Below are 72,089 nucleotides of genomic sequence, written 5' to 3'. Positions count from 1 at the left end.
GATGTCCTCCACTGAGGCCCCTCCTAACAGGGCGGCAGAGGCCGCCACCCCACGAGTGGAGTGCGCCCTGACATTCCCAGGGGGGGCCAGTCCAGCCAACATGTAGCAAAGGGCAATGCCCTCGCACAACCAATGGGACAGGCGCTGTTCCGACAGTGCCTTACCAGCGCGAGAGCCACTGTAACAGACAAAGAGCTGATCGGTAGCCCTGAGGTCCTGAGTCCGGCTGAGGTAAACCCCCAAAGCCCGGACCGGACACGACAGGTGAAGGCACGCCTCTAACTCACCAGCGCGAGGAGGCGGATGAAACGCCTGAACCACAATATCCCTGGAGCGAAAAGAGCTCCGGATATTTTTTGGCACGAAGACTGGATTAGGCCTAAGAGTTGCACCGCTATTGACACGAATAGACAGGCACTCAGGCCGCACCGAGAGAGCACAGAGCTCACCCACGCGCTTAGCGGAGGTGATGGCCAGCAGGAACGCAGTCTTGAAGACAGCTGTTCCAAGGTGCCTGCTCAAGAGGCTCAAACGGGGCCTCGGACAACGGGCCGAGGACCAATTGAAGGTCCCAACTCGGAGACAGAGAACGTTTCACCGGCTTAAGGCGCCGAGCGCCAAGCAGGAAACGCTTCACAAGAGGGTGGCTGAACAACGTAACGCCCTCAAACCCCTCATGACAAGAGGATATAGCCGCAGCATATACCCTCACCGTCGAAGCCGACAGTCTATCAAAAATAGACTGAAGGAAGGTAAGGACAGCGTCCAGGGGGCAGGACACCGGGTCCCAGCCCCCCACCTTACACCACTCTTGGAAAATACGCCACCTACCCGCGTAAACCGCGATAGTGGAGGGAGCATGCGCGTTCCGGATGGTGTCGACCACAGAAGGATCCATCCTCTCCAGACTCACCCTCTCACCAGCCAAACCATCAGTGGCTGGCCCAGCTCAGGGAACTGACACAGAGACCTGTGCGCTTGAGAGAGGGCCCGCGATGACCAAGGAACAGGCCATGACGGGGCTACCAAGAGCTGGATCAGGACCGGGAACCACACAGCTGCGCCCCGGTCCGGCGCAATCAGGATCAAGGTCCTGCGTTCCTCAACGTACCCGCCCCAACAACTGACCTAACAGATGTATGGGGGGAAAGAATCCCAGGCGGCCACGGCATCGGTCCCAGACCTGCCTGACTATGTCCGGACGTAATCCCCACTCGTCAGGGTGAGGACCGCCCCGCGACATCACACCTGTACCCACATTCACCCTGCCGGGGATGTGGAGAGCCCTCAGGCTGCGCAGATGGAGAACGCCCATAGCCAGCCGCCCGCCGCCCGGTGCAGACGGGGGGAGCGTACTCCTCCCTGTCTGTCGATATACGATGCTGATGTCGTATTGTCCGTCCTGATCAAACACTGTTTGAGGACCAGAAGGGCCGCCTTCAATACCAACACATTGAACGTAGCGCAGACCGGGCAGCATGGTCTTGCCAGCTGCCCCCTACTGCGTTGGCCCGACGCGTCCCCAGTGAGGGAGGCGTCGGTGAAAACCGTGACGTGTGACAGCCTACTGCACCCAGAGGGCGAGGTCCCCCAGTACTGACACGGGAACCTTAGCCGCTTCCACTTGCCTCTCACCGGGTCTATAACGAAAAAGAGGAAAGGCGAGTGTGACCACGCCTGGTGACTTATAGGGAGGTCACTGGGGCGGGGCCTGGTCAAGTGCAAGGGTGTTTTGTTTTCGTTCATGTAGACAGTACAGTAGGTACAGCAGATGAGGTATATCTCAGTATGGCGAAGAATGGGACGCAATGCCAGTACGAGTATATAACATGGCCCCCCTCAAAACCACCAGGGTTAAAAATCGCACTGAGCCATGGATGCATTCAGACATACTGACCACTATGAAAACCAGAGACAAAAAAATCTCTGAACTTCATAAAAGTCAGTCAAAGCTTACCAAAAGATTCAACAGTGATCTCCAAGCCCACGTGGTTAAACTCAAACAACAACGAAACAGGCTAAGAAACTATGTAAATACCATGATCAAATCAGCACAAAAAAACGTCATCAATGATAAAACAGAGGAAAACAAAAACAAACCCAGAGAACTTTGGAAATGACTCAACAACCAACTAAGCTGCAGTAAGAAACTGAAAACCAGATTTACAAACATCAACATTAACTCATTCACATCACGGCCACTAGCTTTCGGCATCTGCACTGTTTGGCGCCAGCGTTATTTCAGCTATGTTTGCAGACCCATCGTGTGTTCTGTATTATAGCTATGGAGACAATAGTATGGCTATTTTTACAGGCATTGTTCATAGTCCATTACTGACTAATCAGCTAATTTCTACACGCTAAACAGTGCCCCATTTCCGGAATAATCCAGTCTTGTTCCATAGATCACGAGATAGGACGCATTATATGCAATAAGCCCAAATCGTTCTGGTTGATTCCCTGAAACCCCAAATACTCCTAAATCAAAGGTATATAACATGTACATATGTACCTTCACAAAATCCTCAAGGGTAAAGTAAGCCACTGTGATCGTTACAGAAACATGTTTCAGGTTCGGTAAAATAGACATAATTATTTCCAATGATCCCATCGGCGATCGCGATTACTTGTTTATATGTAATTATACACTATATGTTATGGTTTGAAACTGACCCCAACAGCACGGCACAGACAGGTAGTTCAGAGTTAGCCAAAGACTAGGGCGTATTTATTTCTGAAACAGGAATGAGCGAAATAACAATAAGAACAACAAAAGGGAGAATGTTCTTGGCAGAGTTGTCTGCGGCTCTGCAGATCGTCCCGGTATTGAGAATGGAGAAGCGGCGTAGTGCCACTGCCTCTGCGGCTCTGCAGCTACTCCAGGATCCAACTCGGGGAGGAACGGAGAGAGAGAGAGAGTGGTCAATAAACAAGCCAACGGAATACAGAGGCAGTCCAGGGCCCCGTTCCCCGTACCTGGTTCAACTAAGTCGATCAAGATGTCATTATCCAGATTCAGTTAACCCGATGTTTGAAGCCGGGATTTTCCTGTTCCTCGAAGGTGGATTCAGTCTCGTTAACTCAAGCCAGACTTGAGACCCAGGATAAGTGCGCGCGGCCGCTCCAGTTGAAAAGCCAGCACGTATCGATAGCAGAGATCCTGATTCTCTAGCGGCATTGATTGATTAATTGATTTAAAACTTTATTAACATATTGCAGTACGGCTCAATCGCCTCGCCGACAAGTTAAATGCGTTATCTATAGGCTAATTTTAAGTCCCTCATTACCTCAATCAATCAGATTATATTTCTTTAAACTTGCCTGCTGGATTGAATAATCAAATGAGATCTTGCTAGCGAAAATAATTAGTTAAACTGTTATACAAAATAACGATACGGCTCTCTTCCCATTGATTGATGTATGGTCGATCTTTTACTTATCTCCACTGTGGTGTAACGGGTTCTTCTTTTGACTTTCACGCAGACGACCGGGGTTCGAAACCTAGTCTTTCCCTTCTTTTTGCGATGTAGGAATAATTCAATTTGGTGCACGTTGAGAGCTATATAAAGAATGACATCCTCAATGCATGTAGATTTATAATATTTTAACTTAAAACTAGGCTACTTTGGCGTATAATCATTAATATTATATTCCAAAAAATTATATTGGAAACACAGGGTTTCGAACACCGGTCGCTGGGTTGCCAGGATTGAGCACTACCGCTGCGCCACTGTGCCAGATGGGATAAATTCATTGTTTATACATTAATGAATAAACGCATAGACACTTCAATTTTATGCTTGAATGAAACACAATCCAGGCGCTCCATTACACATCCACAGCGGAGAATATGAAAGGAATCAGAGCCAAACGAGCGATAGGTTTCAATCATTAAAAATATCCCTGCGGGATTCACATTTGCAATGCTGCGCGTTGTTAAAATAACCACATAATGTGTACATCGCACCGAGCGAGCGCCACGGTATATATAACGTGCATTATTTAGGACAAAGTGAATTTAGTATCAGCATTTTGGGTCTATTTTACATTTCAAAAGCCCCCTCTGGAAGAATGGAGCACAAAAACGTAATTCAGAATGGTATAAAGCAGATCCTAGACTGTGGGAATAATTTCAGGAAAGAGCTGTCACTTCTTTGCGGGGGCGTGGCTGTGCTTCATCCGGCTAACTTGAACTTAACCCTGCTCTCGACCAGGCTCAAACTTTTGGATCTGTTGTCATGGTGATTTGGACAATCCAGGTACGGGGAACGGGAAAGTCCGGCTTAAGTCAGACTTAACCGAAAGTTATCCGGCTAACTCAGTTATCCAGGTACGGGGAACGGGGCCCAGTCCTCCTTAGCTGAGTCCAGTATAAACACACGTGACTTAATCTTCAGTGTTACCAACACACAAGTTTAGCTGAGCCCAGTACAATCCCACGTGACTTAATCTTCAGTGTTACCAACACACAAGTTTAGCTGAGTCCAGTACAAAACAAAAACGGCAAATCTTCAGTGTTATCCAAACACACAGAAAACAGAGAATCCAAAAGGTTCGTTCCAAAAACTCACCAAAGCGCAAATGCGCAAAGCGGGCAACGAGGCACAGCTCCAACGGATGATAGAGATACACAACAGCGGCAACTTCCATAGACATCCTGAAGAAAAACAGACGAGGCACAACAACGGGGGGAACAGGCAGTAGCAGTGGTAATCCAAAACGACCCGACAACGATTGACAGAAAGACCCGAGTATATGAAGGGCTCTGGGCGCTGATTACAAACAACCGACAGGTGCGTGACGGCAATTGGTACTTGACCTAGAAGCGTGTGGTGGCACTGAGCCAATCCTCCTCACAGTACCTTGAAGCGTGTGGCGGGAATGGGCCAATCCTCACACTATAGGTTTTGAGGTGAGCAGATCTGCTAGCGATTGCTTTGCAGGAGCTCCTCCCCCTCAGAGCGAGTCTTGATAGTCCATTTCATTCATTGTCTCTCCTGTTCCCTTTGTATCAGAGTTCAAAAGGCAGGCGATACTGCCACCATGGTGATATTCGATCGTCATTGCAATTCCAACGTAGATGAATCATAGACACCTAGATGGCTCCGGCTGACTGTATAGAATGGGGATCAAAGGAAAATATCAAAGGATCTAAACGGGTTTTGTCGCTCAACCATTGGTGAGATAACCCGACTATCGGTTATGGCCATTAAAGAGTTAAGACAGAAAAGACTCATCACAGACAAGCTGGATGCAGTGGTGATTTCATAAGGGGTTGCACTGTGTTTTAAGGACGGCATGTGCATGCGCATAAATGTTCCCTCGCGAATAAAGACGATGCCTGCCTCTAGGAATGGAATGTAACACATTTCATTCTCAGGAATTGTGTGAATGGTCCAACTGTATTTTTTGTATCCACTTTTTCTCCTTATTTTCTATTTTTCTCCCATCCCAATTTTCGTGCTTCCAATTCTCCCCTCCCCTGTCTTGAACGTTGCTCGCATATGCCCCCCACTGGTCGGCTGTAGGGAGGATAGAAGCCTTGCATCACATGTCCCCTCCGGTACACGAGGGGACATGTGATGTCACATCACATGTGACTGTCACATCTTTTCACCTGCCAGCGCGGACTCTCATTGGCGAGGTGTAACGTGTGGGAGGCTGTGCAGGCGTCCCCCAACCGACCTGTAGGAGTCGCTGTCCACAACGTCCAGATTACCACCCATCGACTTCCACCCGCTGACTCTGCCAATTGAGTCAGTATGACGGCCGGCCCAAGCCGGAGGCAATGCTGACACCCGGATTCGAGACCGGAGTCTCTTGCATTGGTGACGAGCGCAATCTCCGCTGAGCCACCCAGCCGCCATCCAACTGTAGTATTTGAACACACCTGACGACCTGAGCTATTGTTATGCAAAGTAGCCAGGTGGGTACTTGGTGCAGAGTCGAGTGGACATTCTTGTGTGCACGCGCGTGCACATCCGTGCATATGCGTGCTCCTGCTCAAAAAGCAGATGGAACGGCGTGCAACTCCGTCCCATGACCACTGCAGAGTCTGCACCACTGGCTGGATGTGGCCAATTACTTAAACATATTCTTTACAAACATAGCCACAACACTGGTTAATAAACTACCCTCCCACTCTGGGCATTTTGGAGTAGAACACATCCTAGCCTACAAAAACCTAGGGGTTCGCAAAGATGACTTCAAACTCGAAATGGTAACAACGGATGAGGTGTTCTGTATATGTCTTGTATGTCATAAATGTCCTGATTAATTGAAAATGGGGGACCCCGATGTAAACAAGACCAAAGTCTTTTTGGTCTGCATCCTCTTAGAAGTTGTTTTGTATTGAGCCGTACTGTATTGTACCCATTCTGCAATCTGTTAATAAAGTTTTCAATCAATCAATCAAACCTTCCTCCCGGTCTCTTTTCCTCTCTTGTTTTGCTCTTCAAGACGTGCCTTGATGATATCGTCAGAACTGGGCTCATAAGGAACAGTGTGTAACAATAACTGATTCAATACAAAACGAAAATGAACAGTGCCAGTGTGAAATTAAATGAGGTCATAGATTGCAACGGCTGATGTAATGAGTTGAAACCAGACAGATCAGGGAAGGACTGCAGCTTGGAACATTATGTTATGATGTGTAACACACAGGTTACTTTTAAAATGCATACCCTACTGATTACCTGCTTACAATTATGATTAGTAACGTAATCCAGTGGATTACTCCCAACACAGTAATGTAACCTGGTTGCATTTGATTACTATACCTCAACTGGAGCTGGAGGGTAAAACGATTTTCCAGTCATTTGAATAGCATTATGATTATCATATTGCAGGTAGTGTAATGATGATTTATCTTAATCCCCATCTCTCGTAATCACTAGTTTTTATTAGTAGTATTAGTAATCTCATTACAGTTATCACATTTCTGTAATTGTATTACTAATCCAACTACATGTAATCAGTGAGCTATACTGCAAATTGTTACTTACACTCATACTAGTCATCTTATCTGTGTAGTAGTACAGCTGTAACCAGTTCTGTGTCGTATGGCTCCGCTCGGCGTCACTACTGCACTGTACCTCGCTCGTGCACGCGCACTGAATAAAAAATTCCACAATGTACCTTTACATCCCAACATCCGTCTGACCACACCCCTATCAGCTTACCTTCATAAGCAGGTGTGTGGCCACCTACTCGCCTCCTTCTTCGCTTTCACCACAAGGAAGTGCCTTCGGTAGATCCCCACTTGACGAGGTTGTTAGTAGAAGAAAGTTGGAAAACAAGAAATACGTTGACATCATATCTTTATTTTCTCTCTCACTATTTTCGAGAAAATACGGCGATATTGTCTTCGTTACTGGAGTGTCTGGAAGATGATGATCATTCTACACCTCCACAGGCTTTTTCGTATTAGGAGCTCACGCCGCTGACATGCTTCCCAACTGCAATCCTACTTGCTGCGGCTGGATGGGGTAAGACCCTCCAGCAACCAGTGATGCCGGTAACGCGTTACTAAGTAACGCGTTATTGTAATCTGATTACTTTTCCCCGAAAATAGTAATCTAACGCGTTAATCTTTAAAAGCCAGTAATCTGATTGCAGTTACTTGTCCAAGTGGCTGTGCATTACTATTTCGTTACTATCTCATCATAAATTCATAATGCAGGCGGAATGCAGTATTTTATTTCGTTTTCGACAGTCAAAAATACATTTTTGAGCTGTTTTTCTTATTTGGGAGTGACGTGGTGTGGCAGTGAAAGGGTTACACAAGAATGTGGCCCGCGGCGTGACTGGACTCTCTGTCTGTGAGTGACTCTGCTTTGGCCCAATCACATTCCCCATCCACAGTCTGCGAATCAGAGGCAGAGTAGGGCGGGTCTTCACAGCATGTCATGTGACATATGCGCCAATCGTGTGACAGCAGGGCTCCGTTGCATTCGTCTGAGAATTCCACCCCAAAACGCTTACAGGAAGAAAAAACGCGGCTTATTATTATTACCGAGGCGCGCGGCTTATTATATTATTAAAACAGCTACTTGTGGGCACTCATAAAAACACCGTGGTCTACAAGTTGTTTAGCGAGAGGATGGTGGTAATGTGCTTCAATAGAACAATGGATCAATGCCATGTCAAAACTCGGCTCCGCTGATCTGAAGTGAAGGGCTCCGCAGTACACACACAGACACACACACACGCGCGCGCGCACACACGGGATCGCAGCAGCCACACACACATTTCCACTGTCCAATAGACAAGCGCCCTTTTCGACCGCGTGACATTGTTCAGATGTTTCAACTTCACCCCCAGAACCGCACCGAGTCCACCAAAACTGTGTGAAAAAAATGTGAACGCGACCTAAACGTAAATACTGTCTACCGCTAAAAACAGCACATCCAATTGCATTGAAAGCATCTGGAATCACAACACTACGACGCTTCGACTAGGTACAGGAGGACTCGGAGGCCAGCCAAACAGCAAAAGAGAGAGATTGTTTCTTTCCCTATTGATTAATGTATATTTGATGGTGGCAGAGCAAAAGCTCTTATTTGCCAGATTTACAGTTAATTTACATGTTAAAGAGAGACTGATTGTATGTTTATAGAGAGACATTTATAAAAACAATTTAATAGTTACAGTTGATATAATTGAATAGTTCAGCCTGCATTTGTTAGATGTGAATGGATACACTGGTTTTGTAAAACCACTGGCTGGCTGCTCTAATGCTGTGAGCATCATAGACTGTTGCTTTACCATACTTGATGGTACAGAAGCTGAAGCACTAGTTTAACAATTTACGTTATGTGCAGAGAAACAAGTTAAAAACAATTTATGCACTTTCAATAAAGCGTTTTAAAAAAACTGTTGGGGGAACGACGACGACTTCGTAACCTAGTTACTTTCAAAGTAACTAAGTTACTCTGATAATCAAGTAATCAGTAAAGTAACTTGGATTACTTTTTAAAGGAGTAATCAGTAATCAGTAATCGGATTACTTTTACAAGTAATCTGTGGCATCACTGCCAGCAACACAGCTGGACTGTAGGACACACCGCCTGTTGTGAGAAGCGGTGGGTTCCAGGTTGGGTATGTACGGTTTTGATGGCGAGCTCTGGTTGTTGTTGATGCTATGGGGGTTAGCTAACAATTTACGAAACGCCGACCCCAGGCCAGGGTCCTCTGCTCGGCTTAAAACGGCGGTCGGTGGATCTTGGCCTGACGCCCATTATAGTCAACTAGTGGGCCGCGGACGAGCGATGCTTCTCTGTCCCGTATAGGCCCCATCTTTCATATACAAATGAAAGTTTACCCTAACGAGGAAATGTGGGCATAAGATCTTCTTTATCGGAAGTTCCATGCTCAAAGGGCCCCGTGTGTGTCTGGATCACCGTTGACAACTGTGTTCTGACATTTCTTTTTCTTTTCCCTGGTAGGGAAGGGATTGGGACAGCGGCCTGTCTGGAGTGTGACTTGTTATGTCAGTGTATACAGTTCAGGTGGTAGCTGCTTAGCTGGCATGCTAGTTGTGGACTACTGTGTTAGCCAGTCAGCGGTTAGCTGCGGCGCTAGCCCGCTGTGTTACCAGGCTAGTAGCGTTGGCTCGTTGCTATCAGTCAGATAGCTGCTTAGCTTGTGTGCTAGTTGTGGCCTACTGTGTTAGCCAGTCAGCTGTTAGCTGCGCAGCTGTTAGCTGCGGTGTTAACTCGCTGTGTTTACCAGGCTAGTACACGTTAGCTTGCTGCTATCAGCCGAACGGCTGTTAGCTTAATGCTACACTGTTGAACGTTTTCTGTGACTATAACATGCCTTAAACACTCTGACTACGACGTCATCTTTGACAGAGGATGTTAGTCGAACCTACCCGGAGCCGGCCGGCGAGGACTGCGTCAACAAGGAGAACCGTAGCGGCGGGGAGCAGCGACGCTGCCCGTGTCGTCAACACAGGATGCTGTGTTTACTATCGGTGCCCTGTTAGCAGACTGCAGTTCGCTTGATCTGCGCTCTCGGTAGGAAGGTCCTGACCAGACCTTAAAACGCGTCTTCTTCCTTCCCTTCTAATGTTTTGTAATAACGATGTTTCCAAAACGGGTGTTGCTGCAATACATTTAGGATACGACGCGAGTTGTGTGTGAATTGTCTTGTCACTGGTATTAGCTTCTCCATGCAAATCGGGTTGTTTGTTACATATGTAAAAATGATCTGGTTTGTTGTGTTGAGAAACATCATGTGTGTTCATGTACCGTGTACTCACAACTAAGGGGGTTACATTAACCTATAAAGCTATGCTTAGTGACATATGAGTGAAGAATGAATTCTTTTCTCAGCCTGTAATGACAATGAACAGTGTGTTCACATATTAACAGGTTTACCTGTTCAACTGGCCGTATTAAGGGTAAGGTAGGAGGGGTGTTCCCCCCGGTTCCCTGGGGACTTCCTCACCCTCCTCTCAGACATGTTGTTTACAATATATTGTGTCACTGTGTGGTGGGATACGATGTAACCCTTAGCTTGATTGCTGGGGTTGTGCTAAAACCTCTGTATTTTCCTAAAGAAAAGATTGTTTGGTCACTTTTCGTGTGTGCTTAGCAAGGCCTGTGGCCGATACTAATCGAGAATTGTGTATTCTCTCATTATGAAAAACGGCGTTCCTCTGTAGAGTGTATTGCCATTTTTTGTGGTGATAAAGGGTTGTGTGTATCTTGTGATCTACAACTGGGTTGGGTTGGCCACAGAAGCACATGTGTAAGTCTGGTACCGGGGCTCTTAAGGGGGCCCTCTCTATTCTGTGTTTTTTCCTTAGTAAAAATCAGATAGCAGGTTAGCACATGAGCTGTGTGAAGCTGTTAGATGCTTCATGTAGCTGACTATGACTGTGTCATACTCTTTTTTGTCATTACATCGTATCATGGGTGTGGGGTCGTAAAGGGGTGAACTGGTAATCCTTTCCTCCCCTTTTCTGATTGGTCAGGGGTTAAAACCTCCTGTCCTTCAAGGTTCCTGTCACGTTGCTGTTCGGCACGTTACAGGGTAAGAGGGGGGGGGGGGGGAGGGAGTTTCCTGGTCCCACGCCCTGGAATATTGGGCGTGTGCACAGCAGAAATCCCCCCGCCATAGAGTACGTCACTGTGCGCGTCTCTGTTGGTAAGACTTCCGTGTGCTGTTCAGGTCCATATGATGGATCAGTTTCAGGGAGTGGTCAGGGCTCCTCCTCACGAAGCTCCTACTCGAGCCGTCTGTGAGTTAGGACTCTCCTTCCCTGTGAGGGAGCCTCCTCAGAGTTCAGAGCCTCCTCCTCAGATTGTCAAGATGAGTAGAACTTCAAAAAGGAGTTCTGCTCTATTGTGTGTGTATTCGATTCAATTCGATTATTGAGTGTATTGGTTCAGTGCCTCCTCCTCGGAGAGCCCTAATCCAAATATTACATAGCTCAATGTTGCAATATATTCTTTTCAATCTATACAGCTCGCGTGGGAAGTCTCTCTGGGGATTTCCGCCTCCTCCCTATGGGAGGGTGGTGGGATGTAAAAATGTAAAAAAAAATTACCCTCAGCCTGCGTCACGAGGGATTCATGTCAGTCTGTGTTCTTTCTTTTTTGAATAAAAAGAGGAAGGTACATGAAGCACGACGGCTCCGTGTCGTTCTCCCAGGCGACTTGGAGGAACAATGTTTGGTGTCTTGCTAGACTATCCATTGATGTGTTTGGGTCTCGACGCATACATAGTGCTGGCTCGGTGTGTTTCTGTTACAGGATCACACAGGGGCTAAGTGCGCCTTGGTTGCTTGTTAAAACAGCGTTTTTATAGGGCAACTGGGATGGGGTTTTGTCTCTTCCGAGCACCAGTTTACTAGGTTGTCTCGATGAATTCTTGTTCATATCTGGGGGATGTTAACGGAATAGATCTGAACATAGGTAGAGGGGTCTCACGCCCTTGGGGTGAGCCACTGAGCACGGTCTAAATGAGGACCGTCTGGGTGGCGCCCTCTTTTCATGTTTTAGATCGACACGCATACCTACCCCCTCTCCTGGAGTGGGCATGTCGGCGTGGTTAGGACACGGGACTGGTCTGGTCACGCTGGTCCAGGTCAGTTAACCCGTTGTCCGCCAGGGATGCAGATCTGCTGTTCTGGTACCCTGAGGGACTTGTGCTTTTTTCGGGGGGGAAAATGCCAGGTCGGTCCGGGTGTCACAGGGTTAGGCGCTATGGAGACCCTTGTTGGGTACATATTGTACTCTGCACTGTCGTAATGGCTTACGGCCATGCCAACCTGTACACGCCCGATCTCGTCCGATCTCGGCCGCTACGCAGGTTTGGTCCTGGTTAGTACTTGGTTGGGAGACCGCCTGGGAATACCAAGTGCGGTGTGCTTGGGGCTGGTTCTCCATTCTTTTCGCTCCTCTCTCACGCGTGGCGAAGAGGGGGCTGTTGGGGTGGTCTTGGACCTCCTCTGGTAACCCTGTGCTTCCCGTGCCGCCGGGCCCGGTCCGAAGTAATGTTTCGTCGACCCGTAGGCCTGGAATAACCCTTTTTTGAAAACTGAAACACTTGTACTGCGGTATAGCCAGTTATGTGTGTTTTGGAGTTTTTTCTTGAGGGGTTATAGGAACAACCACCGCATAGGGTAACGACAAGGTGGTTGATTCCCTGGTGTGTTGGAGCAGTGTCAACTCCCGGGTTACCCGGTTGAGTGTGCCCCTGCACGTTCATGACGTCTGCCAATCATGTCAGCCTTCTCTGCCTCAACCCCTCTGGGTGTTTTTTTTTTAATGGAGGCTTGGTCATGCAACAACGCCAGCATACGCCCCTTCCGCCGGGGGGGCTGTTCTCAGCTAACTCCTTTGGCGCCTGTCTCGTCCGCAGTGCTCCAGGCTCAGGTTACAGCCTGTTGCCTGGTTTCCCCGGTGCACTGCCTGCTTCCGTTGGTTAACCTTTTTTGTGTGCTTACGGCCATGCTGACTGCCTGTTCTGCAGGGTCAGTGTGCCAGGCGGTGTGCTATTGGGGGGAAAGGGCCCACTCTTGGAGGGGCCTTATCCGAATACGCTGGCGATGTGGGGAGCGGTGTCACTAAGTGACCGCCTGGTGGGGTCTTGATGCCTGGCGTCATTGACCTCTCCGGGCCCCCGTTTTCCAGGGGATCCAGTCCCTTCAGTGGGTCTGGGTCTTCCTTCGCGCTCCGCTGCTACGGCCTTGCCATGGGGTTGGGTTTGCTCTTGACCCCGTGATTTCTGGGGGCAGTAACGAGGTTGTTCCTTCCGTTCGTTCCCGGGTGGCATGCGGGTTGTGCGTGTGTGTGGTCGTGGGGTCAAGCCACGGTCTGCTCACCCTGTGCGTTGAGTTGCTTGAGTGCCTCTTCGCACGGTCGGGTCCGTCGCCCTCCTGGGAACCTCCAATAGGGGGGGTGCCCTCCATTAGGGGGGGTCGGGGGGGCTCGGTCCTCCCCGATCTGATGGTTGTGGGGGGCCTCAGCGGGGTACATTTGTCTGGCCATGGCTCTCGCTCGGCCTCCCTTGTGCAGTAGTGACGCCGAGCGGAGCCATACGACACAGAACGTTAGGTTATGGCTATAACCAAGTTCTGTGAGTAATGGTGACGCTCGGCGTCAGACGCCGCTGCAGCCCTTGATCTCACCTTGTGGTGAAAGCTTGGGAAGGAGGCGAGTAGGTGGCCACACACCTGCTTATGAAGGTAAGCTGATAGGGGTGTGGTCAGACGGATGTTGGGATGTAAAGGTACATTGTGGAATTTTTTATTCAGTGCGCGTGCACGAGCGAGGTACAGTGCAGTAGTGACGTCGAGCGTCACCATTACTCACAGAACTTGGTTATAGCCATAACCTAACGTTAATGGAGGTCTGTATTTCTTCTTTATTTTGTTTTCCACCAAGAAAAAAATAAAACACATCATTTCAAAAGGAAATCATCGAGAAAGGCAGTGTTGACATAGGTGGTTATTGACCATTATTCACAGAGCTGGGATATAAGCTGTTTGACATTCAAAAGATAAGGATTTATTTTCTTGCTAATTTCCTCTGGCAAACAGACATTTACCAAACACATCTGGCAAATAGACATTTACCAAACACATAGCCTACAGTATGCACACATCAAGACATTTACAGAACACGCAGCCTACAGTATGTACAGTACACACCAAGAGCCGTATATGATGACATTTCAGAATCATATTTATTGCCAAGTACGTTGCACGTGCAAGGAGTTTGGCTTGGTGAAAGAAGACAACAACACATCTAGAATAATATCCAAAAAATTATTGAATGTCAAGAATATTAAAACACATGGACGTATACAAATATTGAGGTATTGTGCAAATGCAGTGGGGTGAAGGGTTAAAAATAGAATCTGAGAAGTGTCACTGTACAGAATATACAGTAATAGAATACAGGATAGACTAGAGGATAGAGATTTGCAATATTTGACTAATATATGAAACATTTTACTCTGAAAAGAAACAGAATCCAGTATGCAACATACAAGAGGGTGGTGAGGAGCTTAGAATCATTGTATCTCACTATATCCCTAAAATGTATAATTTAACCAAGGGAATCATTTAATAGTTTGTACTAGCAATGGGCACCCCCACTTTTAAGCAGGGGGCAGGACAATTTTAGTTACAAAGACTTAATTTCCTGCATTCTGGTGCAGGAATTCTTTTATTTGTACCCTTTAGGTCAGACTAGAGGTGATGGCAGAGAGGGGGATGAGAAGGAAGCTGGCTCCCACCCCCTCTACGACGAGCTAGTGAAGACAAGAAGTACGTTCAGCCACAGACTCATACCCCCCCCCCCCCCGACACTCAACTAACCGCCTCGGACAGTCCTTCATACCAGCGGCCATCAGGCTCCACAACAGTGGGCAGGGACTGCTGCCAGACATCCAACTAGAACTAATAGGAACCTAAAAAGGCCAATAACACTGCACCTTATGTGAATACTGTATATTTCAGTTAGTTAGATAGTAAATTATAACACGACCTTATGCATACTGCACCTTGTGATACTTGAATACTGTATATTTCAGTTAGTTAGATAGTAACTTATATTGACTTATTTGTTTACACTGCTTGTGTTGTTTTTACTACCTGTACCCCCCCCCCCATGATGCTATGATGCCTGAATTTCCCCAAGGGGATCAATCAATCAATCAATTGGCCAGGTCTTGCTCGAAAAAGAGATCTTTGATCTCAAGTGACTACCTGGTAAAATAAAGGTTAAATAAAAATAAAGGAATATCTTATCTTTTAAATACCAGTGTTTGTGATGGCATCACAAATTATTTAAAAAAAATACTTTTTCTTTATATTTTCAATATATCAAATGCAAAGTGGATTTTAGCATATGTCAATGATTAGCAACAACACAGATTTCTATGGATTCTTTTTTTTCATAATGTCAGATTGAAAAAAATACTCACTCTTACCATTAGGGGACAAATTGTCCTCTTCAAAAACGCCATCAAAATATTATATGTTGAAATAATTAACCACTTTTTCTTTCATAAATCTTTTATTCAACTTCAGCCCTGATCATGCGCCGAGGAGCGCTACAGGAACGTCGTGGTAGCCGACGCCGAAGGTACGAGACTAGCGTTAACATGACGGCTATTGAGAAAGCTAGTGGTACAGCTAGTGAGGCTATTTCACCAAGGCCACAGGACTGTGGTAAGAACCGGCAGACTAGGCCTAATCCACAAACAAACGGCCCCAGAACTGTTGGAAAGAAAAATGCTAACCTCACACAGAAAACAGACTGCATACTGATTGGAGATTCCACAACAAGGTATGTGGAAATGGCAAACACAGAAAATATATGTCTAGACAACACATCTGTGAAAGAACTGTCCGAAATACTTCCAACACTCATCACATCAGGCATAACAAAAATTGTCATTCACTCTGGATCGTTTGACATCCTGCGAAAGAAAACAGGCACAGAGACATTGAAAGAGGATTTCACACGTTTAATGAACACACTAGACAAACATCAGTCTATGTACATGGACACTGATGTGTCCATCAGTGGACCAATTGCATGCTTTCGCAGAGGACAAGAAGCCTTTAGTCGACTCCTAAATTTTTATTCATGGTTAGGGTCTGCCTGTCTTATACACTGCCTGAAATTCATTGACAATTTCAATGTTTTCTGGAATAATCCAGAACGCTTTCAAAGAAATGGCTTCTTCCCAAATCGCTTAGGATCGAGGCTTCTTGCAGCAAACATACGTCATGCCTTAGTGGCCTCCAAGGACATCAAACTCATACCAGCACGAGAGATAATCACGAAGGACACAATCTCGCCACGAGGTGCAGCAGCAGCACAAGGCGTCCTCCCCTCCCCCCCATATCACACAAGGCCATCTCGTCTGATCAAATGTCCCCGAAAGAGCTAATCAAATCAACCCATCCTGCACTAGAGTACAGTACAGTATAGTACAACCACCATGCCATCTCTCAAAACATACCGGTAATCATAACCAGCCAATGACATGGTAAAAACTATACACAATCAATGCGCACACCTGCTATTAACCTCAAGACCAGACCTGGGCATTGTACGGCCCGCGGGCCGGATCCGGCCCGCGGGATGATGCTGACCGGCCCGCGAAAGATTACATGATAATAAAAAAAAAATAAAAAAAAAATAAAAAAATATATTTTTTTTTAATATTTTTTTTGATATTTTTTTTTTTTTTTACTTTTTTTTTCTTCATGTCAACGTTCACACGCACAGTATACGCTTAGGAGACATGCTCAGACGATGTTGGTTCTCTTTGGATCCACCTACATATGTGAACAGACATTCTCAGTCATGACATTTACCAAGTCCAGGTACAGATCCTCTCTCACTGATGAACATCTGGCAGCTGTGCTTCGCATCTCCACCTCAGACATGCAACCTGACTTTGATGGACTTGTTAAAGCTCAACAGAGACTGGATTTCTCACACTGAATGAAAAAAAAAGAACTGAAGAACACTAAAATGTGGAAATATAACAAGTGAAATGGGGCACTTGATCTTTTTTTTTCTTTTTTTGCACAGTTCTGAAAACATTAAATGTTTAATATAGGCATGTAAAGTAAAAAAGGCTACAAAACTGGGACACTTTTCTTTACACAGTTCAGTGACATGTCTTGTTTATTTTTGCTATAAGATGATGTGATGTCTTTAGAAAGCTAAGAAAATCCTTGTTTCAATAGTATATGAAACTCAAAATGCCCTTTGTTATTAATGTTTCACATTTTGTTTATCATTTTGGAAATAAATTCTATTTGAATAAATTATATTTTTGAAAGCTAACCGCACCTTTTAATTGCCAAATAATAACATACACTCTTACCAGGGGTCAAAAGTTTCAAAACAATGCCATTTACTGCTTTTTATATAGAAATAAAATGTATATTATGCATAATTGAGTTTGGAATTTTGGCCCGGCCCCCCAACATATTTTCAGTTGCTCATTCGGCCCCCCGGGAAAAATAATTGCCCACCCCTGCTCAAGACCATCAAGATCAAACCAAAGCAGATCCCCTCTCAAGAAGCCCAACAAATAAAATTAGCCCTCCTATTGAATATTGAAGAGCACTGCTCTGTTGTAATCCAAAATTTTACTATTTTATCACTGTTCTATGTTAAATACCCTATTGTATGTCTGTTCCATTTTATAATACATTTTTTTTTGTGAACAATTTTTTTTATTATTTTTTTAACATGACATAAAACTAGACACACACACATTAACAGTAAATATCCACAATAAATCACAGGACTATACAGTCCAGTATTTGAATCAATATAAATGTAGGTTACGAGATATATACATAATACTTACAATACAATACAATACATACATATGCTCTTGCTCGTTCTTCTCCCCCCCCCCCCCCCCCTCAGGACCCCCCTTGGATAATCCATCCATTATTTAGTTTCTAACCTAGGATTACAATTCATATGCTAACCTTTATTCTCTCCACCACCTCTAACCAGATTGCAATGCTGGCTTCATTGACACCTAAAATTCTTGCGGTAGATATCTCTAGGTAAATCACATCAAGATAGGTAAGAACCCATACCTTCCGGCACATTTTATCCGGTTGAATCCAGCGTGAGGCTATCAGCTGGATTCAAATCAAATCAAATCAAATTTATTTATAGGGCCCGACAACACACGTTAATGTCCCCATGGGCCGTACAGATCTTCTTTAAACAAGTCAAGAAGAAAACATAACAATAAGTCAAGAACAGAACAAGAACACCATAAGGTCCAAACATTTTTAGATGAATGCAAATAAATGAAAGAATGCAAGCACTCCCAGACATACCCCACGCGAAGGTAAGGAAAAACTCACTAAAACCTAACAATAGGGAAAAAAGCTCCACAGGCAGTGTGGAGGAGAGAAACCTTAGAAGGGCCATTCAAGGGGGGATCTCCCTTCTTAGATGTTGGTGATAGTAGTGTTGCAGACGGACAGTTGGTAAGCATGCACTCATGTGTGTAGTGGAACACAGATGAGTGCATGCAATAGCAACTGTACATTTTTAAAAATTAAAGATAGAGCTAATAGCGATAGCAACTGAACATTTTGAAAGATTAAAGATAGAGCTGATAGCGAATCTATTTGAGGCACAGGGGCGGCGCAAAGAGGGTCACGTCCTCCCCGTCTTAGTCAAGGGACATTGAACACTCAGGTCGTTGCTCAGGGACAGCCGGAGACAGGGAGATAGGGGCGGCGCAGAGAGGGTCGCGAACTCCCCGACATCATCGCGGGACATCCGGCACTCCGGTCACCACTACGAGACCTCCGGAGACAGGGGGGCACGCAGAGGGGGTCGCAACCTCCCGGCCTTCATCACGGGACGTCCAACACTCCGGTCAACACCCCAGGACAGCAAGTCATAGGGAGACAGGGAGACGGGACAGGCGTTAGACAGCTCATGAGATTGTAGTAGGCGGACATAGCAATAGATACAAGTGGTAGGCATATATGTGAATGGAGTAGATATATGAAGTAGGCGTATTATGTGAATAGAATAGAAGTACTTAACCCAGCAATGAAACCGCGTTGACTGTTAATCTGTTAACAGTCTGTTAATACTGTTAATCATAATATAATAATTATATTATAATTCTTAGTCTATTTCTAAACCGAATCATTTTAAACTATTTTTGTACCGAATGAAACTGTAAACAGAGAACCTATTGGGATACTAGGTCCTAATGTGAAACACTGCGATTTACCTTACCTTGCTCATGCTCGCTTATGCCTATATTTTTTACTGTTGTGAAGCACTTTGAACTGCAACTTCTGTATGAAAAGTGCTATACAAATAAAGTATTAATATTATCATAACCACCACATATTCAATTCATTTTAGAATTGTAACCCTTTAAATGCCAGTGTGTGTGATGGCATCACAAATTATTGTAAAAGAAAAACACACAAAAAGTTAAATATTTTCAATATATAAAATGCAAAGTAGATTTGTCTGGGGGGGATTATTACATGCTAGCATGTGTCAATGATTAGCAACAACACTGATTTTGATGGCTTTTTTGTAATAATCCTGCCTCCACCAATCACATGACCTTTGTGTGTGTAAGCGAGATAGTTATCCAACTTGTGTGAGTTTAGACTGCGTTGCGCAGTGATCTCCTGGTTTTCCCCACCTAGGTTATCTAACTATCCCGCCGCAGCAACTAAAAACACTGGCCTGGCCTGCTTCTAAGTTCAGTGGCCTGACTACGGGCAAAAATATATATATATATATATCTGTGCAGGCCAGGCCACCGGGAAAACTCCTGGTACTCCCGATGGCCTGGCTGGTAGCCCTTGTAATCAAAAAGTCGCTGGTGGTTTCTAACATAGAATTACTCCCGTCTAGAATTCATATTAACGGAAATAGCAGCCCATCCCACTCCCTAAGCCCTTAGACTATGTTCAGTTCAGTTCAGTTATTTTTTATTTCGGGCTTTGGACACATAACAACGGTCATTCCATAAATCACCAAAGTTTTACCAGCTGCTATTGCAGCATTGTCCAATTGTCCGAAAAGGGCTAGGAGAAGCACTAGGCTTGTCGGGCCCTACCCCTGAAGACTTACGTTTAATTTTTTTTTCATTTACATACATACATAGTAGATACATATAGTACACATTACAGTACACATTACATTATAGTATACCTGCAGTATATAATAGTATATAGTACATAATAGTGTATACAGCACATATATAATGTGATGAGATATATAGTACATGATATATACAATACAATATAGTACCATAATATAATAGTACATACTGCAAATATAGTTCAATATAATATACAAATTAATTATAATATGATTATATAATGTGATATAGCGCACAATACAGTATCATATGTATTTATTATTATTATTTTTTAATATGCCATTAAAGCTATTCTTCCCTTCTGTACCTATCAAAATAGATTTTTTTAGATTTGAATTGATTTATGTTTTCACAATATTTTAGTTCATCCTGTGTAGGCCATTCCACAGGGTGGCTCCGTAAGAGGAGATACACATTATTTTCAGGTTGGTTTTCATCACAAGTTTTTTGAAGTTCAAGTTTGAAGTTGAAGTTTCAGCCAGCTAATCACCCAACCCACAAGGATGTGATTCGACACAAACCACCATTGACCTCATTTTGACCTCTGACAAGTCAATGATCTCCAATAAAGGGGTGATAGCATGCGGGTTAAGTGATCATTATATGATTTTCTGTACCCGCAAAAAGCTAAAACAGAAGGCCGGCTGTCACAAAACAGTCACATCTAGAGACCTCAAAACTTACTCTAGAGAGGCCTTTAACCTAGAACTGGGGAGCTTGGACTGGTCAGATGAACTCAGTGGTACACAGGTTGAAGAAACATGGCTTGGATTCAAAACCAAATTCACAGCAATACTCAACAACATGGCACCCATAAGAACCACCAGGGTTAAAAATCGCGCTGAGCCATGGATGAACACTGAAATACTGGCCGCTATGAAAACCAGAGACAAAAAATGCTCTGAACTTCATAAAAGTCAGACAAAGCTTTCCAAAAGCTCAAACAGTGAACTCCAAGCCCACGTGGTTGAACTAAAAATTCTAAGAAACAGACTAAGAAATGACGTAAACAAACCCCGCGAACTTTGGAAATTACTCAATAATCAACTAGGCTGCAGTAAAAAACTTAAAACCAGATTCTCAAACATAAACATAAAGACAGACAACACGCTCATCACAGACAAGCTGGATGTAGCCAATTACTTAAACATCTTCTTCACAAACATAGCCACAACACTGGTAAACAAACTACCCTCCCACTCAGGGCATTATGGGGTAGAACACATAGTAGCATACTACAAAAACCTAGGGGTCCACAAAGACGACTTCAAACTTGAAATGGTAACAACCGATGAGGTACTCAAAAAATTGAGCGCCCTCCAACCTAACAAGGCCACTGGCCATGACAACATCCCCTCCAAATTCCTCAGAGACGCAGCAGCCGCCATCACCCCAGTCATCACACACATAATAAACCTCTCTATAAAACAGGGGCACGTCCCCAAGGACTTCAAAATTGCGAGAGTGACCCCTCTGCACAAAAAGGGCAGCAAATTAGACCCAGGCAACTACCGCCCTGTTTCTATTCTTACCTCCATCTCGAAAGTCATGGAGAAAATAGTCTACGAACAGGTCGAAAAGTACCTGGCGGAAAAAAATCTAATCTACAAATTCCAATCTGGCTTCAGAACGTCCCACTCCACTGACACATGCCTCCTCTATTTGAACGACCACATCAAACAAGAGGTGGACGCGGGCAAATACTGCGGCATGGTCATGCTGGACCTACAAAAGGCATTCGACACTGTCAATCACTCCATTCTAATGGACAAGCTAAAAGCAATTGCTTTTGATAGCTTATCAGTGAGCTGGATGCAATCCTACCTGGAGGGGAGAGAACAGATGGTAGAGGTAAACGGTACTCTACCCCCCCCCCCCTCACAGTGAGCTGTGGTGTTCCACAAGGAAGCATACTAGGACCGCTACTCTTCCTAATTTATGCAAATAAATAAAAAAAAGTCAACCAACGAACTAGATTCTTGTACCGGATCTCCTCCCTGGTAAACAAGAATACCCTGAAGACTCTGGCAGGAGCACTCATTCAAGGGTACTATGACTATGCATGCACCTCATGGTACCAAAGCACCTCAAAGGCGCTTAAAACAAAATTACAAACATCACAAAACAAACTGGTCAGACTACTACTTGACCTGAACCCCTGAACCCACCTCACCCCTGCCCACTTTGACAACCTAGGATGGCTTAGAGTAGACGACAGAGTACAGCAACTTGCAATGGGCCTGGTCTACAAGATACACTATACGACCGGGGTGCCCATGTACATGTCAAAATACTTCCCAAAGGTCAGTGAATACCACAACCACTACACCAGAGGAAGCTCAACAAATCATGTTAAACCCAGATTCGGATCAAACAAGGGACTAAACACATTTCGCAATTATGCCACAACAATGTGGAACGCCCTACCCAAAGCTGTAAAGGAATGTGAATCCCTGCCCACATTCAAAACCGCTCTTAAAGAGCACCTACGGGAGGCTGCAATTCGAAACTGGCCACAGTAAATGCCCAAAACCCCCACCACCTCCTAATAGACAGTCTCCTCCCCGCCGTATGTATATTTCTCTCCCACCCACCCACCCCCTCCTAATGTACAGTCCCCTCCCCATCATATGTATATACTCTGTCAGGATCTAGGGGTAACAGTACTGTATATTTGAATACCGTTTATGTCACAAATGTATCAGTACTAAATACCTATATGTCCCTATGCCATAAATGTCATGTATGTTGTGTATGTCATAAATGTCTATATGAATTGAAAATGGGGGACCCTGATGGAAACAAGACAAACGTCTTTCTTAGGTCTGCATCCCCTTAACAATTGTATGTATTGAGCCGTACTGTATTGTACCCATTCTGCAATCTGTTAAATAAAGTTTTCATTCATTCATTCAATGGTCCTCTGAGGTTGTATCCCCCCTCTTTATCCAGAAATGTGCTTCTTACATTTACCGGTAATTGATTATTGCTTGCTTTGTACATAACTTGCAGAGTTTTAAAGTTTAAAATATCAATGAACTTCAAAATGTGTGATTGTAGAAACAGTGTGTGTGTGGTCCCGATATCCTGCATTGTTTATTACTCTTATTTGTAGGATAGTCAATGTATTTATGGTTGTTTTGTATCCATACCTCTGTGCAGTAATGCAGGTAAGGCAAGATCATTGCACAGTAGTGTGCAATGAGTTGGGATTGAGTACATGTCTCAGCTTACTAATAATTGAGATGCTCTTTGCCATCTTAGCCCTCACATATTCTATATGATTTTAGTTTATGGTCTAAAATCTCTGAGGAATTTATTTTCATATACTTTCTATTCCATTATTATCTATTATCAACTGAATGTCTGTTTTTATCTGGCGGTTTCCAAACACCACACATTGTTTTATTTAGATTTAAAGATCACTTATTTATATCAAACCACCATGTTTATCATTCAACCATTAGATTTATCACCGGCGATAGTTATGGTACTCACCATTGTGTCCTAGTATAATGTCGGTGGGCCTCTCTGGCTGAGACAGACTTAAGTTGCGGTTTCTTTATAAAGCTGCCTTTGCCTTCTCTGACCTGATGGAATACCCTCCAGGAAACTCTGAAACTAGACAGTCACTCTAGTAGTGTCTATGAGTTGGTTTAGGACCTTCAGGTCACCAGAATATGTAATTGTTTTTCATATTTTCTCTTCATTTTTCAATCGTCTGATGTTGCTGTATTTATTAACCACCATGACACTTGTGAATGTAACATCTCAACTAAATGTTTTAACTACTCAGTGTTTCTGTAGAGTATAAATAAAGCTTGAATTGAAATTCCCTCGGGAGCATAATGAATAGGGCAGAGTGTTATAGAAAGTAATTTATTACACAAACCAAAGCTAGTTTACAAATACAGTTTCCAGTCCTGGGCATGTGTATAGTATAGTATGAACAAACCCACATTTTATATTTACAGACTTTGCATACAGCTTTGTTTTCCTGTTCCTTTGTTTTACAAACACATTATAGCATTGTTTCGACATCAAAAAATTAAAACAATAAAAAAGAAAATACAATAAAAATGAAAATTGTACATATGAGGACTTGGGGGGATTTATTTTTCCTTTTCAGCTTAAGTTTGTTCAAAACAAACAGAAAAAAGAAATGCCATCAAACATGGGCAGGCGGGGGGGGGGGGGGTCCTAGAAGAATTCTAGACAGGCAGCCAAGAGGCCAGCCTTTCTTTTGACTGCCCAATGACAGCATTTGGCAGGGATGATTGACGGGTGGCAAAAACCAATAGTAAACAATCATAAAAATTCAGGTAAAGCATTTTTACAAAACAAAAGTAAAAACAAATAAGCTGCACCCCCCTTATCTCCCATTTTAAATACTGACAAAATATCCACGACCTTTAGAGGGAAAGAAATGTATAAAAAAAAAACAAAGGGGAAAGACTTGGGTTCTAGAACTAGCTCCTCTCTGAAGACTAGGAGGGAAAGCAGGAGGTGACAAGAGTAAAACACATTCACTGTTGTCCTCTCCTTGTTCTTCCCGTTAGTCTGAAGCCTGTAGAAGACGAAGGCCAGTGGTCAGCCGAGGAGGAGGTTCTGTGTGGGGGGGTTGGGGGAGGATCTGGCCGTCCAAGGTCCTCATGTTCCATCAGGGGGTAGGGTGGGACATGGGGATTGGCTTATCTCCTTTCCCTCCTTCCCACATGGCCTACAGCCCTTCAGTAACCAACCGGCGTACAGAGCAGACATTGGCAAAACAATATAACAGTATTAATTTTAAAAACACACTCAAGGTATGCTTAACTCGTATAGCCGCTCTGCCGGCGACGCGTCAGTCAACCTGTTGTGTGGCCGTGCAAACACCTAGCGAGTTAGTTATGTGAAGCAAATTTTCAAATCAAAATGTTTGCCCAGGTCTGTTGTATACAGTCATGGCATGGCCTTGTTATTTTAAATAGCAGCCGATATCTCCTGCCCTCTCTCCCTCCCCTCATTCAACCTAAGACCTCACTCCACTACCCCAGGGTGAATTCAGAGTCCAATGACAGCCCTTTACAGCAGTATTACTGCACCCCCCCCCCCCCCCCCCCTCCCTCCCTCCCTCCCTCTATCCAACCACCCCTCTCTTGTCAGTCATCCACCCACCCTAGCCCTTGAGTAACCCAGGAGCAAATAGAGTCCATGTTGGCCGTTATACAGCAGTCTACTGCTTTCTCTCTCTCTCTCCCTCCCCCCCCCCTCCCTTTCTGCTCCTACCCCCTCGTTTACCCCCACCCCCCCTCCCTCCCGGTACACCAGAGGTAAACAAGAGTCCGATGAAACGACGGCCGCTTTTACAGCAGTAGACATTTAGTGGTCTTCTTGCCGCGGCGGGCCTGCAGCGCCGCCCTGGTGGCCATCTCGAACACCTCCCGTACACCGTCCTTGGTCTTGGCCGAACACTCCATGTAGCCGAACGCCGCGATCCTGTTGGCCATGTCCCGAGCCTCCTCCGGCTTCACCGGCTCCTATTGGGTGAAAACCAGGAAGTAGTGTTAGGACAGGGACATTACAGCACATCAAGGGTTTTATGGAGGAGAGGAACTGGGTAATTAGGTGATCAGAAGTAGGGCTGTCACATTATATTCAAATATCGAATTAAATAGAAAATTTACATAAAAACACCAGATTCAAACATGAACGGAGAAATTCAAAAAAAAAAAAAATGACTGTGCCTTTAACACAATGGGGACGAACAACTGATATATACGTGTTTCGTTTCCACCCGTTGTGGACAGAAGCACGGATATATCTGTGGCAAGTTGTTTTGACTTTTATTCCATTTTAATAACCTATTCAAGGTCGCAGAGCGGCACTGCAGATGTACCCTACTCTTTGAATTTGAGTGCAATACCGGCCAGATCCTCTTAGGGGCGCTATCGCGATAATGCAGTGTGCCCTGTGGCTGAACGGAGCACTTTTTTTTTTTTTTACTTTCAATGGAGTTTTCAGTTCGCTGGATTCTGGATGTGCAGCATGTAGCTTGGATTACGTATTGGATTGCGGATTTCACTATGCAATAAGGGGATTTATCATCAGCCAATGGACATATCGATCTACCAGATGGCGATCGATAACGGGGAAATGCTCGGGGGGATCCAACCGGCTCATGGCAAGATCTTTTTCACGTAAATTACAGCCCGATCGAGCCTTGTTATGATACGATACGATCGGCCTATGTGGCTACTTTGACGAACACGGTTATTGGTAATCAATAATAAGAAACGACGTCCCTTGCCGCACCCCCCCCCCACCCCTTCATGCATACATGCTTGAGGATCGTGTCGATCATATGCAGTTTGAGTTTTAACTGTAGCATCTGTATAACGGAAATGCCATTGGATATAACGTTAGTATCTATTAGCCCTTTATCTCGCCTTCCAGGAAATATACTAGACCAAATGCCGTATAACGCTTATATTCACGGCGCTATAAAATGAGAACGTATTGATGAAAAAATTATTTCTTTAATCCATTTTGAAGGGACGGTTTATGGTCCCAATTGACAATGAGAATGGACAGACAGTAATACTATAAAGTATAGATTTAGCTCTACAAACAGCCCAAAGTCTGTTTACATTTGCCGGTCCTCTAGAGATTTATTAGACAATCCCAATCTTATCTTGTGAAGTTATTATACACAATATTGGCGACGAGGATTATGGATTCTTTACTCTCCATTCCTCGCCCTGCCTGGCGTGCCACCAATTATGTGGATGCATCCTAGAGGCAAATCTTTCCTGTGACAAAATGGCATCCAATGTAATAAAAAAAAGTCAACCAACGAACTAGATTCTTGTACCGGATCTCCTCCCTGGTAAACAAGAATACCCTGAAGACTCTGGCAGGAGCACTCATTCAAGGGTACTATGACTATGCATGCACCTCATGGTACCAAAGCACCTCAAAGGCGCTTAAAACAAAATTCACTGGCTGGAATATTTTCGACACGTTCACAATAGCCGTTGTGCTAGCCAATGCTAACGATGTGAGGAAGAGAGCCCTGCTAATATGAGGGACAACAGATTTTTCGGACTCTCAGAAATGCACATAATTATGGGGATTGTATCATGCGGCTGTCTGGAGTCTGGACATTTATCTGCTCCACAGAACGTGATGCTCCGGCGGATTATTTTTCAGTCAACGACGACAGCAGTGAGCCGGTCCACGCTGACCTACACATATTCCAAATCATAATCACTGGTCATGATTATTTTTAGTCTTGCGATTTTAAAGACCTTTTTTGATGCTGAAATTTGAATTTGTCTACAATTCTGCAACGATTTTTTTTTTTTTTTTTTGTGACAGCCCTAATCAGAAGTAGGGCAGTGGAGTGGCCCCTGTGTCTGGAGCTGTAAAGGGGCTCCACGGGGTCATCAAGTGGGGACACACTGGTCGGTGCGTTGGCGCAATCGCTTCCTCCGCCACACAGTCCGCCAAGAAGCACCGCAGCATTCCCCATCCACAAACCCCCTTTCTGAGCACCTACAAGCCACTACCGCGCTCGCCAGCCGTACCTGTTTCATCTTGGCCAGCTCCCGGCGAGTGTGCTCGTCGTTGCGCAGGTCTTTCTTGTTGCCCACCAGGATGATGGGGACATTGGGACAGAAGTGTTTGACCTCTGGAGTCCACTTCTCTGGAATGTTCTCTGTGGGGAGAGGAGGACCAGATACAGGGGTTAGTGCTGTTGGTAATAACAGTGTTTCCTCAGTCGTTGTTTTGTAGCTGTGGTGGCAGGGGGTAGTTTTCAACATCGGGTCTACATTTACCCGTTGCTTTTATAGTTTTGGTTCTAGCACTATATTTACATTTAGTCTGTCGATTCTATCCAAAGCGACTTACAAGTTCTGTACAACAAGTAAGCAGGAAGGAAGGGTACAACGCTGGCAGTTAAGGGTAAATAAGATTGTTCGTCAAATGGTGTTGAACTTGAGTGCTACAGTCTTGAGTGCAGTAGTAGTAATATAGGCAAGATAAATTCCTTAGTAGCAGAGTGCATACTAGTAAAATAATTTATTTGTATTATTATCTTCATTTCAGATATTGATTGAAGAAGGTTGTAGCACTAAAACATTTCATATTTTGGTATTCGATTATGGTTAATTATGATTATGATTGTGCTTTTTGAGGGAAATTGAGCTAGATCAGACCTGGGCATTGTACGGCCCGCGGGCCGGCCCGCGGGATGATTCCGACCGGCCCGCGAAAGATTACATGATAATACTAATAATTTTTTTTTTTTTTACTTTTTCTTTTCATGTCAGTCATCAGTGAACCATAGGGACCTTAAAAAGGACTGAACAAATGAGACTGGTGTGGATGTCCTTGGCTCTGTTGCGGATTTTTTTTTTATCTGTACCGATTAATTACCTGATTCTATTTCGATTAAATTAGGCTTCCTGGTGCTGGCTTCAGGGGACCAGCACCTACCATTGTTGTCACAAGATGTAATTTGGTCAACTGAGTTCCTGTAGTTCAGCATCCACCAAAAAGGATAAATAATAACATAAAAATAGATAATTTTTTATAGTTTCTGATATATTTGATCCGGCTCTACTCAGTCGGTCCAGAGCTGACGTTTTGGTCTACAAGGAGGTCATGTTTGAAGATGGAAGTGACAGATGTTGTATGAGTCAGGGCTATGATGCTGTGATGTTATGCATGGCGATGACTTGTGTGCGTCATTGAGTGTGTAACCAATACAAACTAGCTACATGAGTCACCCCATACAATTGAAGACATAGCATTGCCCGAGTCAACCTCGTATTGTAGCTTAAATACCTATGCATTATAGGAAAAAAAAATCTGCGAATCTTAGTTACATCAATATTGTGCCGTCGGAACAGTCTCGTGTTTGTAGGTTAACTATTCCATGTTTGCAAGTGGCTATTTTAGCACTCATCTTGTTATCAACCAGGAAATGCTTAGTTGTAAGTTGATCAATCTAGTGTGATCTATGCACGTAAATTAGGGGTGGGCAATATGACGATATTAAGTAAATATCGGGTACAGTTCATTAACAATACACTTTTTAAACGTATCGTGATGTTACTCTCTTGTCGCTCCCTCTCACAGAAAAAGAAATTCACACACTCGCCCAAGTTACGTCACGTACACACAAGCACTTGCACATACACACTCGGTGCCACAGGTTTGTTTGGAGGAAACAGGGAACGGGGATACGAGAGCGTGAGAGAGAAGTGAAATAGTGTTTAAACGATAGCCCTACGTGTTTTATTCAGAAACGGCAATGGAGGCACAGAGGTGGATGAACTGGTTCCAAAAAATAGAAGCCTCGCGTTCTGACTGTTAGCATTGCGGCTAGCGTAAATTAGCTAATAAGGCACTAGATTCATAGCTAGCGTCGAAATCCTCTATTGTCCGTGTGTGTGTCGCGAGTCGAGTAGGTACCATGCAGACCGTGGAAAAGTGGCATAAGAGAATACTTCATAATGTTTCATGCAATTAAACAGTAAATATATATATGATGAGCACACACCTTTACAGTGTTTTACAGTAGGATGTTATAACATTGCTGATAATAAATACGATTATTATTTTCTCACAGTAGTGTGTGTATTTTTGGCTAAAGTGGATAGAAAACACAGTACTGTGCAAAAGTCTTAGGCACCCAAGAGTTTTTATATAAATTGTCTTAGATGTTAATACATTTGTTTCTGTATTAGTGTGTCAGTAGAATACTCTTTTAGATTTTTAAAAACTTTTAATTTAATTATTTTTTAATTCTTCATGGCTTAACACATCGAGTGCCACGGACGCTTTTTGTCGTTAGTTCATGCCGACCTTTGAGTGCCCCCGACTCTATATAGCGCTTGTTTGTCGTTTTTTTTTTAATTTATTGGCGATTTGAATTCATATTTCATCAATCGAGCCTCGGGTTAGTGCTGCAGAGTCTCTCTGAGCTCAATTGGGAAGATACCGCCCCCTATCGTCTCTCCCTGTGTAACTGCACCCCATTACTTTACACTGATGCAGGGGGAGTGGTCAGTTTGCTCATTTTACTTTTCCGTCAAGGCCAACTGAAGAGACCAAGTGATCGCCGGCCATCAGAACAGCGTGGATTATGTATTTACAGTACCAACACTGTAATTAATAAGCGTGATCGATATTTGGAATGGCGATCAGGAATTGGAATAATCTTTTTGGATAACATCTGATCTCAGGTAAGGAATTTATTTTACCAGTCTTAGGATAATCAGAGCTGTTTTCACAGATATAAGCTTTTGCCCTATGCGTGTGTGTGCGCGGTGATCGCTGATGAGGAAATGAGAATAGATTTTTCAGCCCGACTCTATAGCGTGCATAAATACACATACTATCGATAATCTAGCGTTTATTTGAAAACGATTAATAAATAGGCCGAAACATGACAACGTGTATGTGTATTCCAGAATATTCCAGTAAATGCCGTTTATCACAGAATCTATATATTTTCCTTGAAAACGAGGGCTTTTCAAAATGCTATAAAATGGAAATGAACCGATTAAAAAACAATCCGTTTCGACAATGTTGACTGCAAACAAGTCATTGATAAGCGACAGGCAGATTAGACACATAGCCATAATGTAAAACAGAGATTATGCGTTCACAACGCTATCATTGAAGTGGGTGGTGGCATTTAACCATGTTTCCAATGTTAACACTTTGGGTGCCATGGGTTAAATTCATGATATACCATAGATTGCCAGCTCTATTGTCTATGGAGAAGTACCCCTTCTTTGCATGGCTATAACTTTTTAAATTCTATTGCTACATTGCCATTATTAGGGCCCATTCAAAGTCCTATATGTATTGTTCATTGTGTAGCAACGTTAAACTTTTTCATTCACATATTCATAGTAAAGTACGGTCTAATGTAGGGGTGGACGGTATGGTCTAAAATTTATATCACGGTATAATTTGAAGCATAGACGGTAACGGTATATATCACGGTATCATCGTTTTTGATAAAAATGTTTTTTTAATTTTATATAATTTTTTTTTTTATAAAATATATATATTATATAATTTGACTTGTACTTGTATTATCTGCGAGACATCGCCACCACGCAACAAGCTCCACTGTCTGTGTGTACTCTAGTAGCCTCCAGCTACGGCCAGGATTCTCCGGAGCTGCACCTGGACCTATACTCGAGTAGCCTCGAGCAGAGCTACGGCCAGGATTCTCCGGCGCTGCACCTGGACCCTATTGTATTGGTATAACGTTAGCAAGCCCTCAGCTCGAATACGCATCGAATCAGTGTTATAAGACATTGATATCAGGAGCTATCTGTAGCCGGATATATAACGTTAATACAACGCCTCAGTGAATTATTTAGTTCAATGGGACATTTCGTTTTGAACGGTGAACTAACTTGCGTTAACGTGAGCTAACAGGTAGCACACACGTCTCTAGTACTAGACTTTGTGGAGCGTTTGTTGATGTCAGGAGCTATCGGTAGCTGGCCGACTAGATACCGTTCGGTTAGACAATGCCCCATCATGTATTAAACTAAAAGTGAATAGTTGACTGGGTCATTTTGTAACGGTAGCTAAGCTAACGTTAGCTCAGGGAGACGACGCCGTCCTCCCGACAGCTCCCGTGTCCCGTCCCACTAGACTACTAGACCCGTGTTTACATGCGTGCGGTAGGGGCTGGCACGCCCACTGCGCGAAGCCTCCTAAATAACTTTTTCCAGTTCGCACATATCTATTATCTATGACTAATTCTATCTATTTTTAGGGGCAAATGAGAGTGAAATAGTCACGCTGTGGTTACATGACGTCATTGCTATTTTAGAGCTGCACTACCGGTTACACGGTATAGTCAAAATCCATACCGTAGAGCAAATTCATACCGTTTATACCGTATACCGTTTATACCGTCCACCCCTAGTCTAATGTATAAGTATGTTTTCATCTCTTTCTGCAGCTTTCTCCAGAACGTGATCTATAGCCCCAAATGCATTATATTGATGATGAAATACAGTTTGATGGCAATCGGGGCGATATAAAAAATTTCAATTGGACGTACTTCTAGAATGATCTACGTATGATCTGATGATGACCGGATGGGCGGGGGATCGTTTATAATTCCGTGGGCAGCGTTATATCATTCATCTAGTGTGGGTCATATGTTCATCATAACAGTTTATATGGAACACGTTCAAAAATAACGCTGAATCTTACCGGATCTTCCTCGCGCCGTTGGACGATCAGCGTGGTGTAGACCGTTTTCGATTATGGGATGTTTATCCTGATGAACCATTTCCAGCTTGTATAATACTATATACGTCCAAATCATGTTGTTTATCGAGTTATTGGCAATGGATCGCTATATATTGTGACGAGCCAGAGTGCCGGCAGCCAAACCGAGTGCCCGGAAGTAATATGGCCGACCAGCACAACCTCCACAGCACTTCCTGTTTGGCGATTGCGCCGATCGGCCACCAGATGGCGCTCCTGAACCGCCAGAGAGCTCAGTGGGTCCTCCTGGTGGATCTCAGGCCAGCGGAGGGGAAATATGAATCCGATCACAGATTTTTGAAATATTGATATTAAAGACGCTGTAAAGCGTCCTTCGGCAACTTGAGCATGGCCGGGAATGACGCTGTAAAGCGTTTCCCGGCACCCAAAGTGTTAATGGCTGGCACTCAAACTGTTAATGCAGGGACTATTATAATTATCATGTTGGCGTGACTGTATGCATCAAAGAGCAAATCAAATCAAGCATTTTTAAATGCTTTAGAGGAAATGTCCAAATATCGTGATATATATCGTGACATAGCCCATAAATTATTACTTTTTCCTGCAGATTTTTACAACAAGATTGTATAAGTTAAGCAGCGTTGATGTGTTTATAGTAATATAATTTCCAATGTTTGCTATTTGGCCAAACTGGAATGCTTTCTCACTAGACTGTCCAGCTCTGCTCCAGGGAAGGAAGGTAGAAACATGGTCACTTCAGTGTCGCTATTGGCGGTGCGAATGCAAACCGAAAACAAGCCCTCGACCGTATGTAGTTCTCCGGGAGCTCCTCAGCGGGTAGTTCTTTTCAGGGAGTCCCCGAAATTGGTGGTCTGAGGGCACCTTTAGTCAACTGAGAATTTCTTGAGGTTGGAGCAAGATCTAGTGTAGGTAGTGTGTGCGGATAGAGAAAGGAGAGTATAGGTGATAGGTTGTGTGTGTGTGTGTGTACATAACTCACCCAAGCTGTCAGGGCTGTCTATGGAGAAACACATGAGGATGACGTCAGTGTCTGGGTAGGAGAGGGGCCTCAGTCGGTCATAGTCCTCCTGACCCGCTGTGTCCCACAGCGCAAGCTCCACCTGAGAGAGAGGAAGGGAGAGTTGAATGCATTGTGCTCCCATGGCCATGTGTGTTCGTCTTTAGCACTGTTTTCCCTGTATGCAGGCCCAGACTAGCCATCGGGAGCACCGGGAGTTTTCCTGGTGGCCTGGCCTGCACAGATGAATTTTTTAAAGTTTGTTTATTAAATATCACAATAAAATACATGTACTTTACGGTGAAATGCTTTGTTCTGTATGAGCCCCTGAGAGTGTGCTTCATACAGTAAAAAAAAGTAAGTAAAAGTAGGTAAAGAGGAATATATATACAATATACTGTACAATATACAATCTAAAGTACAACCTAGGTACAGTCTAAGTAGCGAGTAAAAAAGTGAGGTACAATGCAGAAAATGAGGTACAAAACTTTGAGGTAAGGTGCAATTGCAAATGAGGTATGAATGTAGTGCAAATCTCTTTAATAATAGATAAATATAATGTAGTGTTAAACTTTGTAACTTTCCTGGTGGGGGACCCCCAGCCCCCCCCCCCGCTTAAAAAGTGGCCTGGCTGGGGCTATATTTTGCACTATATTTCCTGGGCTGAATGATTTCCACAGTCCGGCCCAGCCTGTATGTAGGAGGTGCCAATTATATTTCCAATACTCGAGTGCAGTTTGAGTTATATTCCATTTAACTGAAATTCCATTCCATCGACCTCTCTCACGTGTTTTGTCATTAGTTCTGGAAAATGGGTTATTAGAACAGCTTTATGGTCTTCTAATACTCATTTCTCTCTCTGATAAGACATGGGATTTTGAATTTCACTAGCTGAGGAAACTTCACTAGCTGAAACTAGCTCAGCGTCGCAGCCCAGGTCCCCCTAAAATTTATATCACGGTATAATTTGAAGCATAGACGGTAACAATATATATCACGTAGGGCTGGGCGATAAAACGATAACGATAACTATCGCGATAAATTATTTCCTCGAAATAAACATGAAATGTGGTCGCAAAGTTTCTATATATCGATTTTCCAAGCTTGGATATGAGCACACGCACTAACAACCAATCAGTGAAGGAGATGGCCGACAGCGAAGGAGACCCGCGCTGCACCTCTGGGTAGTAAACAAGGCTGGCTAGGATCATTAGCTTGCACACCGCTATTTTATAGTTTACGTGCCGAGTGGGTGTGTGGCGTGAATTCTGAGGCCACGGTTAGAGTAGTGTGGGGTATGCGGTAGGGGTGGGACGATACATCGATCTATCGATCTATTATCAATAATCAAATAGGATCGATGCAACGTAAAAAGATCGATTCATATTGCGATACTCTTATTTTGAAAATCCCCTCGTGAGCATATCCGCCCGGCCGGAACAACATTAGCTCAGCGCAGCTCCCTGTGTAGACGTTAGTATTGCTTCAGAGTCCGCCTATTTTGCCCGAAATAAGTGCCTGTTTTTTCCCCACAAGGGGTTAAATGCATCTAACATGCTTTCCATCCTCTCCATTCCTTTATGCCCAATATGTCGCGTTAAATACCGAAATGAACGTTGCGTTAGCGTGAGCTAACTATGCTAAGCACTGCAGCTAACCATGAGAGGAGAGGAGAGAGGAGAGGGGACTTGGGAAAGAGCAAGGGTGGGGGCACTGGGCAGTCTACCTTTCTGTGGGGGACTGGGTTGCGTGAGGGGCATTCTGTGTGTGTGTGTGTGTGTGTGTTACTGAGGATGGACAGATAATGTTGATATTTAAACATGAATACATAATATATGTATTCATGATCATCATGCAACATAAAACAATTGTAGGAAGTTTGGGAGAGGAAAGGGTTTTAGCTTGCGTGTTGTGAGTTCCAAAACATTTTACTTAAAGTTTAAAGCTCAATATATAAAAAGTTAACAGGAGGTCTATTTGTATTAAAAACAATAGATTGTTTTTCATTTAAATGTCTGGAAGAGCTCAAAAATCAATTGATATTTCCATAGCCTTTTTTTAGTTGATCTAAATGTGACTGATTGTGTTAAATGGGCACATAATATCGCCTCATATCGATCGCAGGCACCTGAATCGAATCGTATCGTATCGTGGCAGACTTTGTGATATCGGCAAATATCGTATCGTTGTCCAAAGAATCGATATCGTATCGTATCGTGATGAAACTGGTGATTCCCACCCCTAGTATGCGGTGGACGTCGTTGCAATGTATTGGGGCTGAACAGAGTATTTTAGGGTGATATTTAGTACATAGGAAACAAGGCTGGCTAGGATAATTAGCTTGCACGCCGCTATTTTATAGTTTACGTGCCGAGTGGGTGTGTGGCGTGAATTCTGAGGCCACGGTTAGAGTAGTGTGGGGTATGCGGTGGACGTCGTTGCAATGTATTGGGGCTGAACGGAGTATTTTAGGGTCACAAGCCACGGCAATGGGGGGGGGGGGGGGGGGGGTCGGCTGCTGATGGAGGCGCAGTGTTCAGGGTAACAGAGCATGAGGTGAGGCGGACCTTTAAAAAAGTGAATATCAGGAAGGCAGCAGGTCCGGACGGCATCCCCGGCCGCGTCCTAAAAGTCTGTGCCGACCAACTGGCCCCAGTATTCACTGACATATTTAACCTGTCCTTAGAACAGGCTGTCATCCCCACCTGCCTGAAGAAGTCCACTATTATCCCTGTACCCAAAAAATCCAAGCCTGCTTGCCTCAACGACTACCGCCCTGTTAGGGGTGGGAATCACCAGTTTCATCATGATACGATACGATATCGATTCTTTGGACAACGATACGATATTTGCCGATATCACAAAGTTTCTCACGATACAATACGATACGATTAGATTCAGGTGCCTGCGATCGATATGAGATGATATCATATGCCCATTTAACACAATCAGTTATGAGACTCGCCACAGGATTTTCAAAATAAGAGTATCGATATGAATCGATCTTATTACATCGCATCGATCCGATTCGATCGTTGATAATTACATCGATGTATCGATCTGGATCGATGTATCGTCCCACCCCTACGCCCTGTAGCTCTCACCTCCATAGCCATGAAGTGCTTTGAGAAGCTAGTAAAGGGCTACATCTGCTCCTCCCTCCCCATCAACATGGACCCCCTGCAATTTGCATACCGCCCCAACAGGTCAACGGAGGACGCCATAGCCCATGTGCTGCACACAGCAGCATCACACCTGGACAAGAGGCAGGGGAACTATGTGAGAATGCTATTCATCGACTACAGCTCGGCATTCAATACCATAGTCCCCTCCATACTCATAGCCAAGCTCAGGGACCTGGGCTTGGGCTATGACCTCTGCCAGTGGGTCTTGGACTTCCTGACTGGCAGACCCCAGGTGGTGAGAGCAGGCAACTGCACCTCCTCATCCATCACCCTCAACATAGGGGCCCCCCAGGGCTGTGTTCTGAGTCCCCTCCTCTACTCCCTGTACACACACGACTGTGTGGCTCAGCGGAGTAGCAATACAATCATCAAATTTGCTGACGACACAGTGGTGGTGGGCCTGATCTCTGCCAACGACGAGAGGGCCTACCTGGAAGAGGTCAAGGTCCTGGCGGGATGGTGCCAGGAAAACAGCCTCTCCCTGAACGTCAGCAAAACAAAGGAGATGATTGTGGACTTCAGGAGGTCGGGGGTCAAGGACTACAGCCCCCTCAGCATCGACGGGGCACCGGTTGAGAGAGTCAACAGCTTTAAGTACCTCGGAGCCTACATATCCGAGGACTTGACATGGACCACACACATTGACAGTGTTGTGAAGAAGGCACGACAACGCCTCTACTTCCTCAGGCGCCTAATGAAGTTCCAAGTCAGTCAGAAGATCCTTAAGAACTTCTACTCATGTACAATAGAGAGCATCTTGACCGGCAACATCACCTCCTGGTTTGGGAATAGCACTGCACAAGACCGAAGCAGACTACAAAGAGTGACACGTTCAGCCGAACGCACAATTGGAGGGGGGCTCCCCACCCTCCAGCACATTTACAACAAGCGTTGCAAGGGCAAGGCTAAGAGAATCATTAAAGACTCCAGTCACCCGAACAACTGCCTCTTTGAACTGCTGCGGTCAGGCAAGCGATACCGGAGTCTCAAGGCGAGCACAGAAAGACTCAGAAGAAGCTTCTATCCCCAGGCCATCAGGCTGCTAAACGAACAATGAATGAACACTACACAACAACAACCACCAAACGCACATAGCACACACATCCACACGCACACACTCACTTTAAACAAACACACTGTAGCACCCACTCCACACACTTTATAGCACACACCCACTTTAAACAAACACACTGTAGCACCCACTCCCCACACTTTATATTTATTGATGAAGGATTGCACTACAACTCGTACACCTTACTGTAAATTGTACCTAAAATTGTACCTCATCCCATTTCTGCTTTGCACTAGATAGTACTGTACATTAGTACACTGCATAGTATTGTATATTATATGGTAACTCAGAACATTGTACATATGTCTATACCGAACACTGTGACCTCATTTTTCTTCTTCTAAATTACATGCTATATTATGTTATTTGATACTATCTTGTCTAGCACAGTCTCTGGAGCGTAACAGTAAGAAGCATTTTGTATGAAAGTATTCTGTACTTCTGTATGACAACTATTAAAGAACTTGAACTTGAACTTGATATTTAGTACATTGTCATGGGATACACCGCTTGCTCTGGCTAACTGCTAACGTGCGCGGACTGATGACGACATCAACTCGAGACATTCGCAGCAGCAAAACAAGTCTATTAATAGCCCGTCCATCGGCGCCGGGCACAAGGTAATTAAACGTGACAGAAATTATATCGACAATAATTATCGATATCGAGTTATATGAAAATAATTTTATAATTTTATCGCGATAGCGTTTTTGGCCATATCGCCCAGCCCTAATATCACGGTATATTAACTTATCTTAAAATATCTATATAAATGCTTCTGAAGGGGTAAAACACTTGTATGGCAGCTATTACTAGGGATGGGTACCTTTCACATTTGAACCGATACCGGTACCTGTGAATCGATACCGGTACCCAACAGTACCTTTTTTCGGTACTTTAGTCTCAAGAAATTAAATTTACCTACCTCAGCCGTAAAAAAAAAAATCCAAACTTCAAATAACTACAATTTCGACAGTTTTCGGCTCGTCATTGCTCCGACTGCTTTGTTGTTGAATCAAGTCAAATCCTAGGTAAGCATATATTGTGCGTGTGAACGTTGACATGAAAAGAAAAGTTAAAAAGTATAAAAAAAGTATAATAAAAAAAAAAAAATCCGGTATCTCACTTGATTCGATACTCGGTAGTACCGACGTGTTTCAAAATACAGAGGTATTTTAAGAACATTTATTGTGCAAAACTGCAATAGAAAAATGCTAAACCTTTTCTCAAGTGTCTGCGGGCAGGTAATGCGTATCTTGGATCCAGTGCTTTGACCATGTCTTTAAAGCCCTTTCTATGAAGGAACCATGTCCTTACACAAGTAAACAGTGACAGCGTTTGTTATGTCGGTCCACTGCTGCTGGCTTTTTTGTCATTGTTAACTTAAAACGTAAATAATCAAAAATAATAAAATGATTGCGTTACAGCTGCTGAGCTATACTATAGCTAATGTCCATCAATATCTTCCTTTTTAATGAAATAGGTTCAAGAATCCAATCAGGATTGTTAGCAGAGAGAGAGAGAGAGAGAGAGATGGGGAGACAGAGTGAGAGAGGGGGCTGCTAGAGTTGAGCTAACGTTAGATTTCTGAGGCTAATACATCAACAGGCTGCTAGGAGTGGAGCTAACGTTAGCTTTCTGAGGCTAATACATCAACAGGCTGCTAGGAGTGGAGCTAACGTTAGCTTTCTGAGGCCACATCAACAGTTAACATTACTTAAGATTTTAGCGCGACGCAGGCATTCCAGAATGGCGAGGATGCAAAGCATGTTAAGACGACTGGATCCGTCACAGAGTTTACATTACACATAGAAACTGTGCGACTCGCGAGAGAAGTTGTCACACAGCCTTCAAACGCAGGGTGGAAGAGCTACTAGTTTGCTTCTAGAATTGAAGGTCCGCTCTGTTCCGTGTCTATTATGAAATGACAATTGCGCGTTGACACACGCCCACTGCGCGAAGCCTGTGCTCTTAAATAACTTTTTCCAGTTCGCACATATCTATATCTAATTCTATCTATTTTTAGGGGCAAATTAGAGTGAAATAGTCGCGCTGGCTGTGGTTACGTGACGTCATTGCTATTTTAGAGTTGCTCTACCGGTCACAAGGTATAGTCAAAATCCATACCGTAGTGCAAATTCATACCGTTTATTAGGGATGCACCGAATGGGAAATTCCTGGCCGAAACCGATACCGAAAATAGGAAACAGTTGGCCGAAAACCGAATGCCAAAAGGCCGAAAATGATTAATATAAATATATAATGTATTTTTTTTCAGCTACCCGATTATGGCAAAAGACATGATTATGGCAAAACTTAAACTTAAATAATATTAATAATCACTATTATGGGCCAATAAAACATTTATTCAGCACTTTTGAATGCATACATTAATTCCAGACTGACTGCTGAATGTAAATTTAATTTAATGTATAATTTAAACATTTTCTCTTTGCATACAACAAAATGTGCATTAAAGTAAAGCGCATTTTCTTTTCTCTGTAGGATAACTACAACAAAGTGCATTCAGAACAAAGCCAAGGTGCTTTAAAACTGCATAACGACACACAGGATTGTTGTATTTACTACATCTCCCATGACTCTTAGCGGGGGATGACGTGGCTTACGAGAGACTGGTCAAAGAGGAATGGAAGGGTTAGCTAGCTTAACGCTAACGTTAGTTCAAAATGTTTTAACCGCGACAGGGGTATATAGTAATGGCGAGGATATAAAGCATGTTAAAGACGCATTTATTGGATGCGTTGCTCGCGGTTGCAGAGTTTACATAGAAACAGCACGACTCCCAAGAGGAGTTAGTTATCACAGGCTGCAGAACGCAGGAAGAGCTGCCAAGCTGCTCACGTTACACGTTGCGTGTTTTGATTACGTCATCACAACAACACTTTCGGTTACGAACGTTACGTATCCCTGTTCTTTGACATTCTGTGATATATTTTCGGTGCTAAAACCCTTCTCGGCCGAAAGCCGAAAGAGCCTTTTTAACCATTTTCGGCCGATAATTTTCGGTGGCCGAATATTCGGTGCATCCCTACCGTTTATACCGTCCACCCCTACCTGATATTCTATAATCATATTTCAAATGGCATGTGTCCGGATGGCAGAATTCAGTACTCTACAAAACCTTCTGTTTAATCATCTTCCCTTTATTCATTTGCTTAGATTTTTCAGGTCTGGTAAATTTTAGCATGGTGTTATTCACAGTCAAAAATATATATATAATAAAAAAAAAATTAATTGATATTCTCATTTGGTTCATTACAATTTACTCAAGCCTAGTAACATACAGTATTTCTGACACTGGGAATACATTCCCTGAGATCCATAGATGTCCCTAGAATCAGATACCAAGAACATGCAAATGGACCATTTAAAAAAAAGTCTGTAAATGTTTATTCTATGTTTTAATGGAATGAATGAGATAAAAAAAAAAATTATTAAAGTTAATTTTCATAACGTGATAATTTGCTGTGTAATAAATTAATCTAATTAACGCGATAAACTGACAGCCCTAATTGCGACATCTGCTGCTTTTAGTGTTAGCTACGTGGCTCTTAAAAGCAGGCCAGTTAGTTAAACATATAATCCTCCTGTAAATCGTCACTTTACCCCTCACCCCAAATGCAGCTTTAAAAAGGGCAAGATGACTGACAAGCGTGAAAGGAAAACGTTGTTCATTATCACTAGAGACGGGAAGAAGAGGCGCCAGGGGTCCGCTGTTTATTTTCTCTGGGCGGAGGTTAATGCAGTGTCATGGGCTCTGCTACAATAGCCACTCATCTCAAGGCCATCCCATAAATAAAACAGATCATATCTGAGAATACAGATCAATCTGTCCCATCTAAATCCACTGAATGAATAGTATATAAATCTTATCAAAACTAAATTATAAGGATGACGTCTGTCTAAGGGAATGTTGGTAGTTCTGGATTAATTTTCAGGATATAGGCTATGCAAACTGTAAATGGACTGCATTCATATAGCGTTTTTAATCCAAAGGGCTTTACAATTGAATTTACACACCAACGGCGGAGGTGACCATGCAAGGTGCCGACCTGGGAGTGGTTAGAGGTCAAGTGTCTTGCTCAAGGACACTTGCGACAGGACAAAAGGACACAATCGAACCGGGAACCTTCCGATTACCAGATGATCTCTCTACCGCCTAAGCCACACAGTACGGGGGGCCACGGGGCATTAGCTGCAGCCTGGTGAAGACAGTAATAATAATCACCTCCACATTTCTCAGGCCACAAATAGATCACGATGACACGCTAAATAGAGCTAGAAACTCGATCAAGGACAGTTTAGAAACTGTCACTCTCCACGTGAAGTCTATCCAGAATCTATTCAGCCAATAAAAACGTTATGTCCCAGATACTCGCTAGTTAAGCAATTAAAACAGCTCCAGTGTCCACGCATCTTATTTATTGCATCAAGGTGACACTTCGAGAGCAACTGCTCTTCAGACTAAAGTGACAACGACATCTTAAAAACACACGATGATCCTGACACCCAAGGTAATAACCCGTTTAAACGACAGCTCATAAACGAGGAGATGGCCTGACCCCATCTGACTCAATGTCGACCGAACAGAAAGTTTCCACACACACAATGTGCGTTCACGTGCTACTAGGGCTGAGCCCAAACGTTCAGACCTTCGTTCATTACGTTGGCATTCGAATCTTTTTTATTATCTTTTTCCTCCTTTTTTCATTATGCCAATTCCCAATCCCCTTCCTGGTCGTTGCGCACTCTACCCCCTACCGTCGGTCCGGGAGGGCGGAGACTATCACATGCTTCCTCCGACACATGTGTATCCAGCCCACCGCTTCTTTTCCCCTGGCAGCACGGACTCTCACTGGGGGAGTGTAACATGTGGAAGGTCACACTACCTCTCTTAGATCCTTCCCTTGCTGTGCAGGCACTAGGGGTGGGAATCACCAGTTTCATCATGATACGATACGATATCGATTCTTTGGACAACGATACGATATTTGCCGATATCACAAAGTCTCTCACGATACAATACGATACGATTAGATTCAGGTGCCTGCGATCGATATGAGATGATATCATATGCCCATTTAACACAATCAGTAACATTTAGATCAACAAAAAAAAGGTAATGAAAATATCATTTGACATTTGTATTTTTGAGCTCTTCCGGACATTTAAAGGAAAATCAATCTATTGTTTTTAATACAAATAGACCTCCTGTTCACTGTAAAGTGCCACGTTTTTATATATTGAGCTTTAAACTTTAAGCTACATTTGTTGGAACTCAAAACTCACAACCTCCCTCTCCCAAACCGTTCCTACAACAATTTGTTGATGTTGCATGATCATGTATAGGCCTACATTTATTATGTATTATATTGTTTATGTTTAAATAACATTTAAACATCAAACTCCTCTGACCTCATCTGGTCTTTCCAAAGACGCGCGCACACACACACACACAGAAAGGGAGAATGCTATGCTGTAACATCTACACACATGGAGCTACTGCTGTTGTTCTTGGGCGGATATGAGACTCGCCACAGGATTTTCCAAATAAGAGTATCGATATGAATCGATCTTATTACATCGCATCGATCCGATTCGATTGTTGATAATTACATCGATGTATCGTCCCACCCCTAGCAGGCACCCCGACCAAACTGTAGGAGTCGCTGTTTACAAAGACCAGGACCCACCCTCGCTGGGTTTCCCACCCTCTAACACTGCCAATTGTGTTAGTATGGACGGTCGGCCAACCCGGAAGCACCACAGCGGACTCTTCCATTCCATGTCTAACCCGCATGATTTCCACATTCGGAACCTTCTCGGGGTACAAAATTTACTTTTCCAAATCCGAAGCAATGCCACTTGGGACACTTAAATCCATTCCGATCCTGCCCGAGCCCTTCCCATTTCGCTGGTTGCCCTCTGGCTTTGATTACTTAGGAGTATTTGATGGTTAGACTTAGTTAGATGGGCCCCTTTACCAATCTCCTGGCTGGGTAGGATAGCCCTCATAAAAATGAACGTACTCCCCAGACTATTATACCCTCTCCAAATGATTCCAGTGCTGCTGACAAACAAGGTTATCAAGGTGCTAGAAGGCTGGCTAAACTCATTCATTTGGAATGGGAAGAAACTACGTCTGAAAATGGCCAAATTACAGATGGATGGTGAAGATGGGGGTCTAGACCTACCTAATATAAGACAAGTGTGTGTAATGGCTCGCTGCGGCTCGCTTCTCGTGCAGAGATTAGGGCTGGGCGATATAACGATAACTATCGCGATATATTTTAATAATCGATATCGAATATCGAAATAAAATAAAAAATCGTTTTTTTTTTTTTTTTTTTTACCTGCAACAGGGCAGTTTGAAAACCAGAGACAGTGGACAGACTTGTCTTTCTTGCCTGCAACTTAAAGTAATGGCTTTGCTTGTCCAAATGACAATACTGACCAAATTCAGATTTCTTTTTCTCTTGTCCATTTATTTTGTTTGCTTTCTAATTTAAAATACATTTTGAAACCGTCTGTACACAGTAGGCTATGTGTGCTAGCAGAACTAGACTCCAGTCACGAGTCACAGTGCACATGTGCAGTGGTTTGTCCACCAAAAAAGCGCCAAAAGATCGAAAATAAACTAGCAGAGCCAGAACTGTTCAACTCCTCTGGAGCCACAGCCAGCAGAGAAGCCGGTTTACTTTAGCTTTTAAACCAGCTGCAGCCTGAGAACTGGAGTGTGAGGGGATGTAACACTAAAGATGGCGGCAATGACAAAGAATTGCTGCAAAATAAACATACATCTGTTAAAAAAAAAAAAAAACGTTTTTTTTATACTTATAACAATTCGATAATTATCGATATCGAGAAATAAAATAAAATTATCATATCGTTATCGCGGTATGATTTTTTTCCATATCGCCCAGCCCTAGGAGAGATAGTTCGCAACGTTTAAATTCCTAAAAAAAAACTCATAATAATAATCATTTCTCGAGTATCGATAGCAGTACAGATAAGGTCAGAGCTTATTAATACTCAGTTTTTTTCTAATTCAGTACCGGTTCTCATTTAGAACCGGGGTCCGGTGGGCATCCCTAGTCGTTGCAGAGGGTATCATAATGTATTTAAAAGTACATGCCGTATCAGTCCACTGGGTGCTATCATTGGCCAGGAGCCGACTCCCTAATCGCCACTATTGCTATATATACATTGTATAATTATGAAGCCATCTGAGCCATGTTTTTGTTGTTTGTCTTTTGTCATGTCTGTTAATGTACTTTTATAGTTTATATTATGTCTTTATTATGCTTATTGTTGTTATTGTCGTTAGTGCTAGTGTTGTTAGTGTCTTTGTTATTATTGTCTACTGTATTGTGAAGTCTTGTTCTATGTATGTTTAAAAAAAAATATATATCAAATCATCTGCGACACCCAGAACCACCTGCTCAACGTGGTCTCCCATTTCCCAGGGCCCCGTTCCCCGTACCTGGATAACTGAGTTAGCCGGATAATTTTCGGTCAAGCCTGACTTAAGCCGGACCTTCCCATTTCCCCGAAGCTCGATTGTCTAAATCACCATGGCAACAGATCAAAAAGTTTGAGCCTGGTCGGGAGCAGGGTTAACTTCAGTTAGCCGGATGAACCATGGCCACGCCCCCGCAAATAAATGACAGCTCGCTTCCTGAAATGATTCTCACAGTCTAGATCCCATTATACCATTCTGAATTATGTTTCTGTGCTTCGTTTTCCTAGAGGGGGCTTTTGAAATGTATAATAATAGAACTAAATGCTGATAATAAATCATATTGAGCCTATAGATTTACTTTGTCCTAAATAAAATAATGCACGTCATATATACGGCGCTCGGAGTCGCGATACACGCTGCATGTGGTTATTTTAATAACGGCGCATTGCAAATGTGAATCCCGCGGGATATTTTTAATGAATGAAACCTATCGGCCGTTTGGCTCTGATTAGTTTCATATATTCTCCGCTGTAGATTTGCTTAACGGAGCGCCCGGATTGTGTTTCATTCAAGCATAAAATTGAAGTGTCTATGCGTGGATTGTGGATTTTGTGTGATATTGTAACTGGGATTAAAATGTCTGATGAGATGCGCTGTTTGACGGATTTGAGAAATTGAATGAGCCGTTGACGTCACATTAATGCATTTGAGAATAAAGAGATAAAACTTCATTCAAAAGAAAAAATATTCTAAACACGGGTCTCTTGTCCATTGATGGTCTTGGATAAACAATGAATCCATCCCGTCTGGCACAGTGGCGCAGCGGTAGTGCTCAATCCTGGCAACCGGGCGACCGGTGTTCGAAACCCCGCGTTTCCAATATAATTTTTTGGAATATAATATTAATGATTATACGCAAAAGTAGCCTAGTTTTAAGTTAAAATATTATAAATCTACATGCATTGAGGATGTCATTCTTTATATAGCTCTCAACGTGCACCAAATTGAATTATTCCTACATTGCAAAAAGAAGGAAAAGACTAGGATTCGAACCCGGGCCGTCTGCGTGAAAGTCAAAAGCAGAAACAGTTACACCACAGTGCAGATAAGTAAAAGATCCACCATACATCAATCAATGGGTAAGAGAGCCGTATCCTTATTCTGTATAACAGTTTAACTAATTATTTTCGCTAGCAAGATCTCATTTGATTATTCAATCCAAAAACCTACTGCCAGCAGGCAAGTTTAAAGAAATATAATCTGATTGATTGAGGTAATGAGGGACTTTAGGGAAAATTAGCCTATAGATAACGCATTTAACTTGTCGGCGAGGCGATTGAGCCGTACTGCAATCTGTTAATAAAGTTTTAAATCAATTAATCAATCAATGCCGTTAGAAAATCAGGATCTCTGCTATCGATAAGTGCTGGCTTTTCAACTGAAGCGGCCGCGCGCACTTATCCTGGGTCTCAAGTCTGGTTCGAGTTAACGAGACTGAATCCACCTTCGAGGAACAGGAAAATCCCGGCTTCAAACATCGGTTAACTGAATCTGGATAATGGGACTCTTGATCGACTTAGTTGAACCAGGTACGGGGAATAGGGCCCAGGAGGTGTACATGACATGATTGCGGATATGTGCTGGCTTTGCCACAAATATATATAAGCTCAGAGAAGTTTGATCATATTTACAGAGAATGGCCAGATAATGTTGTTATTTAAACATAATACATAATCATGCGATTCATTTTGTGTGCTGTGTTTAGGGCTGTACCGAAGGCTTCGAAGCTTCGATCATAATGTTGACATTCGAATTCTAAATAAACATTCGGATTTTTTTTTTTAACAAAATAATTTTCTCTTTCTTTCCGTCTATTCATTCTATTTAAACCAATGGGGTTTTCTTCACCGTTGCAGTTAAAGATTAGGCTACACTAATAGTATAATATTATACTATAAGACGTCACCATCACTTTAATTGAGGATTTAATTAAAAAAAAAGTTAAAAAAGGTTTTTTATTTAATTTTTTGACATTCGAAGCTTCGTTCGAATACTTCAATAGAAGTAGGGCTGCAACTAATGACTATTTTGGTAGTCGACTAATCTGTCGATTATTTTTTCGATTAGTCGACTAATCGAAAAACAACTATATTAATAAAAAAAAATTTAACTACCTATCTTTGTGAAAGTGGCTTCTCAGCTCTGGTCCAGCTGAAGACAGAGCAGAGGAACAGATTGGACATTGAGCATGACCTCAGAGTTGCTTTGAGACTCTTGTCAGGACCAAACAACATCCCCAGTTATCCCATTAGTTCCCCCAAACTTACTGTCGGTCTGTTATGTTAAGCTAAGAAGTCTTCAGCTGGCTGGACCAGAGCTGAGAAGCCACTTTCACAAAGATAGGTAGTGCAAAAAAATTATAATATATATATATATTTTTTGTAATGACTAATCGACGCAACAATATCTCGTCGCCGATTTTTCATAATCGACATCGTCGATTATGCCGACTAATCGTTGCAGCCCTAAATAGAAGCTTCGAATGTTAAAAAATGACATTCGGTACAGCCCTGTGTTACAACAATAAATAACTAAATGTTCTAAATAAATAATGTTGAAATTGAGAAGTTTGGATTTTTTTTTTTTTTTTACAACTGATATTAAATTTTTTGTTATTACAGGGAGTTAAGGGGAGACACTGCAGGTGAATAGGGTAAAAACATTAACTAATAGATATCACAATGAAACTTCCCCAGTTGATTACTTATATTAAGACAAGACTTTTTTGTATTACAAGTCTTCTGAAATTGTATGTTTAAATATGCAAATGAGGCATGATCTACTTAAATATGCACTAATTTGCATATAATTTCAGGACAGAAATCTGAACATTGGATAAAGCAATTTTCTAAATTATAGTTTAATTTTGTTGACATATTAGAGCCAAAGGTTATTACAGAGGGGATTTTGGATATCTCTTTTTATCACTCCATAAATCAGAAAATACTCCATTCAGTCCATTTGTATGGTAAAATTCCATATTTCGCCATGTTTTTAGGAATAAAATGTGATATAAATCAGGGTATGAATGCGATATCAACAAACCCTTCTGTAAATACCTTCAGAACATAGATATGAATAGAACTGGAAGGTTTGGTGTATGCGAGTGCTACTGAAGTGGAGATTTCTGGCTCAGAGTATGAGGAAAAACTCTTAAAACTCATTTTTGGGAAAACGCCTTCAAAGTTCTGTATTGTAAAATGCCATACTTTTTTTTTAAACAGATATTTACAAACACAATACCTAATCAAACCATTAGTAATAGACAACCTAAACACATGCCTGATAACTGAATAATAATAATAATAATGATGTGTTATTGAACTGAACAGAACTACACACATGCTACAAACAGTGTAGTACAGTGTAGTACCCCCTAATAGGCAAAAGATATTTGAATAGATATCACTATGAAACTTTCCCAATTTGTTATGTACATATAAACTAAGAAAAAATATATTGCAAGTTTTCTGAAATGTATGTTTATATATGCAAATGAGGCACTTCCCTATTAAATATGTGCACATTTATGGATGCAATAAGGCAAAATGATGTAAAATAAACAACTAAATGTGTGTTATTGACGTTTTAGTGTCACTAGTTTCATAGAAGACATGTTTAGGAAGCAAAATATAACAAAATCTCAAAATCAACAAAAAAAGTATATTTGACTATTGACCTGCAGTGTACCGAAAAGATTTACCGTTCCATGAACTGGTACTGGTTCAAATGTGAACAGTACCCAACCCTAGTGGTGGCAGCACATATGAAGCTGCCTGCCACGGTGAAAAAACAACAATGTCCTTCAACGTTACCTGTTTGCTGTCCACCTCGATATCAGCAACGTAGTTCTCGAAGACTGTGGGGACGTAGACTTCGGGGAACTGGTCCTTACTGAAAACAATCAGCAGGCAGGTCTTCCCGCACGCTCCGTCCCCCACAATCACCAGCTTCTTACGGATGGCTGCCATGCCTGAGGACAGAGGGGGACAGGAACGTGATCATCGGACATGAGACAACACAAACCTAACACAATGAGAGGAATGTTGTGGCGGTGGGGGGCGTCAGAATCTACATCAGAAATTAATGGGTGCCGTGTCGTCCCCGTCCCTCCAACCCCAGAAGAATAACTAATCTTGAAAAAGATGGGTATGTATGAAATGATGTTGGTTGGAGAGAAAGACAGACAAGAGAGAAATATGGGAAGAGGAGAGTAAGTAATGGATAAAGGGCAATAAGAGGGGGGGAATGAGAAAAACAATATACTATAAACTGTAGAATAATGGAGTGTGAGTGAAGATTACAACCTCAGTCGTGCTTTTTTCTCTCCACTGCAAATCGTTCAAAAACTACAAGTCCCACATTGCACTCAAGCCAACGGTCCAATCACAGTAGAGTGACGTGACTGGTTTCAAATGACCAATCGGAAGCTTCATTTGCTTTTTTACTTCCGGAAAGTCCGCCATTGCGCTATGAGAGTTTTCCGAGACAGTTAAATTAATGTAACTTATTCTAGTCTTACCAATAGCAATAGATTTTAGAACACCTAGATTTATCGATAGCAATAGTAATATAACGTTAATGCAACAAAACGAATGCCTTGCTTTGTTAATCATAACGTTGATGCAGTAGCGTATGTATGTCGTTGTGTTGGCTGTAACGGACATGAGAATAACATAACACTGTGTACTCATTAAAATTGCGATAATCGATTCTAACATTTTCAAATCGATGCAGTTGAATTTTCCCCTTAGGATCGATGCATTGTTACACCCCTACACTGGCCCACTGTGCGTGTGTGTATGTGTGTGTGCTAACTTGGCTAGCGTTATCAACAGCAGAGGTGGGTGAAAGCGGTGTGACGTATGGCAGAATCGACTGTCAATCAATGGTCTACCTGACACGCAAACTCATAAACAATGTTTCTGTACTGGAGGTGTACAGTAGGCTTGGGCGGTATAACTTTTTTCATACCGTTATACCTTGATTATATAATACCCCGGTGTACGGTATTGAACGGTATGACTTCCATTTTCATCAGCGGGGGGGGGGGGGGGGGGTACTGGCAACCCGTGTTACCAAGTAAACAAATCGCGGAGATGGCCAGTTAGCCCACAGCATCCGAGTGCTATCATTAGCTCTCAGAATGGAGCCACTAGCCAGAAGCCTGCAGCATCCTAGTAATACTAACGTAGAGCCATATGAAATCCGTTTTATTATTTTCCAAATTCCATTTTATTTTTTCCCAAATTCCATTTTTCCGTTTTAATATTTCCGAATTCTGTATTTTGCCTTTTATGCTCATTTTACCATCAGAAATAGTGTCTAATAAGTGGGAATGAATAAATGTCCACAATTGAATAAGATATAACAGTCCATTTAATGTTTTTAAGTGCTGCAACTCAGAAATACAGTTCAATTTTACACAATATTTTTCAATTAATATTGTGACAAAATAAAAATACATATTTCAAGTGTAAACAATAGATACAGCTAGCTACTACTGACATTATCACAATGACAATGTCAGTAACCTAGCTATATCTATTATATTGTGATGAAATTTAGTAATGCATAATTTAGGCACCTTTAGTTTAGTTTATTTCGTTTATAAAGGACAGTGTATAATGGCAATCGTTTGCATTAAACAAATGGATGGGTGCACTAGATTTAGCAAGAAGCTATCATTTCCATCTATAGTCCTATGTACTGTAACGTTTCATAGCTATTTAAGTTTATTTAGATTATAAAGGGCAGTGTATAATGACAATAGTTTGCATTAAACAAATATGGGTGCACCAGATTTAGCTAGAACTTCTAGAAGCTATCATTTCCATAGATAGTCCTATAACGTTACATAGCTATTTAAGTGTATTTAGTTTATAAAGGGCAGTGTATAATGACAATCGTTTGCATTAAACAAATGGATGGGTGCACTAGATTTAGCTAGACGCTAAACGTCCTAACGTTATAGCTATTTAATCACAATAGTGTCGCAAGTGTTTTTGCGGGTCCAGTCCACGGAACGTTGACAGAATTAGCAAAACACCTTATCACCGGAGGCATAAAAGTCATTAGGATACTGTTCTGCTCTGAATTGAGGGCTTATTGTGGAATTGTTTAGCTTCTTGACGATGTTAACACTGAAGCAGCCAGACGCTTGAGCACCGCGGCTGTGTTGTGTGTAACACGCTGTAGGGGTGGACGGTATGGTCTAAAATGTATATCACGGTATAATCTGAAGCATAGACGGTAACGGTATATATCACGGTATCATCGTTTTTGATAAAAAAAATTTTTATTTTATATAATTTTTTTTTTTTTTTTAATAAAATATATATATTATATAATTAGACTTGTACTTGTATTATCTGCGAGACATCGCCACCACGCAACAAGCTCCACTGTCTGTGTGTACTCTAGTAGCCTCCAGCTACGGCCAGGATTCTCCAGAGCTGCATCTGGACCTATACTCGAGTAGCCTCGAGCAGAGCTACGGCCAGGATTCTCCGGCGCTGCACCTGGACCCTATTGGCATAACGTTACTTAACTGTGCTCAGCAAGCCCTCAGCTCGAATACGCATCGAATCAGTGTTATAAGACATTGATATCAGGAGCTATCTGTAGCTACTGCTAGCCGGATATATAACGTTAATACAACGCCTCAGTGAATTATTTAGTTCAATGGGACATTTCGTTTTGAACGGTGAACTAACTTGGGTTAACGTGAGCTAACGGCTAACGGAGCTATCATACACGTCTACTCTCTACTAGACTTGATGGAGCGTTTGTTGATGTCAGGAGCTATCGGTAGCTGGCCGACTAGATACCGTTCGGTTAGACAATGCCTCATCATGTATTAAACTAAAAGTGAATAGTTGACTGGGTCATTTTGTAACGGTAGCTAAGCTAACGTTAGCTCAGGGAGACGTCCCGTCCCACTAGACTACTAGTAGACCCGTGTTTACATGCGTGCGGGAGGGGCTGGCACTGCGCGAAGCCTCCTAAATAACTTTTTCCAGTTCGCACATATCTATTATCTATGACTAATTCTATCTATTTTTAGGGGCAAATGCGAGTGAAATAGTCGCGCTGTGGTTACATGACGTCATTGCTATTTTAGAGCTGCACTACCGGTTACACGGTATAGGCAAAATCCATACCGTAGAGCAAATTCATACCGTTTATACCGTATACCGTTTATACCGTCCACCCCTACTGTAGAGTCCCAGCCTCCCCGGTCGCGTGTGCACCAAACGTTCCACCCAAAAACGAAATTTCAGTCCAGATTAGGCCAAATTCTGCAATATTCCACGTTTTGCAGTTGATTCCATTTTTATTGGTTAATTCCGCGATTCCGTCCGCGATTCCGTGAACGCGGATTTCATATGGCTCTATACTAACGTTAACTCTCAGAATGGTAGCCAGGAGCCCCGCAGCACCCTAGTAACGTTAGTATTGTGTATTCAAAAACACACCGGACTGCGACGTAACGTTTTACCGTTTATTTGCTTGTTCCACCAGTCCACAACAACACACACACTCACGTTACCACAACGTTTTACGGTATTTGCACAGCACTGTCGCAACATTACCGTAAAGCGTGACCACCGTTGTGATTAGGGATGCACGATATTGATTTTTTGACACCGATAACTTTATGCTCCTCAAGCCGATACTTATTGTATTATAATTTTTTTTTAACTGTATATATATAAAAAAATATATATATATTTTTTCTTTTTTTGGTATTTATAAGCTCCGACGTCATCGGTACTGCTATCGGTACTCGAGAAATTATGGAGTTTTTTTTTTAGGAATTTAAACGTCGCAAACTAATCTTGTTGGCAGGTCTATTATCTCTCCTGCCTGTGTCTCTGCCTGCTGTGCTCTCCTCTCTTCCCCTCCCTCCCACACACACACACACACACTAACTCACTCACACACACACACACTCACACACACACACACACACACACAGACACGGGTGCTGCGCTGCCACAGACAGCTCTGCTCTCATAATGGACAGAACGAAATGTTCAAAAGTCTGGGTCTATTTTACTAAAGTCGATGCTGACAACGCTCGTTGCCACAAGTGCAACAAGACATTTGCCAGTAATGTATAAGCGCTGGTACTTGTCAATGTGGCTGGCGGGGAGATAACGTTAGCTCCGAGTAGAGTAATGGCTGACAATCCGGAGGTAAATAAACGAACGAGAGCTTCTGATTGGCGGTAAGAAGAAGTGGGTGCAAGCCGTGGAACGTAATTGGCAGATCGACCGTCTGTCTCCGAATGTAACGTGACTATGTCACAGCCAAGAAGGGGAGCGCTGGATTTGTGAAAAACTCCCTGTTCCTAAACCACACGCTATCAGTTTTACCACAGTACTGGCAAAACGGGATGAGGCTATAATAAAAACAAGCGCCCTTCATCCAAATCCACCCACACCGGATTTCTTTTAACCAAAAAATGTATTATATGTTATCGGAGCTATCAATAACGTTATCGAGTTTATCGGGATGACGTCATAATTGCTGATAATTATCGTGCATCCCTAGTTGTGATACACATACACAACAGTTAGCTCTCAGTTAGCTCTCAGAACAGCCAGTTAGCCCGCAGCACCAGGCAGCAACGGTAAGCGTGTCTCGACTCTCATTTAATTTCCAGTGAAGCGGGGTTTCCCCTCCTCCTCTGCGGCTCGCTGCCTCGCTCCACTAGTGACTCGAGGACTGGTCTCGCCCTCTGCTGGCGCGTGTGTGCAGTGCACTACAACCAACCACTGTTAAAACTCCGTTTCACTGTAATATAAACTGAAATGGATCTGTGATTTTGACTGTATTGATTTTCAATACAGTCGGTATCTCTAAATACCCCGGTATACCTTAATACCATCATACCGCCCATGCCTAGTGTACAGTATTTCAATAGGCAACCCTGAAAGGATTATTTTTCTAGAATAGCAACACTAGCCAAAACATAGGCATTGTATGCATAAAAGGGGCAAAAGCTAAAGTTAAGTGACTGTTAGTTTATTTGATAGGGACAGCACATGTTAATGAACATCAAGTACAAAATACAAAATGTAAACATGCAGGGTTGTAGCAAGAGCTAATTTACACCCGTAGTCCCTAAACAGGAGACAGCAAAACTCGTTCAATAAATGAATAGCCTGCTTAGGGTAAAAGCATTTGTGACAATGATAAAAACAACAAACAAGTTACATAAACTAAATCAGATAAATGATCACAGTTCTGGTTTGCCTTAACACTTTGAATGCCCAAAACAACATAACATGCGTTATCAGCCCGACCCCTGAATGCCCACCACGACAATTCACGTGTTATCTTTTTTATTCGCGCTCTGAATTCATATTTCATCAACAGAGTCTCCCGTTGGTAAACCAGCCCCATCAGGAGCTCAGATGTGAAAAAACCACCCCCTATCGTCTCCCAGATGGTAATGCACCCTTTTGGAATGGACTCAATGAAAATGGATGAGAAAAGAAAAATCCGGAATCCACATTTTACTTCTCAGGCATGTACCCCGAGCCGATCGGATTCATTGTGGACCATCAGAACAGCGTGGAATATGCGTTTTACAGTATGTAGCGTTGGATCAATAAAAGCGATCGATTTTTGGAATGGCGATCAGGAATTAGAATGATCTTTTTGGATAACATCTGATCTCAGGTAAGGAATCTATTTTACCAGTCTTAGGATAATCAGACCGGTTTTCACGGAGTATAAGCTTTTCCCCTATGTGTGTGGCTGTGCGAGCGATCAGGAACTAAGAATCGATTTTCATCTCGCGGCCCCAGCGTGCATACGTACACATATACTATCGATAATCTAGCGCTTATTTGAAAACGATTCATAAATAGGCCGAAAAATGACAACGTTCTAGAATATTCCAGTACAGGGGCGTTTATCACGGAATCTTTTTATTTTCCTTGGAAACGAGGGCTTTTCAAAATGCTATAAAACGGAAATGAACCAATAAAAAAACAATCCGCTTCGACAATGTTGACTGGAAAATGAGTCACAGCGACAGGCAGATTAGACACATAGCCATAATTTAAAACATAGATTAGGCGTTATTAACACTAACATTGAAGTGGATGCTGGGCATTCAAGCACTAAATCGTGTGCCCCCTGCTGGCGCTGAAAGTGTTAAGATGCAGTTTAAGATGGGTCTTGAACATGGGGTATGTGGGGCACTCTCTAATCACAACTGGTGGGCTATTCCAGTAATTACTAGGGGTGTAACGGTACGCGAATAGGTACTGTACTGCCTCAATGTGGTCCTCCGGTACAGTACGCGCCAGGGTTAGAAATGCTCATTCTGCCGAAGATGCTGGACAGCGTCTTTGATATCAATATTTCAAAAATCTGTGATCGAAATCATATTTCTCCCCCGGAGACATGAGATGTACTGTTGAGCCCCTCTCAACTCTACAACGGTTCAAGAGCGCCATCTGGTGGCCGATCGCCCAAGGCATAAACAGGAAGTGGAAGCTGGTGCTAATTTCAATTCGGTCCGATCACTCGCTAATAGTCCCAGGACCCGAGCTGATCACAACAGATAGTGATCCGTTACCAATAACTCGATAAACAACATGATTTGGACGTATATACTATTATACAACCTGGAAATGGATCGGATATTTCGACATCCCATAATAGGAATATTTCTGCTCCACGCAGGGCTTGCATCACAGTCATGAAAGGGGCTATGTATAAACAAGCACACGCTACAGTTGTCCAAGGCATCTGCTATATAATAATCTTCAGATTTACTTTAAGTGTTATTAGTAGGTTACAGCAGTAAGCATTAGTTTGCTCAGTAAATTATGGCCAATTCGTTTTACCGGTATATTGTTTAATACAGTTAAATAGATAAATAGATAAATGTAAATGAAAAGCAATTTTGCCACAGTAGGCATTAATCACTTAATAGTTCAAATGTCAGACTCTGTGTCCCATTCCCGTTTGCACACGCCACACGCAGACAGTGGGCCAGTGACTTTGGTGGTATGTGCTATTGCACAGATGTGTGTCCCGTTCCCACATGCACAGTACAAATATACATTTATTTTTGGAAGAACTTCACTTGAAATATTTTCACTGTGCTCCTAAATATTTTTGTGTGCTCCTAAATTTCTTTGTGTGCTCCTTGGGAAAAAGGTTAGCGTAGAGCCCTGAATGTGCCGGTAACACACTTATGATGGCGAACTAGCAAAGTGGCGTTGTTCGTGGTCATTTAGGGGAAGTGGTCGGAAATTACCATAAACGGCTGGGAAATAGGCCAGTTCCGTAGGTTGAGAGTAGCCTCAAGATCAACATCACTTAGTTATTGGGGGAAATAATTGATCAGAAAACGAGGTGTCACAGAGCTTGGACACCCCACCCTCTGTATTCTCAGAGTCCATCAGCTCTGCTGTTTTAACTTGGATTTAATGGGCTATGTTAATGATAAGGACACAGTCCGTCAGAATTGGGGGGTAACAAATGCAGAGGGCGTGTATAATACCCACAGGAATAAGATAATTAGAAAATTGTGCATGTTCTGATATCTACTTCAACTGTGCTGTCCTTCCAAGGTTGTGACATGGAGTGGAATTGGTGATCAGAAAGAAAAACATGATTCTCCATCACACAACAAGGGAAAGGAGATGTGTCAAAAAGACCAGGGAAGTGCGTGGGAACTTGCTACATCAGAGGGATGGGTACCTTTATTTGAACCGATACGGTACCGGTACCTGTGAATCGGTACTTTAGTCTCAAGAAATTTTATTTACCTACCTGTCGTAAAAAAAATTCCAAACTTCAAATAACTACAATTTAGACCATTTTCAGCTTGCCATTGCTCCGACTGCTTTGTTGTTGAATCAAGTCAAATCCTAGGTAAGCATATATTGTGCGTGTGAACATGAAAATAAAAAAGGTAAAAAAAAAAGTAAAAAAAATGAATCGATACCCGGTAGTACCAACGTGTTTCGGTTCGGTACCTCAAAAGTACCGAATTCCGTACCCATCCCTAGCAGATGCCAGCCGCCATCTGGCTGGGATCACTGACGTCGATTTGCATTGAGAAATTGCGCAAGCTGAAAAACGTCACAAAACAGACAGCGAATGTCGACAGAAGAAGGGTCAAAGTTTCACCCATGACGGTTGTGAGATGTTCTACGGCAGCTTTTCCACACAAGATTCCCAAACATCTTTCAACTTAAAAATCCGCCTGTCGACACAGTTAATGGGAGTGATCTTGTTACATGGGGCGGCTTGCCCCGCAAATTTGACATCAGCTTCCCAAGCCCTGCAGCCTAACCCCCTAACCCTAGTGTTCCTTGTAACAACAACCCAGCTCAGAGGGAACGCAACACAAAGTAAACAGGCCCGATAACCAAAACTATGTCCGGGAGACAACATTCCTATTTACTGGTGCAGCCCACCACCGCAAGATCGGGAAGGCCCACCACAAATAGGACTCTTCTCACACTGACACACTAACACCAGCAGAGCTCCTGTGTTGTGTTGCATGGACAGTATTTTCCACAGCCGACTGGCATCTTACTCACCCCGTCCTGCCTCCATAAACAACAGGATGGGACACACTGCAATTGGCACTGGTGACGTTGCATATCGGAGCGATTCCAAATGAAAACATCAGGGCCGTCCTCAACAGAGACAATTCTCGATCGACTAATAGTTGTGTGATTTGTCGACTAGGCAAAGCGATTGGCTGATTTGAATTGATAAATCTGTGAAATTTTTGTTTTCCCACAAGCAATAATGTAAAAAGGACCTGCTGTAACTCATTGAGCATGGAAAAAGTATTAAAACTAACAGTCTTAGGCGACTATAGACCAAATAGACAGACCGGTCAAGTAAAGGCAAGGGGCAGCATAAAATAATATGGCATCATCTAGTGTTAAAGGATAACAAACCAAAATCATAAATCAAGAACCACATGATCCATTTCATCGTTGGGCTTTTTACACACACAGACACACAAATGTTGGATCTCGGTAGAGGAGAAAAGTGAGATAGGTCTAATTGAACAACAAACACAGTTTGTCAGAGGAAAGCAACAGTTATGATTGGAGGATCAGGAAAAGAGGGCCGGTTTGGGATGAGTCCAGTGTACAGTATGCTTGAGTGCATTTCTTACAGATCCGGCACAATGGCATCAACACAGCTCATTGGCCAGCCTGGTTGTCATTTAATGATGATCACTCCTCATTTGATACAACCACCCGTTGTTCGCCTACCAAGAGATATGCAATGATCGTGTAATAGAATACTATGAATATATAAAACATTTCTTCTCCACTGACTCTGCAATAATGTTTATACTTTACTGTAAAAGTAAACAGATCAGTATACTGTGCCTCTGCCTCCTGAGATGACGACAACAATAACAACTTAATGTGCAGTGTGCACGTGAGGTGCCTTGCCTTCTCCTCCCTGATCCCTTTATAATCCTGCTCGATAATAAGGACCAGGCTGTCTGTGCAAATCTGCACCAGACTACATGCCTAAACACTAAAGGGTTCAATTAAATTAACCTGGGGGGTACCTATGGACGAAATTTAAATGGGGAGACGGGCTCTCTTACCAACAAACTAACACCAAGGCTGAAATTAAACAGATGACGGGAGAAAGAGGGATAGATCAGATGATGAAAAAAGAGAGAGGAGAGACAGATATGAAAGGGGAGAGAGAGACAGAGCCAGCTTGCAAAGGAGGGAGAGAAAGCAACAGATAAGAGGGACAAACCGCTGTGACCATTAAGCGATTGCACTCCCAGCCCAGGTGGAAGTTAATATAGAACAGATTATATTCTAATAGAGGAATAAATGGATGCAGGCAGGATGGCGTGAAACACGGCGATGACAAAGTTGAGAGAACGATAAAAGCCATTAGTCTGAAAGGGAAGGTTCAGTTCAGGCCATTAATGAGACAGCTCCGCCAGTCTCCCTGTTGCAAACATGAACAGATATTGCGATGCATTATAGCTGCTAGGCTTGGGCGGTATGACGGTATTAAGGTATACCAGGGTATTTAGAAATACCTACGGTATTGATTTTCAATACCGTCCGTCACCGTCAAAATCACAGATGCGCTTCAGTTTCTATAACAGTGAAACGGAGTTTTGAGTGTAGTGCACACACTGAGTGTAGTGCACACACTCGCCAGCAGAGGGCGAGACCGCTCTAGTGGAGCGAGTGGGTCACAACGGTGTAATGTTGCGACAGTGCTGTGAAAATACCGTAAAGCGTTGTGACGAGAGCAGTGTTGTTGTGGTCCTTGTGGAGCAATCAGTCTCTTATTATATGTGAACTAAAGAGTACAAGGTTTACACAACAGCCCCCACCCGCCTTTTTATTGTATTTGTACCGTCCTGTACTATCCGCTGTCAGCTGTTTATCTCTCTCTGTGAGCTACTGAGCTTGAATAAATAGCGTTAGCTCACGTTAGTAGCGTTAGCTCTGCGGCTAATCTTGGATTACCCTGAACTAAATCAATGGCTAGGTTATAAAGCATTCGAGTAGTTTTTACTGCACATAGAAGTAGCCAAACAACGGGAGCATTTCGGGAGCATATGACCAAAACCCAGGCAATTTCTAGCCCTTAAGGAATCAAATAGTCTGCCATGGCTATAGGCTAGATGCTAACGCTAAAACGGTGCGGGCTTCTACCGGTGCGGGACGGGACTATCATTCTGAGAGCTGACGATGATTTGTTTACTTGGTAACACGTAACACCCCCCCCCCCCCCCCCCCCCGCTGATGAAAATGAAAGTCATACCGTCAAATACCGTGCACCGGGGTATTATAACATAAAGGTTTGCCGGTTTGAAAATAAGGATACCGCCCAAGCCTAATAGCTGCATCAGAAAGACTCCATATGGCTACCATTGGGAATCTCTTTCATATCACCAGTCCCTAAGTGTAACCCGTTCATAGTATTCTGCCGCATGACATCTTGGTCAGCAAAAGAAATGGTGATTGTAATGAACAGGCAGTGATTATCATTAAATGACAACTGTGGTCAATGAGCTGTGGCATCATATTGGCTGCCAGAACACGTCATGACGCATTGGGTTGGCAACAAATGACCATGCCATGCCCCGTTTCCAAAGGGGAAATCAAAGCCTTTCTGCGTTTCCCCACAGGTTCCACTTCTTCCGCTATCCTAGGAGAATTGACAGCAAAAGGACTGTGGGTGGAAGTTGACTTGGAACACAAGCGGTGTGTAATATACCATGTATAGTATTATCTATCAGCGTGGGAAATCTACTATCTATCCATTCAGGAAAAAATAATATAACAAGTCATACAAGGAAACTGATAAATGAGTCCGTACACACTAACTAATGGAATGTGGGTGTCCTGGCACTGCAGGTTAATATTTGTACAGGTAGCCTTCATACAAATAATAAAATGTGATGATAATCAATAGAGGGGTTTAAGTTTATGTGCTTTATTTACAGCACAAATACAACCAACAGTCACAACGGTTATGATTAGCCTAATATAGCCATGATTTTGTCCTGGGGACTGTGGATTGGGAATTGGTGGCAATAACAAGAAAAAGACAGAATCAAACAGATTGCTTTCATCATCACTTCTGCTCAGCCCAGTAGAAACATTAAGGCAATGCAGACTGGCAAAACTGCTGCACAATAAAATACTGTTTTAAACCAACTAGGGTGGGTCATCAGAAAGATGGCGTCATCACAGAGGCAACAGATGGCTGCTGTGTGTCCGCATTGGCTCCGTTTCTAACTCAATACCAGGGCTATCACTGCTACTCACCACTCACGGTATAATAATGTTAACGTATAAAAAGGTTCACATAAAGATCCCGGACTGGCTCAGCGTTAGGCTTAACAACGAATAATTATTATTATGTTTCACCAGATACGAGAGGTAAACGCTGCAATGATAAAAGAAAAATGCCTAGTGTGTAATACTAGCTTAAAATTAAGAAGAAAAAAGCCATGGACCAAAAACAATTACCCAGCAAGTTAGTCGGCTGGGTAGGTGAGTTAATAAGTAAATAAGTAACCTTGCTACGTGATGCTAGTCGACACTGAGCAGTAGAAAACACAACTCGTTGTTAGGGTGGCTGATGGCCAATTTAGGCCAATCTTTGTGGTTCGCTTTGTACCGTTATGCGTTAAAACATTCCTTAACTTTTCATATTGTCACTTTGCAAAACCACAACAGTAATTTTTTTACAGTAGTGTGAATCCCACCAGCGGAACTTACTATATAAACCTGTAGTCTGTAACGTTATATATTATTAGGAAATGGCCATTTCTAACGTTACAAAGTTACGGTGGTGAAATTGAGGTCGGTTGGGGAGCTAACTTGGCGTAGCTTAGCTGGTCAGTGTGCTATCGACAACTTTCCAATTCATCGATCCATCATCTAATAAACCAGCATGGACTGGAGGGGAGCCATGATTATATAGCATCACCGGTAAGTATTTGAGAAAGCAGTTTTGTTTTTACCTGTAGTTTATGCTGCAAATCAAGTGAGTTTTCCGCGGATCTGTTCCTCTGCCGACACGTCTGGTCGCTGCTCCTCCTCCGCTGCTAACTCCTGGTTTCAAATACCATACAATTACTTTGCGTGCGCGCGCATGGGGGGGGGGGGGCGGGGTTAGTAACTGGGGAAGGGGGGGGGGGGGGTGGCGGCCACGAGCAGAGCCACGCCTGCGCGGGCACGCTGCTGCACACGGGGCTGAGTTGGTTTCAATTGGCTGCTGACACAAACATTAGAACACCGCACCAATTACAATTAAATTGAGTCATAATAAACAGGGGTTATTTTTAGAGGATGCTTTTTGTACTATAAATAGTTTTCGGACGTCAGCAGAACGTATTGTTGTAACCTCCGTGGGATTACTCAAGAGACGATTTGTCAGTATTCCAATGTACAGCCCCACCCAACCCCACCCCACCTCCTCCAATGTACAGTTTCCATGTCAAATGTATGTCAGTATTCCAATGTACAGTGCCCCCCCCCCCCCCTACCCATTTTCAATTGATTGATTGATTGATTGATTGATTGATTGATTGAAAATTGTATTAACAGATTGCAGAATGGGTACAATACAGTACAGCTCAATACACACAATTATTAAGGGGAAAAGACTTTCATCTTGTTTACATCAGGGTCCCCCATTTTCAATTCATCATAACATGTGGCATACATGACATACAGATACAGTACTGCTACATCTATACATTTATGACATACCAGATTTACAAATACAGTACTGTTTGTGATACAAAAAGAGTTAAAAAAAAAAGAGAGTATATACATTTGACGAAGAAACTACATTGGAGGAGGTGGGGGGGGGGGGGGGGTTAAGAGGGGAGGTTGCTTATAAGCCCTTGGGCTTTTTGACCTTTCCTGCACATTTGAACTGTTCTTCTTTTACTAGTGCAAATAACAATAAACAAATAAACAAAAATAATAACATACATCACACACATCTTAACTCTTTAAATCAAACTCTCAAATCAAATAAATGTACACAAGACAAGTTTATAGTATTGGGATATCATATGTGTGATAGATTAATCAGTTCATTCCTTTAGAATCCAGCATTGAATTCCACCATTCACTTTAACAATATTTTAGTGGCAAGGGCGGCTATGTGGTGCAGTGGGCAAGGCGCTCACCACAAATACTGGAGACGCTGGGTTCGCCTGTTCGAGTCCAGCGCTCCACATTGCTTTCAGTTTAGCTGGTCGTCCGTACTAATACACATTGGCAGTATTAGGGGGTGGGAAACTGATGGGTGGGGATCGGGCGTTGTGGACAGCGACTCCTACAGGTCGGTTGGTGCACCTGCGCAGTAGAATCAGGAAGCGATGGGGGCGGCGCCCCTCCAAAGCGCAGACCCCTGACGCTGAAAGATCGCGCCGCGCAGGTGAAAAGATGCGACTGCTGTTACCTCGAGTATCGGAGGGGACTCGTGCTATGTATGACTTAGTCCACATTGCAGCCGGCTTGTGGGAGGCAAGAAACAGCGTTCGAGACAGGGGAGGATTGAATTGGATGATACGAAATTGGGATGGGAGAAAAATAGAAAATGGGAGAAAAAGTGGATACAAAAAATATTAAAAATTTTAGTGGTCAAGATTAACCACTCCAAAGAACTGTGATGGAACAGTTTCATACGTTTTCTTATGTAAAATTTAAAAAAAGAATACATTTAAATTGTTTTGTCATTTAGCTGATGACGTTTTTAAGCATAAGTTTCAACAGCCTCAAAATATTTTCTGTTGTTTTATTAAGGCATTTTTATAAAGACTGTTCCATGTTCTGTCATCTAATATTATATTCCATTACTTTTCCTGACGTGGTATCGCTTTAGCACTGGTATTGTGATACTTAAAAAAAAAAAATTGGTATGTGACACTATATATATCTATACATATATATACATATATATATATATATATATTTATCCAAAGCGACTTACAAGTTCTGTACAACAGGTCAGCAGGAAGGGTACAACTCTTTCAGCTGAGTAACAATGTTCGTCAAACAGTGTTGAACTTGAGTGCTAAATATCATGTTCAAAACACATCAACAAGAGCCAATAACAAGAAAAGAAAAAAAAGCACAAGAAACCAAAGGAGAGGAGAATAACATATAAAAAATATATATCAAAAATATATAATGAAAAAAAAGGACCAGCAGTGTTACGACCTGGCCTGGCAGGGACCAATGGTGAAGGGAACAATGGCTGGAGGGAGGAAACAAAATGGAGAACACACACACATGGAGACACACACTGGGGAATATATACATTGGGATGTAACACCCCCATACATAAGACAAAAACATGTTTGACACCTAACACCAACTAAACATGTTTTTTTTTTTTTTTTTTTTTTTTCTAACAACGAGATAACATCCCCGAGATAACATGTACTCCAAAACAAAGAGCTATGAAAAACTAGCAGTTGGTACAACCACACGGGTCAACAATGACAGAACGAGTTGACAGCAACAGACAACGAGTCGACAGCAAAATAGAACAAGTCGACAGCACGAGAGATTTAACTCCGAGATAGAGCATCCGCCAACACATTCTCAGACCCCTTCTTATGCTTTATGCTGAGGTTATAATTTTGCACTATGAGCGCCCAACGCATGAGGCGCTGATTGTGGTTGTACATCCGCGACAGAAAAACCAATGGGTTGTGGTCGGTGTATACTACCACTGGTAATACGCTCGAACCGACATACACCTCAAAATGTTGCAACGCATACAACATAGCCAAAGTCTCCTTTTCAATAGTGGAATAGTTTAGTTGATGTTTGTTAAATTTCCGGGAGAAATAACAAACCGGGTGACTGACACCATCGTGATCTTCCTGTAATAACACCCCTCCAGCTCCCACCCCGCTGGCATCCACCTCCAGCTGGAACGGCAGGGAGAAATCTGGAGCAGAGAGAACAGGGGAACTGCATAAGAGAGCTTTAACACCATCAAATGCATTTTGACAATCAGCTGTCCAAATGAATGGTTTGGACGGGCTACACAGGCTAGTGAGAGAAGTGACGACAGAAGAAAAGTTCCGGCAAAAACCACGGTAATACCCAGCCATCCCAAGGAATCTACGCAATTCCCGCCTAGTAGTAGGCACTGGAAAAGTTGTGATTGCAGATATTTTTGCATCCACCGGACGCACTTGGCCTTGTCCTACCTGCTTACCAAGATAGGTAACCGTAGCCTTGCCGAACTCACACTTGGCAAGGTTAAGGGTCAGGGAGGCTCCAGCTAAGCGGTCAAAGACAGTTTGCAAGGTTGTCATGTGGTCACGCCAGTTGGTCGAATAGACAACCAGGTCATCGAGATAGGCATTACAATTTGGAACACCAGCCAGGACTAGGGTCACCAGTCGCTGGAAAGTGGCCGGGGCATTACGCATTCCAAAAGGCATTACAGTATATTGTAAAAAATTGTCAGGAGTAACAAACGCAGAGATTTCCGAGGCACGGGGGGTCAAAGGGACCTGCCAGTAACCCTTTAACAAATCTAGTTTGCTAACATAGGTGGTAGATCCAAGGTTGTCAATACAATCTTCCATGCGGGGCAGTGGGAAGGAATCAGGCACGGTGACAGCATTTACCTTTCGGAAATCAGTACAAAATCTAGGAGTTCCATCCGATTTGGGAGCTAACAAACAAGGTGAACTCCCGGGACTGCAACTTGGCTTGGCTAAACCATGTTTTAACAAATAGTCAACCTCCTGTTGCATCATGGCCCTCTTGGTGACGTTAACACGGTATGCATGTTGCTTGATAGGCACAGCATTGTTAACATTAATATCATGGGCCAACACAGAAGTACAGGAGGGAACATCACCAAACAGAGCCATGTAGGCCTGAATCAAATTTGTGATGTCCTCTCGCTGCTCCTCAGGTAAGTGTGCTAAGTGAGTGGGCAGGTTCAATAACATCTCAGTGTTGGACAATCTAGCACCCTGATGGGCTGCATTGCGCAACTCCAAGCCATCTACATCCTCACCACTAACGTCAGGAGAGTCCGGAACTATTGGAGTTGAGGCAACAGCAGAGACGGCCAGTCCGTCTGTCTGGTCTGAGGTCTTCACCTGCACACTATTTCTGGAAAAATATGGTTTAAGCATATTGATGTGGCAAACACGAGAGTGACGTTTACGATCAGGGGTGCGAACCACGTAGTCTGTATCACTTATCTTCTTGTCTATTGCATACGGTCCGGAAGAGAGAGAGCACGCCTGATGCAGTCGCTCTCGAAACTGGCTAACAAAATCTAGAACATTAGTGGGTGTGCTGGCACCCTTTGACATGAACCGTTCTTTAAGAACTTTCAGAGGCCCTCTAACAGTGTGCCCAAAAACGAGCTCAGCAGGACTGAAACCAAGAGACTCCTGTATGGTCTCTCGCGCAGCAAATAGAACAAGGGGGACACCCTCATCCCAATCTTTCTCTGTGTCTAAGCAATATTTACGCAGCATGGACTTTAAGGTCTGATGCCAACGTTCTAGAGCCCCCTGAGTTTCAGGGTGGTAGGCACTGGACACTATATGTCGGATACCCAGGGACTGTAACACTTGCTCAAATAACCTAGACAGGAAGTTGGTGCCTTGGTCCGTTTGTACTACCTTAGGCAGTCCAAACGTGGAGAAGAACTTCGTCAAAGCCTTAATTATTACAGGCGCTGTAATTCTGCGAAGAGGGATAGCCTCAGGGAAACGGGTGGCGGTACACATTATTGTCAACAAAAACTGATTGCCGGCTTTGGTCCTTGGCAATGGACCAACACAGTCAACTATGACATGTTCAAATGGTTCACCGACCGCTGGTATAGGACAGAGGGGAGCAGGTGGAATTACCTGGTTTGGCTTTCCGGTGATCTGACAAGTACTACAGGTACGACAGTACTGTGCTACATCGGACTTCAAACCGGGCCAAAAGAAATGTTGAAGTATTCTGTTGTATGTTTTAGTGACTCCCAAGTGTCCAGACCAAGGGTGGTCATGGGCCAAGAACAGTACATGCTGACGATAAACTGCAGGGACAACAATCTGATAAACAGTGCTCCAGTCTGGTACCTGATCTGGTAGCCCTATCTCCGATTGTGCATGCTCTGCCAGTCTAGTACCATGGGACCTCCATGTACGCATCAAAACTCCTTCATCCACAAAATAAGAATGCAACTCTCTCCTCTGTTCTGTTTCAAGAGAAGAGAAACATTTTGCAAGAGAAGGGTCAGCCTTCTGGGCAGTAATTAGCATTTCACGAGTAACGGGTAACTTCAAAGCGTCGGAACTAGTTACAGTTGTCTGTGGGGGTACCTTACTATGAGTCGGTGGTTTGTCAGCGGTATCCGAAGTTGGAGCCAGCAACTCCTCCCTGACAAAGGCTGAAGCAAAAACAGAGTCAGACAAATTAATTTCATCACCTCTCTTTTTCAATTGAGCCCGAGTGACAACACTTGCAGAAAAAACTTCAGGGAAGTTCTGTGACAAGTCATCAGGCAGAGAATCTGTGTCTGGGTGATCCAACACTTCCAGCACAGCGTTCACCTGTCCTCCAGCTAAGTCATTTCCCATGATAAAGGAAATGCCTTTAACTGGCAAGGAAGGTCTCACCCCTATTTTAAAGAAACCAGTGACCAAATCAGATTGTACATGAATACAGTGTAACGGGGCTGGCACGAAACCCATCTCAATACCTTGAACTAGGACACTAGAACCACAGGAAGATTTCTCAGACAGAGGTAGTACATCAGAGAGGATAAAGGATTGTGAGGCTCCAGTATCTCGTAAGATCTGAACTGTACACTGATCTTTTGGATCCCCTGTCAAGGAAACTAAACCCTTGGAAGTAAATGGCCTGAAACAAGGATCGAGAACATCCTGATCATTGTGCATCTGTTGATCGGAATCAGGTGCCATTTTAATCAGACCAACCCCTTTGGGTTGCCTAAAGTTCTGAGAGGACGGTTGCTGCTTACGTTTCAATGTTAAACAGTCAGAAATAACATGACCAGATTTATGACAGTAGTAACATGTCCGCTCCTCTTTTGAGCGTGGAGGTGACATTTTTGGTCGGGGGTGTGTGAATTCTGAATGGTTGGGGACAGAAGGTTTCTGAGAGAAATCATGGGGGAGAAACGAGTCACGCCTATCTACAAACACAGTTTTATGGGTTAGCGCAAACTCATCAGCTAATACAGCAGCTTGCTGCAGAGTGGACACTTTCTGCTCACTCAGGTAAATTACAATACGCTCTGGCAAACGATTCTTAAACTCTTCTAATAGAATGAGTTCTCTGAGAGAGTTAAGATCTGAGGCCTTGCTTGCTGCACACCATTTATCAAAGAGAGTTCCCTTCTCTCTAGCAAACTCTACAAAGGTCTGGTTGACAGCTCTCTTGTGACTGCGAAACCTCTGCCTATAAGCTTCGGGCACAAGCTCATATGCACGAAGGATGGCAGCCTTCACAGTATCATACAATAGACTATCTTCTAGGGAAAGTGTTGAACAAACCTCTTGGGCTTTACCAGTCAATTTGCATTGAAGCAACAAAGGCCAGACCTCTCTTGGCCAGCGCAATGAAGCAGCAATACGCTCAAACACATTAAAATAAGTACCAACTTCTGTCTCTCGGAACGGAGGCACCAAAGCAATGTGTTTACTTATATCAAAAGTGTGTGATGAATAAGCTGTGGAGGAGGACATACCCGGGCCTTGTGGAGGAGTCGGTGTAGCAGAGTTGGATTCACTCCTTAGGACTTCCAGCTCCAACCTCCGCAGTCTGAGCTCTTTTTCCACTTCATGCTCAAGCTCCAACCTATGAATGTTAACAGCCCTTTCATTTTCTGCCTCAAGCTCCATTCTACGAAGCCGATACTCCGCCTCACGTGCTTGTGCCTTCTCCTGAGCCTCCATCTGGAGACGTGCTATTCTAACCTTGACCTGGGCCCCTTCTCGAGACCCAGTTGACACAAGAGAGGTCAAGTGAAAATGTGGCAATGTGACGTTCACACCTGCCTTTTCAGCACCATGGGCTTGCTCCTCAGAAGGCTGTGCTTCCGTAGGTTCACCAGGAGGACTTGCATGTTCATCAGAGACCGCAGGTAAAACAAGCGTCCCCTGCTCCAACAGCTTATCTACCACAAGACACCTGATATCCTGCTTAAGATGCTTTTGTTGAACCGAGAGTTTAAAATGTGTGGCAATCTCCACTAAGTCTGCCTTGCGGCAGCTATCTAGCGCTTCCCAAGTAGGATTGCTCAAGAATTTCCCCAGATCAAAAGTACTAACTGCCATTATTTTATTTTTTTACACAAATGCCATTTTTACACACAAATTAATTAATAACTATACAAGTGTAAACAAACACAGTTCACCAAATCCATCAACCAACAATTGAACACGGGTTACAAGATCCAGGCAGAGCCCCCAATCGGTGCTGTGTTGCAATAATGGAAGGATTGGCCTGGCAGGGACCAATGGTGAAGGGAACAATGGCTGGAGGGAGGAAACAAAATGGAGAACACACACACATGGAGACACATGAATGAATGAATGAATGAAAACTTTATTTAACAGATTGCAGAATGGGTACAATACAGTACGGCTCAATACATACAATTGTTAAGGGGATGCAGACCTGAGAAAGACGTTTGTCTTGTTTCCATCAGGGTCCCCCATTTTCAATTCATATAGACATATATGACATACATGACATACAGATAGTCAGTACTGCTACATCTATACATTTATGACATACCAGATTTGCAAATACAGTACTGTTTGTGATACAGAAGGAGTCAAGAAAAGGGAGTATATACATTTGACGTAGAAACTGTACATTGGAGGAGGTTGGGTGGGGGGGGGTTGGGTACATTGGGATATTGACAACCGTACTGGGTAATTTACATTGGAGGTGGTTGGGGGGGCGGGGGGCACACTGTATAAACAAGTAACACTGTACATTGAGGGGGGGGGGGGGAGGAGACACTGTACAAACAAACACAATTGTACATTGGACTATTGACAAAACCATACTAGGTAAATGACTGTACATTGGAGGGGGTTGGGTTGGGATATTTACAGGGGCCAGTGTTGAATTGCAGTCTCCCGTAGGTGTCCCTTGAGAGAGGTGTTGAAAGTGGGTAGTGATCCACATTCCTTTACAGCTTTGGGTAGGGCGTTCCACATTGATGTGGCATAATTGCGAAACGTGTTTAGTCCCTTATTTGAGCCGAATCTGGGTTTAACATGATTTGTGGAGCTCCCTCTGGTGTTGTGATCGTGGTATTCACTGACCTTTGGGAAGTATTTTGACATGTACATGGGTACCTTGGTCGTGTAGTGTATCTTGTAGACCAGGCCCATTGCAAGTTGTTGTACTCTGTCGTCTACTCTAAGCCATCCTAGGTTGTCAAAGTGGGCAGGGGTGAGGTGGGTTCTAGGAGTAAGGTCAAGCAGTAGTCTGACCAGTTTGTTTTGAGATGTTTGTAATTTTGTTTTTAGCGCCTTTGAGGTGCTTTGGTACCATGAGGTGCAAGCATAGTCGTAGTACCCCTGAATGAGTGCTCCTGCCAGAGTCTTCAGGGTGTTCTTGTTTACCAGAGAGGAGATCCGGTACAAGAATCGAGTTCGTTGGTTGACTTTTTTTATTACATTGGATGCCATTTTGTCACAGGAGAGATTAGCCTCTAGGATGGAACCCAGGTAGGTAATTTCATCTTTCCTTGTGACAATATTGTCACCCACTGTAACTGAGAAGCCGTCGGTCTTGCTGAGTTTGTTATTTGAACCGAAGAGAATGGACTCTGTTTTGCCCATGTGTAATGATAGTTTGTTATCAGCGAGCCATATGCAGATTCTGCCTAGTTCCGAGCTGAGGGTTTTTTCAACCTGTAACTTGTTCTTGTCAGAGACCAGCAGGGCTGAGTCGTCCGCAAACAGGAACAAGTTGCAGTCACAAGCTGACGACATGTCATTTGCATAAATTAGGAACAGTAGCGGTCCTAGTATGCTTCCTTGTGGAACACCACAGCTCACTGTGAGGGGGGGGGGATAGGGTACCGTTTACCTCCACCATCTGTTCCCTCCCCTCAAGGTAGGATTGCATCCAGCTCACTGATAAGACTATCAAAACCAATTGCTTTTAGCTTGTCAATCAGAATGGAGTGATTGACCGTGTCAAAGGCCTTTTGTAGGTCCAGCATGACCATGCCGCAGTATTTGCCTGCGTCCACCTCTTGTTTGATGTGGTCATTCAAATAGAGAAGGCATGTGTCAGTGGAGTGGGATGTTCTGAAGCCAGATTGGAATTCGTAGATTAGATTTTTTTCCGCTAGGTACTTTTCGACCTGTTCGTAGACTATTTTTTCCATGACTTTCGAGATGGAGGTGAGAATAGAAACAGGGCGGTAGTTGCCTGGGTCTAATTTGCTGCCCTTTTTGTGCAGAGGGGTCACCCTCGCAATTTTGAAGTCCTTGGGGACGTGTCCCTGTTTTATGGAGAGGTTTATTATGTGTGTGATGATTGGTGTGATGGCGGCTGCTGAGTCTCTGAGGAATTTGGAGGGGATGTTGTCATGGCCAGTGGCCTTGTTAGGTTGGAGGGCGCTCAGTTTATTGAGTACCTCATCTGTTGTTACCATTTCCAGCTTGAAGTCGTCCTTTCGGACCCCTAGGTTTTTGTAGTAAGCTACTATGTGTTCTACCCCATAAAGCCCTGAGTGGGAGGGTAGTTTGTTTACCAGTGTTGTGGCTATGTTTGTGAAGAAAATGTTTAAGTAATTGGCTACATCCAGCTTGTCTGTGATGAGCGTGTTGTCCGTTTTTATGTTTATGTTTGAGAATCTGGTTTTAAGTTTTTTACTGCATCCTAGTTGATTATTGAGTAATTTCCAAAGTTCACGTGGTTTGTTTTTGTTTTCCTCAGTTTTGTCATTGATGAAATTCTTTTTTGCAGTTTTGATCATGGAGTTTACGTCGTTTCTTAGTCTGTTTCTTTCTAGTTTGAGTTCAGTCACGTGGGCTTGGAGTTCACTGCTCGTGCTTTTAGTAAGCTTTGACTGACTTTTACGAAACTCAGAGCATTTTTTGTCTCTGGTTTTCATAGCGGCCAGTATTTCGGAGTGCATCCACGGCTCAGCGCGATTTTTTACCCTGGTGGTTCTTAGGGGGGCCATGTCGTTTAGTATTACTGAGAATTTGGTTTTGAAACCAAGCCATGTTTCGTCAACCAGTGTACCATTGAGTTCATCTGACCAGTCCAGACTCTCCAGTTCAAGGTTGAAAGC

The 72,089-nt window shown here is 43.2% G+C and overlaps 1 protein-coding gene across 1 annotated transcript; it reads right to left on the bottom strand.

The window, feature by feature from the left end:
• Window positions 1-25,457: 25,457 nt before the first annotated feature.
• Window positions 25,458-61,852, bottom strand: rhoab (ras homolog gene family, member Ab). Its single transcript, XM_084332572.1, has 5 exons — window positions 61,762-61,852; window positions 49,052-49,209; window positions 33,419-33,539; window positions 27,729-27,859; window positions 25,458-25,679 (listed from the first exon to the last, which is right to left on the bottom strand). The coding sequence occupies exons 2-5, from the start codon at window positions 49,205-49,207 to the stop codon at window positions 25,506-25,508; spliced, it is 582 nt and encodes a 193-aa protein (XP_084188698.1). The 5' UTR covers window positions 49,208-49,209; window positions 61,762-61,852; the 3' UTR covers window positions 25,458-25,505.
• Between the last annotated feature and the right edge of the window lie 10,237 nt (window positions 61,853-72,089).

The sequence above is a fragment of the Notolepis coatsorum genome (assembly GCF_963971535.1).
Source record: "Notolepis coatsorum genome assembly, chromosome: 17".
NCBI classification, from domain to species: domain Eukaryota; kingdom Metazoa; phylum Chordata; class Actinopteri; order Aulopiformes; family Paralepididae; genus Notolepis; species Notolepis coatsorum.
This window is presented reverse-complemented; position numbering and strand designations above follow the sequence as displayed.

Coding starts and splice junctions, on each gene's coding strand:
- rhoab (XM_084332572.1), bottom strand. CDS start 49,207: ATGGCAGCCATCCGTAAGAAGCTGGTGATTGTGGGGGACGGAGCGTGC. Junction 27,860..33,418: donor AGACAGCCCTGACAGCTTGG/GTGAGTTATGTA, acceptor CTCTCCCCACAG/AGAACATTCCAGAGAAGTGG. Junction 25,680..27,728: donor AGCTGGCCAAGATGAAACAG/GTACGGCTGGCG, acceptor TTCACCCAATAG/GAGCCGGTGAAGCCGGAGGA.